This window comes from Budorcas taxicolor, chromosome 19 (genome assembly GCF_023091745.1).
Source record: "Budorcas taxicolor isolate Tak-1 chromosome 19, Takin1.1, whole genome shotgun sequence".
Classification (NCBI taxonomy): Eukaryota; Metazoa; Chordata; class Mammalia; order Artiodactyla; family Bovidae; genus Budorcas; species Budorcas taxicolor.
Window position 1 is genome coordinate 54,491,055 of NC_068928.1, and position 71,520 is coordinate 54,562,574.

The 71,520-nt window shown below is 46.6% G+C and overlaps 1 protein-coding gene across 1 annotated transcript; it reads left to right on the forward strand.

Moving 5' to 3' along the window:
• Nucleotides 1–18,495: 18,495 nt before the first annotated feature.
• Nucleotides 18,496–34,961, forward strand: ST6GALNAC1 (ST6 N-acetylgalactosaminide alpha-2,6-sialyltransferase 1). The gene is made up of 9 exons (XM_052658671.1): nucleotides 18,496–18,626; nucleotides 31,340–32,018; nucleotides 32,661–32,829; nucleotides 33,162–33,333; nucleotides 33,546–33,684; nucleotides 33,927–34,030; nucleotides 34,211–34,300; nucleotides 34,387–34,486; nucleotides 34,770–34,961. Exons 1-9 carry the CDS (start codon nucleotides 18,496–18,498, stop codon nucleotides 34,959–34,961), a joined length of 1,776 nt encoding a protein of 591 aa, XP_052514631.1.
• The last annotated feature ends 36,559 nt before the right edge of the window (nucleotides 34,962–71,520 follow it).

Consider the following 71,520-nt stretch of genomic DNA (forward strand, 5'->3'; position numbering starts at 1 on the left):
GTTCCCATACCTGGAGGTGGAAGTCCGATCGCCAACACAGGGGTGATGAAATCTTTATCAGCTACTTTTCGAGCTGCCAGGTCTGCGGCACGATTCCCTCGTGCCGTGGGGCTGTCACCCTTCTGATGTCCAGGTACGTGTACTATTGACACAGCCCGAGGCATCTGTACAGCCTCTAAAAGTCTACGGATTTCAGGCAAGTTTTTAATTTTTTTTCCTTCAGCTGTCAAAAACCCCCGTTCCCGATATATCGGGCCTTGGATGTGTACCGTGCCAAAAGCATAGCGACTGTCAGTGAAAATAGTTATTTTTTTTCTTTGGCTCTCTCTAATGCTTGAATCAGGGCAATTAACTCTGCCTTTTGTGCTGAGGTATCCGGGGGAAGGGCCTCTGCCCATATCGTCTGTCCAGAGTCATCTACTACTGCGGCTCCCGCCCGTCTCTGTCCATCTTTTACATAACTGCTGCCATCTGTGAACCATTTTAGCTCACTGTTATCCAGTGGAGTATCGGTTAAGTCCTTTCGCATTGCTGTTACCCTGGCCAGTATCTCATCACAATCATGGAGGGGGCTATTTTTCCCCGGATTGGGCAAAAGAGTGGCCGGATTTAGAGTGCAGGGCGTTTGGAAATGAATCCATGGGGTGTCAAGTAGCAAGGCCTGGTAGTGCGTCAAGCGGGCATTAGAAATCCATTTACCTGGGGGTTGCTTTAAAACTATCTCTATGGCATGAGGAGTGTAGACCAAGAGTCTCTGTCCATAAGTCAGTTTATCAGCATCGTGGACTAAGACCGCGGTGGCCGCGATGATATGGAGGCAAGGTGGCCATCCGGCTGCCACTGGGTCCAGTCTCTTGGAAAGGTAAGCTACAGGTCACTTCCATGGTCCCCATCTCTGTGTTAGTACCCCTTTTTTTAATCCCCTGCTTTTTATCTACAAATAATTGGAAAGGCTTAGATGGATCAGGGAGGGCAAGGGCAGAAGCTTCTAGCAAGGCTCGCCTGAGCTCTTGGAAGGCCTCTTTCATTGGCTCAGTCCATTTCCAGTCCTTGTTTTCTTTGGTCCCTTCATATAGGGGCCTGGCCTTTTCTGCAAACCCCAAGATCCATAACCGGCAATATCCCACCGTTCCCAGAAATTTTCTCACTTGTCTAGGGTTAGCCGGCTCAGGGATCTGGAGGATGGTTTTTTTCATAGCCTGTGTTAGCCACCTCTGGCCCTGTTTTATCTTATAACCGAGGTATGTAACCTCTTGCTTGGCAATCTGGGCCTTTTTGGCACTAGCCCTGTAGCCTAAAGTCCCCAAGGTTTGGAGAAGGTCACCTGTTGCCTCTTGGCACTCTTTCTCTGTAGCCGCTGCCAGCATAAGGTCATCAACATATTGTAATAAAACAATGGTAGGGTGTTCAACTCGATACTCACGGAGGTCTTCGTCCAGGGCCTCATTAAATAACGTGGGCGAGTTTTTGAAACCCCGTGGTAAGCGAGTCCATGTCAGCTGCACAGGGGTCTGACCACCGTCTTCCTGCCATTCGAAGGCAAAGATCTCTTGGCTTGCGGGGGCAAGAGGCAAACTGGAAAAGGCATCTTTTAAATCTAAAACAGTGTACCAAATGTAGTTTGGAGGCAAGTTGCTTAGCAATGTATAAGGGTTAGGAACCATAGGATGAATATCATTTACCCGTTTGTTGACTTCTCGTAGATCTTGAACCGGTCTAAAATCAGTTCCCCCAGGCTTTTTCACAGGCAACAGGGGAGTGTTCCATGGGGACTGGCACCTTTTTAGGACCCCAGCGTCTATGAGGCGTTGTATATGAGGAGTAATTTCTTGTCGAGCCTCTTGACTCATGGGATACTGTCGTACCCTCACCGGGGAAGCGCTGGCTTTCAGTTCCACAATGATAGGGGGCCTCTGTTTGGCTAGTCCCATTTTTGCAGTTTCAGCCCAGGCCTGAGGGTATCTTTGAACCCATGGTTGTATTTCGGGGCTTATTGTCGCTGGGGCCTCTGGCAAGTAGAGTCTGTATTTATCTTTTAATGCCAGAGACAAGACCTGAAGAGGATGCCCGGTCCCATCTAAAACCGACAATTGTCCGTGGTCAAAATGAATTTGGGCATTTACTTTAGACAGTAAATCCCTTTCCAACAAGGGGACTGGACACTCAGGTATAACCAGAAAAGAATGGGTTACCTGGTGGGCCCCCAAGCTCACATGCCGTTTTGTAGTCCATCCATATCATTTAGTCCCGGTTGCTCCCTGCACCCAGCTACTTTTTTTAGACATGGGTCCATCTTTTTGGTTTAAGACTGAGTATTGGGCTCCCGTGTCCACCATGAAGCCAACTAGTTTTCTCTCCACATTTATAGTTACCCAGGACTCGGGGAGGGGCTTCGAGCCCTGACCCCCCTAGTCGCTATCCTCACCCACGTAGAGGATATGACTGTCTGGAGAGGGAATCTCGTTCTTGGGGTTCTTGGGCCCCTCTTTTAGATTTTTTTGGGGGCAGTTATCTTTCCAATGTCTAAACTCTTTACAAAACGCACATTGGTTTTTCTCAAGCTTACGCCTTATCGTTTTTTCTTCAGTTTTTGAGTCCAATTTTTTTCCTTTTTGGAACCTGTTTTTGTTTTCAACCCCAGCAAAAAATATCTGGGCCAGCTCTTTTTGATTTTTACGGGTTTTTTAGCTCTAAATTTTTTTTTTCCCTAATGCGGTCTTTTCTCTCTTCTGGGGTCTCTCTATGATTAAAAACTCTCTCGGCTGTCCTCACTAGATCTTGCAAGGATTGTTTATTTAACGTCTCTATCTTTTGTAATTTTTTTCTAATATCGGGGGCTGCTTGATTTACAAATGCTAACATAACTGCCGCTTGTGACTCATCTGCCTGTGGGTCCATAGGGGTATACTGTCTAAAAGCTTTCATTATCCTTTCAAGGAAGGCTGCTGGGCTCTCATTTGGTTTCTGCCTCACTGAATTTATTTTGGCCAAATTAGTTGGCTTCCTGGCGGCCGCTCTAAGGCCGGCCATAAGAGTCTGACGGTACACCTGGAGATGCTCCCTACCTTTAGCGCATTCGAAGTCCCAGTTGGGTCGCAACAAGGGGAACCCCTCCTCAATGAGGTTAGGCTGTATTGTGGGCCTCCCATCCACCCCTGGCACATTCTTCCGAGCTTCTGACAGGATCCGCTCGTGCTCTTCTGTAGTGAAAAGCACCTGTAACAGTTGCTGACAATCATCCCAAGTGGGATTATGAGTAAAAAGGATAGACTCTAAAAGATCAATAAGACCCTGCAGTTTTTCAGAGAAGGAGGGAGTCTGGGTTTTCCAATTGTACAAATCACTAGTGGAAAAGGGCCAATACTGATATGTCCACTCTCCACCCTCTCTGGCTGGTCCCACCCGGACCGGAAACACGTGAACAGTGGAGGAGGGGATTTCTGGGTCTTCTTCCGCTACATTGGCCATTTTTTTTGTTTTTCCCCAAGTTCTCTGGGCGGGGCTCCCTTCTCTGGAATGAGCTGAAGGCTCGGTTCTCCTCCTGGCTTCTCCCGATGAAACCTGTGGAAGCAAGGGCGGATGTGGATCTGCATACGGGGGTGGGAACAATTCGGTCTCCAGATCTATCAGATTAGGATACAGAGAAGATTTCTGGAAGACCGGCTTTGGTCGATTTTCGTCCTTTTTTTCTTTTTTTTCTTCGGAAGCCTTCATGACTAGCACCTGTGGGCTTGACGAGGTTGGAGTTGGGGAAGAGGGACGGGGAGGTTTAGGAGGAGCGAGAACAAAGGGTTTAAGCCATTCCAGCGGGTTCCTCACTAGATCCTGCCAGACCAGAATGTAGGGAGTCTGATCTGGGTGCCCAGCAGGACTAGGAGTAAGCACCCTCTCTTTAACTGCCTGGATAATTTGGGGATTGAAGGTTTCCTCTTGTGGCCATCCGACGTCAAAGGTGGGCCACTCGGCAGAACAGAAAGTCACCAGTTTGCTCTTCTTTACCTGTAATGAAAGATTCTGAGCTCTAGACTTGAAATCAGAGAAGTGGTTAATCATAAGAGATAAAGGAGTAGAAGTTGTTTGTCCCATGATCACAGAAAAGTACACTGGGAGCCAACAGAGCACACAAAGAGCAGCGCAGACACCACAAATAGACAAACAGATAACAAACACAAGGTGGCCACTGACAACGCACTCAATCTTACCTGCAGGATGTTCACAGAGCCAGCTGCCTCCCCAGCACAAAACTAGGCCCCAGCCTTACGCTGGACTTAATCCAGTAACCAGAGCCAGCTGCCTCCCTAGCACGAAACCAGGCCCCGGCCTTATGCTGACTTGCCTCTGTACTTTACAGCCAGATGCCTCCCCAGTACGATACCGGGCCCCGGACTTAATCTGGGTTTCTGCAACGTTAGCACCAGTGCTCAGAGCTCTTATCTCCTAACGAGGTTACTCCCTTCTACCAGGAGAGTTGTCCTCCCCGGCGGGACGGAGATCCCGGAAGAGCCCCCAGATGTTATGCTCCGAGCCCGTATCTCCAAACCGACCGAGAGAGCAAGTCCACCACAGTATTGCAAACGCAAGAAGGGAGTTTGTTTATTCCTAGCGCGCTAGGGCCCAAGCCTCATCCCACACAAGGGAATCTGACAAGAGCCCCGAACAAAGGAGTATGGCGGCTTATATACAGGCAGTGCTTTGTCTCAGTTACAGGAGTAGCTGACGTTACATGATTGGCCAGGCAGGATGAGCGCATATCCTGTCTCTTTCTGGTAAACATGACTCAGGTCCTAGAGCCCGTCGTTTGGTCCCTAACAAGGTTAGAGGGGGAAAAAACAATGATTATGCATCAAGGGCGGATGTCTCCACCGTTAATCTAACAGGGGCAGCCTGACCTTATCTACAATCTCCGTTTGCCATCCGTAGGGCGGGAAGTCTCCAGGAGACCTGGTTTTCACTAGCAACGGTTTCCTCACTCTTGGGCAGGGTTCAGGCCCCATTCACATCCTGTCGTTAAGATGGAAGACAGGCTTCAAGATGGGGTCCCTCTTGCTTTCCTCACACTGGCCCCAATAGTGCCTGACTCTGTGCAACCCTACGAACTGCAGCCCGCCAGGCTCCTCATTTCATGGGATTCTCTGGGCAAGAGTACTGGAGTGGGTTGCCATGCCCTTCTCCAGGGGATCTTCTCGCACCAGGGATTGAATCCGGTCTCCTGAATTGCAGGCAGATTCTTTACTGCTGAACCGCCAGGGAAGCCCATTTAATTATCTAGCTTTTATCACTTAAATTGTTTTTAAGTTTCAAACATCATGTGTTCATATGCATTTTAATTTGCTATCAGAGCCAAAACTTGAGTTTTTTCATCTAGCCTTTATGGGTAAAATTGATATCCCACACTAAAGAGTTTTAGCTATGATCTTGCAGAATTCAACACTAGTAATGGTGAAAATTAAAAGCAAAGTAAAAGCATCATTTGTTGAGTTGTGCAATCATTTTTCAGTGTCTCTATCTTTTTAAAATTTATTTGTTTAGCTGCACTGGTTCTTAGTTGTTCCATGCAGGATCTAGCTGCCTGACCAGGGATCAAACTTGGGCCCCCTGCATTGGCAGCGTGGAGTCTTAGCCACCAGACCACCAGGAAAGTCTCTATCAGTCTTTTAGTACGACCTTTAATACAGGAATTCTCAAGAAACCGTTTTTTTTTTAAGATTTGTGTGTGTGTGTGGGGACCAGTTTTACAGTCTTTATTGAATTTGTTAACAACATTGTTTCTGTTCTACCTTTTAGTATTTGGCCATGAGACATGTGGGGTCTTAGCTTTCCAACCAGGGATTGAACACATACCTCCTGCATTGGAAGTTAAAGTCTTAACCATTAGACTGCTAGGGAGGTTCCCCATTGTCTTTTTAAAGGGCAATAGTTCCAGATTCAGTATTCAGGGAGAAAGAAAGTATTGTTAGGAAGAAGATCTGAATTCATGACAGAACTCCAGGAAATGCTACTTGGAAATGCTAACTAATATACTTACTGTCATACCCAACACTTATAAGAGTGTTAAGGTCAGTCACTGGAGTCAGCAGGAAGCCAGGAAGGAACGGTGGAGAGGCCCAGACAAATAGGCTTGAGTAAGGAAGAAAGATACCAATGTCAAGAGTGAAGGGGAACAGAGAGCTGAGACTGACCATCACAGAAAAGGCTGAGGAATATAGAAAAACTGCAGAGGGTATCCTGGGGAGAACTGAAAGGGGAGACAAAATATTTGACATTGTCCAAAGGAGCAGAAGGCAGTCGGAGAAAGCAAAGTATAGGCCCTGTGAACATACAGATCTCAAAGTTCCCTTTATGAGAATCTAAAGAATGAGATCCAACCAGTCCATTCTGAAGGAGATCAGCCCTGGGATTTCTTTGGAAGGAATGATGCTAAAGCTGAAACTCTAGTACTTTGGCCACCTCATGCAAAGAGTTGACTCATTGGAAAAGACTCTGATGCTGGGAGGGATTCGGGGCAGGAGGAGAAGGGGACAACAGAGGATGAGATGGCTGGATGGCATCACTGACTCGATGGACGTGAGTCTGAGTGAACTCTGGGAGTTGGTGATGGACAGGGAGGCCTGGCGTGCTGCGATTCATGGAGTCGCAAAGAGTCAGACACGACTGAGCTACTGAACTGAACTGAACTGAACTGAACTGAAAGAACGAAATACTGAAGGGAAGAGTCTATTTGCCCTTAAGGAGGGCGTCACTATCAATGCAAATCACAGAGGCTCACTGTGATTGAGAACCAGGGCTGGACATGCTATATCCTAGACAGCGAGCTCTCTGGAGGCAGGCCTGCTGCCGCCTTGTTTTTTGTTTGTTCATGATTTTGTTTAGTTATTTTGGCCGTGCTGGGTCTCTGTTGCTGCGAGTGAGCTTTCTCTAGTTGCAGAGAGCAGGGGCCACTCTCCAGGTGTGGTGCTCAGGGGTCTCGTTGCAGTGGTTCCTCTTGTTGCAGAGCTCCAAGGCATGTGGGATCTTTCTAGATCAGGGATCAAACCTGTGTCTCCTGCATCGGCAGGTGGATTCTTTACCACTGAGCCACCAGGGAAGCCCCTGTTTTTGTTGCTTTTGCCATGCCATGCAGCCTGTGGGATCTCAGTTCCCCAACCAGGGACTGAACTCCTACGTGGAATCTTAACCACTGGAACAGCAGGGAAGTCCCGTTGTAAATCATTTTTATCATATGATTTGGTCAGCAGTTGCCTTTATTGGTGGCAATGGTGCAATTAGGTGATAAAAGTTTCCATTGAAAAGCCACTATAAACCCATGTTCTGTGTGCAATTAAACGTGCATTTCTGAGCATCAAGGCCAGGCTAAAGCTTAAGAACAAAACACAATAAATCTTCCTTTACAGGCAGAGAAAAGATTCCATGAACTTCTTATTTCTGAAAGCCTGCTGGTCAGAGAAAGGGTCAGTGCTCTAAAATAAACATCAACACTCCCACCAAACGGCCAGAACCAAGCCATAGAACGTGACACACCCAAGTAGGGCCTGAACTCCAAGGACCAGGTGGTTCTCAACCAGTGAGAATGAACTCCTAGCCTGGAAGCCAGAGCTGTCGATTTTAATTCTGTGTTGTGGAGTTGACACTGCAAGCATGAAAGAAACTGTATGTAATTAGTTTCTTCTCTTCAGAGAGCTGTTTAAATGGCGTATTCTACCAGCAAGTGGTTACATAAATGACAGCGCAGCACAAAGAACCCAGGTGGGAAACTGGATAAAACCCTTCTGATCTAGGTACTATCCCTCTTTGCCTGCTTTTTCAGGCTCTGGGCACAGTCAAAACCTTGCCTGGTGGTCCTGACAACATGAGTTACTGTCTGCCTTGGCTTGACTTTGCTGCACCAAGGTTCCCATTAGCATTTTCTTGTTCTGCGGGCTTTGAACTTTTGATTTTTTTTATATCAAAAATATAGCTCCTTAGGGGATTTCCATGGTGGGCCAGTGTCTAAGACTCCACGCTCCCAATGCAGTGGGCTTGGGTTTGATCCCTGGCCAGGGAACTAGATCCCACCTGCTGCAACTAAAGATCCCACATGCCCCAACTAGGACCCAGCACAGCCAAATAAGAGAATTTTTTTTTTTAAATTAACTGCTCAGAATTTATTTCCCAAAGCTTTTTACTTCACTTCCACCATTTACAAGAAGCTTGAGTTGTGTGAGAGAGGTTGTTCTGGAGAAATACCAGAAACGCGGAAGAAAGATGAATGTGTTCTCTGATGACCGCATGACGCTCATCACACAGCAGTCCGAACAAGAAACAGAAGCACACGGGTTTAGCACCGCAAGTGCCGTGTTTAGCAGACCTTTCAGATTATCTGGCACAAACCATGAAGGAAACCAGCACCATCCGCAACCTTCTGGAGCTCCCGTCATCCCCTCCTGGCCAAACCTGAGGGCCAAGTCTCCGCCGAGCACCCCCACCCCACATTTAGAACCCGCTCCAGCTCAACACCCGCCGTGGCTTCTCTTAACACGTAGAATACATTGCATGTCCTGCTTTTCTAGGATAAGGACAAATACAAGGAAAGAATAAGAGGCTTGATTCCCCTGTAGAAAGTAAAGGAAGAGATACCCTTTCTCCCCCACTTTTCTTTTTATATTTTTAAGATTTTTTTTTTGAATGTAGATTATTTTTAATGCCTTTTCCTGGTGGCTCAGCTGGTAAAGAATCCCACGTGCAATGCAGGAGACCCTGGTTCAATTCCTGGGTCAGGAAGATCTCCTGGAGAAAGGATAGACTACCCACCCCAGTATGCTTGGGCTTCCCTGGTGGCTCAGACGATAAAGAATCCCACCTGCAATGCAAGAGACCGGGGTTCGATCCCTGGGTTGGGAAGATCCCCTGGAGGAGGGCATGGCAACCCACTCCAGTATTCTTTTCTGCAGAATGACAGTGGACAGAAGAGCCTGGCAGGTTACAGTCCATAGGGTCGCGAAGAGTCAGACATGACCGAGCGACTAAGCATAGCATAGCCCTGAACTTGTTACAGTGCTGCTTCTGTTGTTTATGTTCTGGTTTTTTGGCCCTGAGGCATGTGAAATGTGAGCCCCCTGACTAGGGATCGAACCCCTACTGCCTGCATTAGAAAGTGAAGTCTTAACCCTGGACCACCAGGGAAGTCCCTCCTCCCTTTTCTTAGAGCACTTGCTTTGGAAAACACTTCGATTCTTTGTCTCTTTGAAATGTATGTGACTTCTGAAAGCTAAATAATCTTCTCACCAGACCTGTGACATCTCCTGTTTTAAACTAGTGAATTAATTCGTTTCATTTTTGGCTGCCCTAGGTCTTCATTGCTGTGTCAGGGCTTTTCTCTAGTTGTGGTGGGCAGGCTTCTCATTGAGGCGGCTTTTCTTATTGTGGAGCACAGGCTGTAGGGCTGTGAGCTCAGGAGCTGCGGCCCGCTGCTTTGTTGCTCCAGGGCACGTGGGATCTCCCCGGATCAGGGGTTGAACTCGTTTCCCCTGCATTGGCGGGTGGACCAGCAGGGAAGTCTCTTGGAAATGTCACCCTCAAGGATGAGTGAGAGCCACCCATCTCCCAGTTTCTCTGGGAGCTCAGAAGCCTGCGTGTATTTCTCTCTGGATAAAGTCAATTAGTGAACACACTGATGGTTCAGGGGTCAGAGGGTGCAGGTTCAGTCCCTGGTTGGGGAAGTTTCTCGTGCTGCATGGTGTGGCCAAAAAAATGAGAGAGTCAACTAGTGAACACAGCCGCCAAGGGCAGTTAGGATGAACGCTGTGACAAACGGCGCTGCCAAGGCCTCTCGATTGAGAAGCAGTCACTGTTTATCGTGCGAACATGTTTTCGATGAGATGTATCTGCTCACCTGTAGGAAAGGGCGGGATGTCTTTCTGTCTTATTAGTGGATGGCCTCTGATACACATCACATTCTGGTTTAATGCTTAGTCAACAACGAAATTGTTTTCTTTCTTGCCTGCCTTTGTGGGGAGGTTTTCTGGGTCAAGAGGAGGTGATTTTGCTTTTCGCTCCGCCTCCCCCTCCATCCCTTCCTACCCGGCTCCTGCCACAGCCATGCTCGCTGACCTTTGTTCGCATCTTACAAAGTGCTGAGCGTGCTCCTGACTCAGGGCCCTACATTTCTAGTTTTATTCGTTCAGCCCAGTTTCTGCCCACAGATTTCTGGTGACTTGGCTTGCTTCCTTTACCTGGTCACTCCCCAGAGAGCCTGTCCCTGATCACAGCTCTCACCCCTCCCCTTCTTCATTTTTCCTGATAGCACTGACCACTGTCTGTTCATTGACTCATCTCTGCTGTAGAAAGTTAATCTCTGTGAGGTCAGGACTTGATCTGTGCTGCTCATCACTGTATCTGCCACACTGAAGGTGCTTGATATTTATTTTTGTTCAGTGGCTAAGCAGAGTCTGACTCTTTGTGACCCTGTGGTCTGCAGCACACAAGGCTCCTCTGTCCTCCACTATCTCCTGGAGTTTGCTCAGATTCATGTCCATTGAGTTAATGATGCTACCTAACTATCTCATCCTCTGCTGCCCCCTTCTCCTTTTGCCTTCAGTCTGTTTCCGCATCAAGGTCTTTTTCAATGAGTTAGCTCTTGGCATCAGTTGGCCAAAGTATTAGAGCTTCAGCTTCAGCATCAGTCCTTCCACTGATGAAAGGGGAAGTAATAATTAAAAATAAGTCTCATGCAAATTCCCTGGTGGTCGAGTGGTTAAGACTCTGTGCTTTCATTGCCAAGGGCTCAGGTCCAATTCCTGTTCTGGGAGATAAGATCCCACAAGCCTCGAGGTGTGGCCAAAAAAAAAAAAAAAAAAAAAAAAGGCTTCTGCCAATCCTGAAAAAGTTAGTGTTAGCCGCTCAGTCATGTCTGACTCTGTGCGACCCCATAGACTGTAGCCCACCAAGCTGCTCTGTCCATGGGAGTCTCCAGGCAAGAATACTGGAATGGTTTGCCATTCCCTTCTCCAGGGGATCTTCCTGACTCAGGGAGCAAACCTTGGTCTCCCGTATTGCAGGCAGGTTCTTTACATCTGAGCTACCATCCTGAAAACCTCTCCACAAAGGCACTTTCCACACAATTATTAACATTGCAGGTGGCCTGTCATGCAATTTGGCCATTAATTCTCAACCCTTTCTTCTCTAGGTCCTGGTAGAAATCTGGGCTAGATGTGGCTGGGGTAGAATTTTCCTGCTAGAGTCTTATCCTCAGCCTTCCTGGTGCTGCCTTTTGAGAGTCTGTGTCCCGTCTCATTCTGTGGGTCTCACTGGCCTTGATGGGAACAAGGCCCGGGGAACCTTGCTGTACTTGTGCTGGTCAGGCCTCCTCCTCTGTGGCTCCAGTGGACCCACATGTCTTCTGCCACACGGTCACATGCCAGCTTTCAGTTCCTTAGCAGTCCAGTGTTTAGTGATCACTCAACAAATGCAAGTTAAATGAATTCACCAGCAAAAACTTTGATTTCGAATCATGTTGTTTTTAAGAATTAAAATAATAAATGTATTTATTTGGCTGTGCCGGGTGTTAGTGGCAGCCCAGGATCTTCATTGCAGCATGCCTGTGGGGTCTTTTATTTTTGGCACATGGGGTCTTTAGTTGCAGCATATGCGAGCTAGTCCCCTGACCAGGGGATCGAACCCAGGCCCCACGCACTGGGAGCTTGGAGTCTTAGCCACTGGACTACCAGGAAGTCCCCATGTCATGTGGCTTTTACATACCCGATGACACCGGGGACCCAGTGTCTATCAGACAGTTATTCCTCCAAAAGGAGAAGCAATGGGATGGTAGATGACTTCCAAAGCCCTGGGGAATGGTAAGCTGTGATCTTAGAAAATAAACAAGAGTTCTATTGTTGATATTGGAGCCTTACAAGAATAAGAAATACCGTAGTTGTGTCCAGAGACTGAAGACCCATCATCACACAAGTCTATTAGTGTCTGCCTGGCCTTTCCAGCAGCCCAGAGGGCTCACAACAGGCCATTTGATCCAGTTCAGTCTCCAAGATAAGCACACTTGCTGACTGTGACCATCCAGGAGGCAGAACATTCTGTATGGAAGAAAGGCTAGCAAGCCAACTTAATATTGAATCCTTGCCTAGGGCACCCTTAATCATCTACTCCTTCATTAAACAGCGATGATTCATGAATGAAAGTTCCATTTTCTTTTTCCCATTTGCACCAGATCACATTATTTTTGCCTTGGTCTTCCTACGAGAAAACTCTAAGAAATGGATATAACCATTACTAAGAAAAATACTGTGGTTTTGGGAAACAGAAGCATTCTAGGTAGGAAAAAAAAGGAAAGTTTGGCCAAAGGGAAGTATAGAATGGTCTTACCTTCAGACAGGGATAAGAAGGGCCTCTTCCCTGGACCTCACACGGTAGAAGGCCTCACCCCACATACATGTACAGACTTAAAGAGCAGCGAGCGCTTAGGCCACTTGTCTGGTGCTCAAAGCTGCCGTAGCATGACCCGTTACCATCAACATACGGCTTCGTGTTTTTTTTCACTGTGCTGGGTCTTCATCACTACACTCAGTTTTTAGTTGCAATGAGCAGGGGCTACTCCCTCGTTGCAGGGCTTCGGCTTCTCTTGTAGCAGAGCACGGCTCTAGGTCGTGTGGACCCAGTAGCTCTGGCTTGAGGGCTCAGTGGCCCCATAGCATGTGGATCTTCCCGAGCAGGACATGGGGAGTCAGGTTAAAATATTTTGTTTTAATGTTTTAAGAAAAAACAATTTTTTATCAATGATGACCCAGCGCAGCCAAGAATAAATAAGTAAAGAAAGCAGTGTGTATCCCCCCAAAAGAAATCTAAGGGAAAAAAGAATCTGAGCAGAGACATCAGAAGATGCACACTCTGCACAAATCAGGAAACAGAATTAGTTAAGAATTAAATAAATAGGGACTTTTCTGGTGGTCCAGTGGCTAAGACGCCGCACTCCCAAATGCAAGGTTCATGGTCAAGGAACTAGACCATGCGAGAGCATGCTGCAATGAAAATCAAAGATCATTCGTGCCGCAGCTAAGACCTGGCACAGCCAAATAAATAAATATTAAACATTAAACAAAATAAAGTAAACACATAGTTGACATACAACTCAGTTGACCTACTCCAGTGTATCTATCCAAGAGAAGCAAGACCATATAACCACACAAAAACTTACACATTGAATGTTCAGAGCTGCTTTATTCATAATAGCCAAAAAGTGGGGAGAAAAAAACCCCAAATGTCCATGAACTGACGAATGGAAAAACAAAATGCAGTGTCTCCATACAATGGAGTATTATTATTCAGGAATAAAAAGGAATGACTCATTGACTCCTGCTACCATGTGGGTAAACCTTGAAAACATATGCTAAGTGAGAGAAGACAGCCACGAGATCATAGGATCTGATATGATCTCGGGCTTTCCTGTGGCTCAGTGGTAAAGAATCTGCCTGCAAGACGTGGGTTTGATCCCTGGATCGGGAAGATCCCCTGGAAGAGGGCATGGCAACCTACTCCAGTATTCTTGCCTGGAGAAGCCCATGAACAGAGGAACCTGGCAGGCTACAGTCCACGGGGTCACAAAGAATCGGACACAACTGAAGCAGCTTAGCACGCATGCACATGATATGATCTCATTTACATGTAATGTCCAGAATAGGCAAATCTGCAAAGACTTAACATAGATTAGTTGTGGCCTCCAGCTGGGAGGGGAAGGAAGAGAGTTGGGGGAGGGGTCACTATCCATGAAAATAAAGTTTCTTGTGGGCATGATGAAAATGCTTCAAAATTAGATTATGGTATGGTTGCACAACTCTATACTAAAATCGATTGAATTGTGCACTTAAATGGGTGAGCTATATAGTAAATAAGTTATATCTCAGGCTGCTAAAAAAAAAAGTTAGGGATGGGCCTGGCACAGAAAACAGAATTAGAGAAGACAGGATATATAACCGACAAGGTGACTTCTAGAGAGCTGAACCTCTTTCCATTCAATCCAGCTTCCTCTAAATCATAAAGTGTATCTTACAGCAGAGGGCATCCAATGACATTTTTCAAGAATTCCAATCCTGGGACTTCCCCGGTGGTTGAGTGGTTAAGACTGCGCTTCCACTTACAGGGTTCGAATCCTAGTTGGGGAACTAAGATCCCACATGCCGCACAGTGTGGCCAAAAAAGGAAAAGAAAAAAAAGATTTCCAGGATTCCCCTGGTGGTTCCGTCGTTGAGAATCTGCCTGCCAAGACAGGAGACACGGATTCGATCCCTGATCCGGGAAGATTCCACACACCACGGAGCAACACAGCAGCTGCACCGCACTTACTGAGCCTGCACTCTAGAACCCAGGAGCCCAACTATCGAGCCCACGTGCCACAACTCCTGAAGCCTGCGAGCCCTAGAGCCTTCGCTCTGCAGCAAGAGAAGTCACCCCAGTGAGAAGCCTAAGCACCTCAACTAGAGAGCAGCCCCTGCTCGCTACAACTAAAGAAAGCCTGCGCTGCAACGAAGACCAGTGCAGCCATGAATAAATTAATAAATATCGAATTTTTTTTTAAAGAATTCCAATCCTGGAGTGGTTCTCACGCACACTCACTCTTTTTTATTTTCCTTGTTCTTCATTTTTATGTATGTTTAAAAATTAATTTATTTATTTTCATTGGAGGCTAATTACTTTACAATATTGTGGTGGTTTTTGCCATACACTGACATGAATCAGCCACGGGTGTACATGCGTCCCCCATCCTGAACCCCTCTCCTACCTCCCTCCCCATCCCATCCCTCAGGGTTGTCCCAGGGCACTGGCTTTGAGGTGCACACTCACTCTTGAAAACGGTTGTGCTTCCGTGGAAAAACATGTGCTCTCTAGACGACACCCCTCCAAGTTAGCTGACTCGAGTTTTCCATCATCTTTGAACAACTTTACAATCTGTGGATTGTGGGCTGTTGATAAGCATGCAAATTATGCCCTGGCCATGACCTCCCTCCTGCCTATTTAATTCATTTTCACAGTCGCCACTCTGTGTGCGCTGAGCCTCTGCACTTCTGAATTAGTTATTACATCTGCCTGGTTTTCTCCTGAGTGGAATAAAATCTGTAACGCGTTCTCATGTTTCGTATCCATAAGAGAGTTATGATTTTGCCTTTGGCTGAAAACAGTCTTTTTTAATTTTTTTTATTATGGAAAAAGTCACATAATATGGGCTTCCCTGATAGCTCAGTCAGTAAAGAATCTGCCTGCAATGCAGAAGACCTCAGTTCGATTCCTGGGTCAGGAAGATCCACTGGAGAAGGGAAGGGCTACCCACTCCAGTATTCTGGCCTGGAGAATTCCAGGGGCTGTATAGTCCATGGGGTCACAAAGCTAGACACGACTGAGCGACTTTCACTCTCACATAATATAAAGCATACTATTTTCAGCATATTTAACTGTACATTTGAGTGGCACTAAATACATTCACATTGTTATGAAACTCCCACCATCTTCCATCTCCCAGATTTTTCACCCTCCTAACTGAAACTCTGTCCCTACTAAATATAACTCCCCACTTCCCCTTCTCCCTACCCCTTACCCCCTGGCCCTGACATCTACCAATGTACTTTCCGGTACTAAAGTGAAAGTGTTACTCTGTCCATGAAATTCTCCAGGCCAGAATACTGGAGTGGGTCGCCTTTTTCTTTCCCAGGCCATCTTCCAGACCCAGGGATCAAACCCAGGTCTCCAGCACGGCAGGCAGATTCTCTACCTTCTGGGCCATCAGGGAAGCCCTTCTGGCACTATGAATTTGACTATTCCAAGTCCCTTGCATAAGTGGAATCAAATAGTATTTTTCTGCACCTAATGTATACTGGAATGTATTTTTAAAGTTAGTAATGTCCTACAAACAGATCGTACCTTCTTTCTTCCCCCGTGCTGTACCCGCAGGCTCTAATTAATTATCTGTTTTATTTATGGTAGTATAAATATGTCAATCCCAATCTCCCAATTTATCCCACTCCCACTTGCCCCTCTTGGTGTCTATATGTTTGTTCTCTATGTCTGTGCGTCTATTTCTGCCTTGAAAATAATCTTTAAAATTGTTTATTTATTTCTGGCTGTACTGGGTCTTCATTGCTGCGAGGGCTTTTCTCTAGTTGTGGCAAGCAGGGGCTCCTCTCTAGTTGCAGTGGGCAGGCTTCTCACTGTGGTGGCCTCTCTTGTTGCGGGGCACAGGCTCAGGGCACTCGGGCTTCAGCAGCTGGGACCCATGGCTCAGTAGTGCGGCTCCTGGGCTCTGGAGCACAGGCTTAATCGTTGTGGCACAGGGGCTTAGCTGCCTCTGCAGCATGGGGGGTCTTCCAATATCAGGGATCAAACCTGTGCCTCCTGCCTTGGCAGGTGGATTCTTTACCACTGAGCCACCAGGGAAGCCCTGAAAATAATATTTAAACAAGTCATATCTGCATGTGAGGTCCCACACATCCTATACGCTGGTGTATAAAGAAGATTAATGTCAAAAAGCTTTGCTTAAATAGGAGAGAAAAAGGAGACTTTGCTGAGCACAAACATCGTGATATTTGAAAAACTTTTGGCAAGCCAGTTTCCATGAAAATTCATACTTCTCTGCATCTCCCCTTGGGCCCAGGCACACACAGAGAAGCACACTGGACTGGAATCTGAGAACCAGGAAGTGAGAACGCTGAATGAACCCGCCCCTACCAACTGGCTTTGAGAACGCTAGATTCAACCCACCCCTAAGGTGGTGAGAGGGACAGGCTGTATACAGCAGCTCAGCTGGTGCCCAGGAGCTCAACTAGATCTCCACGCTCTGGGGAAGCCTGAAAGAACACTGATAACCAGTGCCTTCTTCAAAACACAAGGTGAGGTGAAAGAGACACGGCATTTAGGCAAATCCACTCGGTGGGTAAGAAAGCCCCGTCCCACTGTGCAGGGCTTTTGCCTGGCCTCGCAAACAGGCACCAGGATGTCAGGGGACTGGGTGTGCCAAGTGCACAGGCGAAGCCAGGGCCAAGTGTCAGGTAAGTCGAAGAGCTGTGAGCGGACATGGGTCTATAAAGAACATGTTTATTATGGAGTCGGTGTTTGAACACTTAACAGGTTAGGTGCACAGAGACAGAGAGACAAGAGACAGGACCAGTACTAAGCGAATTTTCTCTCCTTGCTTCCAGTCCATCCGCTGGAGTAGTACAACGAGTTACAGTATCACGTTTGTACCTTTTCATTTTCCCTGGGGAAGGCGATCCAAGCATCCATTGCACATCATCTGGGTGAAAACCAAGAACTTCAGGTGAAGAATTGGACGCTGTGCATTCGGGGAGTGCACACTGTGATGACTGAGCAGGGAGCCCAGGTCCCAAGTTCTTCAAAGCCCTGTTGTTCCAAGCTCCACCTCTCCCACTTCGACTGCATGGTTCCATCTTACTGCCAGCAGTCATTTTAAAAACGGAAAATCCACAGTACTTTAGGAAGGGAGGCGTCTCTGAATTTTCTCAGTTTTCTACCACTGATCTTGATATTATTCCTCTGAGTTGTACCTTTTCCCCAAGTGTCCTGTGTTTCTGTGCTTTTCATATCGAGGCTCAGGTTGGATCCAGTCCCCCAAGCCAGTGGTTCACTCCGTGATCTTGGGCAAGCTGCCCCTGCACAGAGGCAGTTTCCTCGACCGTAAAACGAAGTGGATAATACAGTGTTCCGCTCCTGGGGTGGCTTCGAGGGATGCATTTATGCATGCGAAGCTCACCACGTTGCTTGAGAAGCAGTGAAGACTGAACAGAACCGCTGCACATCAGTGGTTCTCAACGTGGCCACACATCAGAATCACCTGGGGCAAAGAATACCCATGCGTGGAAATTAGCTCTCCACGAAGATTCAGGCTTGACTCGTCGAGGTGTAGCCTGAGCATCAGGATGTTTTAAAGCTTCCCAGGTGATTCTAATGGACACCCAAGACTGAGAGCCACCCTTCAAAATAACTCGGGAAACAAGATGTTCTGAGAGCTCCCGTCCAAGGCTGCACAGTCTCTCAGAGGAAGATGGCTAGGGGGTGTCAAACCTGAAAGGGTACCCTCTGTTTTTCTTGTAAAACTCACATTGAAGATGGAGGCTATGCAAGGCCCTTCCAGCCCAGGTACTTGTCCAGGGTCCCCCAGGGTCTGCAACCTGATGAAAGTGAGGTTCCATGTAACGTGTGTGTGTTTCTCATTAAAGTTCCACATTCAGAAACTGGCTTCAGAGACAGCAGGAAAAGAAGGTAAACTTGTTTGCACAGAAGGAGTTTCTCTTCCTTCAAGCCACGCCAGCCTCTAAGCCTTCATAAGGCAGAGAAGGCGGCTCCCTTCCCTGGCACACTCCGAAAGACTCTGCGTTCACCAGTGGCTCGTTTTTAAGACCAAAGGGTGCACACCCTGACCAGGAGATCTGAGCAGTTAAACTGTGTGCTGCCTACATCAGGGCCTCAGGACATGCAGAAACTCCCTGCAAGGCTGGACCCACAAACATGAGGCCTTGCCCAAGGAGACTCTGTCATCTGGACCAAACTGTCCAGGGGCCTTTGCTTTTGGCTGTGCTCATCTTCCTCCTCTTCACCTTGCCCTCCTTTATTAAGGAACCTAACACAAAGCCTAGCAGGTAAGAGTCTGCCCTTTCCGAGTTCCCTGTGGCTTATTGGAAGAAACTGGAAAATGATAGCCCGGGGAGGATGGGGATCTTCTGAGACACCTCTGCGGTGACAGGTGGTGTCAGGGATCACGAAGGTTGTCAGGAATCATGGGCTATGAAGCTGGAAGGGGAGACTCGGGGGACATGGAGGTGGTATAACAGGAAAATGGGGGCCATGGGGCTTATACACAGAGGAGGCAGAGGAGCAGTTGGAGAAGTGTTGGTCTGGTCTCCAGAAGGCATAGGTGGAAAACTATCTTCCCCTCTAGGTCTGTGAGTAATAACCTCAGCTTTGGGGTTCATTACATACCATTCTCTGTGTACTAAAGCAAATGATTTATCCCATGAATTGCATTAATTTCTTTATATATATATATATATATATATATATATATATATATTTCTTTCTTAAAAAAATAAAATGTTCATTTATTTGGCTGCACCGAGTCTTAGTTGCAGCACATGAGATATTTAGTTGAGGCATGTGGGATCTAGCTGCCTGAAAGTGAAAGTGTTAGTTGCTCAGTCATCTCCAACTCTTTGTGATCTCATGGACTATCGCCCACCTGGCTCCTCTGTCCATGGAATTCTCCAGGCAAGGATACTGGAGTAGGTTGCTATTTCCTTCTGCTGGGTATCTTCCCAACCCGGGGATCAAACCTGGGTCTCCTGCACTTCAATTAGATTCTTTACTGTTCCCTGACCAGGGATCAAACCTGGGCCTCTTACATTGGGAACTTGGAGTTTTAGCCACTGGACCACCAGGGAGTTTCCCACTAAATTCTAAATCGTACAGTCTCTGAGATGTTTGTCAGTAAAATGAGACATTGCTCACTTAGGGGGGCAGCTGAAATTCTGGGTCCCAAGTGAACCCTTCAAAAGGACACTCTAGGCCATTTTTCTGATAAACACATCTCCTGTAGGGAGAAACCCCTACCTTTCCAGATTCAGTGTATTTTGAATGATTTTGTCTCACTACTCTTAGAATTTGAAAATAAAACATACCCTCATAAAGTTTTTAAAAATACACCAAGGCAAAGCAAGAATAAAGCTCTCCCTATGATACCCTGTCACTACCCAGTCTCCATGGGTAACCACCCTTAACACTTTGGTGTAGTAATAATTACTATGTTATTGTAGCTAATGCTTCTATAGTACTCAGTATATGCTGGGCCCTATTCTAAATGCTTTATGCGTGAGACACAGAAAGTTTAGATGAATGATCCAAGTTCATGCTGCTGGTAGTTGCAGGGCCAGCAATCAAACCTGGACATTTTGGTTCCATAATCTGTGCTCTTTAACTTGTGTTAGACAAACCCTTCCAACAGATGGATAAGTGGGTAGATAGGTAGGTGATACTCAGCAGTAAAGAATTCACCTGCCAATGCAGGAGACATGGGTTCAACTCCTGGGTCAGGAAGATCCCCTGGAGAAGGAAATGGCCACCCACTCCAGTATTCTTGCCTGGGAAATCCCATGGACAGAGGAACTTGACAGGCTATAGTCCATCGGGTCTCAAAGAGTTAGGTACAACTTAGCAACTAAACAGCATTAAACAACAAAGGTAGGTGATAGGTAGGTAGATAGATAGACAGGTGGATGGATGGATGGACGGTCAGACAGATAGGTATCACACTATACACATTGGTTGACTTTTTAAATCAACTATATCATGGACCTCCTTCCATGTTGGCACATACGGGTCTATTCCCTTCCTTTCCATGGCTTCATAGCTTCTATAGGATGGATATAGTTGAGCCAACCCCATCTATGGGCACTTGGGTTGCCACTCATTTTTCACAAACCTTTGGGCACTTATGTATTTCCGCAGGTAGATTTCTACAAGTGGAATTGCCAAGATAATGAATATGTTCACATTAAGTGTCAATGGAAGGACTTCCCTGGTGGTCCAGTGGTTAAGACTTTGCCTTCCAATGTTGGGGGGTGCAGGTTCGATCCCTGCTCAGGGAGCTAGGATCCCACACACCTTGCAGCCAAAAAAACCGAAAATATAAAAACCAGAAACAATATCGTAATAAATTCAATAGACACTTTAGAATGATGTACATTAAAAAAATCTTTAAAAAAAGTCAATGGACACCATCAAGTCATCCTCAGAAAAGGCTACACAAACAGGTGTGAAAGTTAACTCTCTCTCCAACCTCTGCGGCAACACTGGATCTTGTAAACGGTTTTCAAGTTTAATCATCTGATAAGTCAAAGCAGGTTTCTCTTTTTAATTTGCATTTCTCGGGCTACTGGTGAATCTGAGGATCCTCTAAAGTTTATAAAGCATTTCATCGTATGAATACGCCACACATTATTTAATCATTCTCTTTTTTGATGGACGTTTGGGTAGTTTCCAGTTCTGGCTATTATGAATTATGAGTAAGCCTGCTGTGAACATTGTTGTACAAGCCTTTTTTGTGTTCATAGTTTTATTTCTCTTGGGTCAATATCCAGAGGTGGGATTGCTGTGTTATAAGGAAAGTATATGTTTAACTTTATTTTTTTATACTTTTATTTGGCTGCACGAGGTCTAAGTTGCAGCTTGAGGGATCTTTTTAGTTGTGGCATATGAGATCTAGTTCCCTGACCAGGGATCAAACCCAGGCCGCCTGCATTGAGAGCATGGACCACCTGGACCACCAGGGAAGTCTCTCTGTTTAGTTTTAGAAGAAAAGTTATTGCGTTATTTCCAAAACAGTTTTGAATTTTTCTATTTCTCCTTTCGGGTTTCCCTAGTGGCTCAGTGGTAAAGAATCTGCCTGCCAAGTGGGAGATGCGGGTTCAATCCCTAGGTCGGAAAGATCCCCTGGAGATGGAAATGGCAACAATCCAGTATTCTGGCCTCCGAAATCCCATGGACAGAGGACCATATAAGAAATAGCTAGGGGTTGGACACAACTTGGCAACTAAACAACATTTCTCCCTTCAGTTTTGTCAGTTCTTGTTCCATGTCTTTTGATGCTCTCTTATTGGATGCGCATGCATTTTGGATGGTCCTGACTTTGGAAGTGACTGTAAAGTTATTGAATCTGCCCACAATTTTAAGGGACAGGAAGCAGGCCACATACTGAGATGTCTCGATAAACTGTTTATATTATTAAATCCCAAGAGAGCAGAGACAGTGGATGCTATAACAATAGTGGTCCCTGGAGGAGAAGTTTTTGCGTCTGTTGAAAGGTTCAAAGAGAAGACGGCATCTAGGAGACAGAGAGGGCTTGCATGAGTGCCTGGGGAGAGACGTGGTGAGCAGAGGGTGAGCAAAGGCGCCAGCCTAAGTCCTAAATTAGTGTCCTCTCTGCTGACCCGAGAGTGAACCCACCTCAGGGAAGTGAAGGCTTCCTCTGGGGAGCAGAGAAAGGGCATTTAGGAAGGTGGGACCCAGCGCTGCTGCAAAAGGCTTTCAGCCAGGGAGGTGGCCTCGCCTCATGACGGCACTATTTTAAGACGATGAGTTGGCCAGAAGTGAACAGGACGGTTTAGGAGGAGGGAGTTGCCACTTTGGACTGACCAGCAGTGGCACCCAAGGGAGTTGGACGACTCTGCAGGCAGATTATCCTGGTGTGAAGGGAGGGGCTGGGGCCACCTTTAGCCATTAAAACTCAAGGTGAGAAGGATCTGGACTAAGAGACAGTGGAACAGCAAGAAGGGGGAAATCAGGAGATATTCTGAAGGAGAGGAGGGAGAGAGAGGGAGAAGCAAAAGTGATGGGCAGTTTTGCAGTTTGACTGGTCATGCCTTTCCTTCCCTGCAAAGCTGCCTGGGCAGAGGGTGGGAGCAAAATCAGACAGGGAAGGGAGGCGCACAGTGCAGAACACACCACAGATCCCGCGGTTTGTGAAAGTCATTATCGCATGGCTGAATGCTGACGCTGAAGCTGAAATTCCAATCCTTTGGCCACCTGATGCGAAGAACTGACTCATTGGAAACGACCCTGAGGCTGGGAAAGACTGAAGGCAGGAGAAGAAGGGGACGACAGAGGATGAGATGGTTGGATGGCATCACCGACTCGATGGACATGAGTTTGAGTAAGCTCCAGGAGTTGGTGATGGACAGGGAGGCCTGCTGCAGTCCATGGGGTCACAAAGAGTCGGACACGACTGAGCGACTGAACTGAACTGAACTGATCACATTGATGCTACACTTTGTGGCTTGCCATGGCCATTTGAGAGTCGGAGAAGATTTTCAGATCTTAATCTGTGCTCCGGGGGCCTTTCCATGTGTTCTTTTCTTCTTCTTCTTTTTAAAAGATATTTATTTGTTTTTAATTTTATTTATTTGGCTTCACTGGGTCTTTGTTACACCATTCAGGATCTAGTTCCCTGAGCAGCGATCAAACCTAAGCCTCTTGCATTGGGAGCTTGAAGTCTTAGCCACACTGGACCACCGGGAAAGTCCCACCATGTGTTATTTCTGGTCTTTACAATTGCAGCTCAAGATTAGTATTTGTGTTCTTTCACAAAAAATGATTATGAGGCTCATAAATGTTAAGGGGATTTCCATGGAACCAGGAAGTAGCAAAACGGATATTTGAATTTAGAGGATTTGAGCTCCAAATCCCATGCTTCTCCACTACCTCCTATGTGTTGACTCTTAAGAGGTTTAAAGTCCAAGGGAGGACTTCCCTGGTGGTCCAGTGGTTAACGCGTTTACCCCTGGTCCAGGAGGATCGCACGTGCTGTGAGGCAGCTAAGTCCCTGCACCACAAGTACCAAGCCCGTGTGCCTAGAGCCCGTGCTCTGCAACAAGAGAAGCCACGGCAATGAGAAGCCTGCACATCGAAACTAGAGGATAACCTCTCTCACCACGACTACAGAAAGCCTGGGCGTAGCAATGAGGACTCAGCGCAGCCAAAAATAAAGAAATAAATGGAATTTTTTTTTAAGTCCAAAGGAGGAGAGAGACATACACAAAGCAAAAGAACATGAGTGATATTATTAGTAGTGATAAATGTCCTCAGTAAAGTCAGATGAGACAGATGCTACCAGAGCACACAGAAAAGGGTCATCTAAACCAGGCAGATGGGGGCGGGAGGCAAAGGAGAACACGGTGGAGATGGGAGCATCTGCAAGGTGCCTGACAGCTGTGTGACATTTCAGCAAGCAGGAACACCATAAGCAAGGAGGAAGTAGCGTAAGCAATGGTGCAGAAAGGAGCAAAGGATGATTTCAGGAAGGGGAGACTGACAGGTGGGTCATTTAATAAGCACTGATAAGGTGTTCACTGTGTACTAGGCACTGGTCTCAGAGTTATGACTACTAATCACATATCGAGCCAGAGAATAGACACTATTATCATCACCAACTCCTTTATAGATGAGAGAGATTAGAGCACTTGTCCAAGGTCACCCTTGTCGCTGATGTTCAAACGCAGACAGGCTGGCCCCAGTGTCCCAGCATCACACCACCCTCCACGTCTCTCCATCACATCCATCCTGATGTCATAAATCCTAAATGTGTCTTTTTCTGCCAGACTATGAATTTCTTGTGGGTAGAAACTGTCTTATTTGTCTCCATTTCTCCAATAACTTGAACAGGTCCCAGACACTGTACATATGTAACACAGTGTCAACACTTAACTGATAAAAGAATGAATGTGACCTTAAATAACTTTGTTCTGTAGCTATTAAGAATTTTAGAACTTCCCTGGCGGTCCAGTGGTTCAGATTCCAGGCTCCCAATGCAGGGGTCCTGGATTCCATCCCTGGTCCAGGAACTAGATCCCACATACCACAACTAAAACTGAAGATCCCACACGTTGAAACTAAGACCCGGTGCAGCAGAAAATTATTAATAAATTTTCTGTTGTTTTTTTTTTTAAAGAAATTTTAGAGTAACGGAGTAGCTTGATTAAATGTATGCTTTACAGAGGTTACTCTGTCAATAGGTTGTAAGTTAGGTAGATGGCCAGGCACCCTGGGGTTTTTATTTGTTTGTTCGTTTTTAGGCGGTGCCACATGGCTTACAGGATCTTAGTTCCCTGATCCAGACTGAATCCGGGTCCGGGCAGTGAAAGTGATGAGTCCTAACCACTGAACTGCCAGGGAACTCCCTGGGGCACAGGAAGTTTTAAGGAGACAGGCTAGAGGGCCAAGGTAGTGGTTTAAGATCGAGTCCTTGGGGCCTGGAGCAAGGAGGTTATGATGACAGCAGAACCAAAAATAAAAGACTGAGAATAAGTTAAATCAGCTGGATTTGGTGACAGATATGATGGGGCAGTGGTAATAAGGATTTTAAGACAATTCTATGATTTCAAACCTAGGTTATTTGTCTACCTCTCATATCATTTCAAGACAAACACAAGGGCACCAAACCGACAAAAGTTTTGGTGCCAACCTCCAATTTACTCTCTGATGTGTAAAGACCAGGTCTCTGTCTGCTTGGCTTCCCTAGTCTGGAACAAATTTATCCTAGAAGATGCTATGCATCTTTGTTTTGGCTTCAGAGATAATCATGAAGAGTGAGCTGGGAATCGGACCTATGGATTCTGTTTTCTTGTTTTGGTTATTGTTGTGAATATTTTATATATTTAGTTGGCTGTGCTGGGTCTTAGTTATGGCATGGGAGATTTAGTTCTCTGACCAGGTATCGAACTTGGGCCCCCTGCATTGGGGATGCAGAGTCTTAGCTACTAGACCACCTGAGAAGTCCCCTGGTTTCCGTTTGGTATCATATTTTGCTTTGGTGTAAGAACCAAACTGTGTTTTCTATAACCTTCTGGTTTCTGATTCTGGACCACTAGCTAGAATCAGAAAAACTTAACCTCAACCATTCTTACTCCTCTACCCCATCCCCAGGAGGGCATCAAGGGCTCCGGGAGGTCTGATATGGTGCCAAGGCCCAGGAGAGGGCAGCTGATTCTTAGCCATCAGCTTGCTGCAAGATATCCATCATCACTACCTCTTGGCTCTTCTGTGTCACCTGGTTTACGCGTGAGAATGTTCTGTGATGTGATTTCTATCTTCCCAGTTTCTACACGCAGTCACTTCCTTCCAGGGGTCTTAAGAGACCCTAGGAACGCTACCAGGAAGTAGGAGCCCTCTAATCTTGGGTCCTTAGAGCCCTCCCTTCTCTCCCACCTCCTTTTGTTCCTCCCCCCAGAGTAAATATTTCTAGGAAGGGGATGGTGGCATAGGAACTAGAAAGGTCCCTCTCCAAGATATTTTACCTATTTCCCCAAATCTTCTCCCCATTTGAGGGCTTAGGTATTTGGAGGGGAAAAGCCAGAAGCTCTTGCAGGGTATTCTTTATTTTCCAGCCCTTGTCTGCACGTGTGTCCGTGGGGGCAATGAACGTGGAGCTGACCGTTAGCTGCTGGTGGTGGGTGGGAGGCAGGCACCAACGGGAAAGGGAGAAAACACAGGGAGGAAAACAACCAAATAACATTCCAGGATATTATACAGCTACATTCGTGAGTATAATAGGCAAAGAAAAGGGATCTGGATGTTCATGCCCTCGGGGGTCAACAGCAGGTTCTTTGAGAAAGTATAATCACAAGTTCACATCCTTTTGTGCTGAAATTCATTTTCTGCTTTTTCAGTAAGGAACACGCATTGCTTTAGTAAAAGGAAAAATAATTCAGAAAACTTGTGAAGAAAGAGGAGCAAAAGTCTAGGTATCACTGTGGATTGAAGTGTCCCCCTCAAACAGAACATGCCCTAGGCTATGTGCCCTGTCTTCCACATAATAACACGTTATCGCATCAACTTACACTCATTTCTTACATACTTTCTCAACATGCATTCTGTTCCCTCTGTTGGTTCGTGAGCCTCTTAAGAGAAAGGACTATAGCTTTTTTTAATCTCTCATTCCTAACAGATAGCTCCAAAAGCCTGGCCTATAATTACTGCTCAATAAATATTGCATTGTGCTTTCAAATTCTCAACAGGATGTCTCATTTGATTCTAAGTTTTCTCTTTAATTTTTTTTATTTTTACTGAGGAACATGCAAATGTTTCAGTGAAATAAGGAGGCTTATATCAAAACACAGTCGTCCCCAGGACTTCCCTGGCTCCCCACTTCCTCTGCAGGAAATACGGCTTCAATCCCTGATCAGGGAACTAAGATTCCTCATGCCATGGGGAACGGCCAAAAAATAAATAAATGAAATAACCAATAAATACAATAATATAGCTGTCCCCATGTCTTCTCCCTGCTCCAGGATTCTGATTTCCAAGGTGATTACTTCAACCCCCTCTGATTTTCCTTTTGGTCACCTACTGCTCAACTTATAACATGCCCACCTGCTGCTTCTTGACTTCTCAGTTAAGTGATTAAGGGCCATCAGGGAAATATTGTTTACCCATGGCCTTGAAGCCTGTCGCCCCTTTAGATTTTCATCTCCGGACGCATGAACTCAAACAGGGGCTCTGGGCATCTCTAACCGTCGCCATAGTGTCAGCACCTGACCCAATTCGACCTGCCTATGTTTGTATAACAGCATTGTTGGAAATGGTCTTCCCCAGTGGCTCAGCAGGTGAAGAATCTCCCTGCCAATGCAGGAGACACGGGTTTGATCCCCAGGTCAGCAAAATCCCCTGGAGGAGGGAATGACAACCCAATCCAGCATTCTTACCTGGAGAATCCCATGAACAGAGAATCCTAGCGGACTACAGTCCATGAGGTCACAAGAGTCGAACACCACTTGGCAACTAAGTACGCACACACATTGTTCGAAATGCCTTGTCTATACTGGCTTTTAACATCCTTACAACCGTTTTATAAAGCAGCTTTTAAGATTCTCACAATGGATAAGAAAACAGAGGCTCAAAGGGTGCTGTGACTTGCCTGAGATTACACAGCTGGCTAGTTAGAGGCGGGACTGGACTAGAACTCAGGCTACTTTCCACCCACCTAGGCTCCATCGCCCATTTGCCAAGTGCCAAGAAGTCAGTGTTCTCTCCACCTCACGTTCAACCCAAAAACACGTCCAGTGGAGCCCGAGAGGTTAAGTCATGGGGAGGTGACCACCACCACACACCAGACGGCTACCCTTCATGTCACCTTGCAGGAGACTGGCTCAACTTGCTTTCAGAGCTCCCTGTGTCACCAGGAAGTAGAAATAATAAAACGCTGATCAAGTTACTGAATACTGCCAAGGTTGTTGGGTTCTGCAGATTCCAGGGAGCTCTTCCAGCCACAAGGAAGAACAGGAGGCAGGGTTGGGGCAGGCTGCCCACGCTCTCTATTCCTATACGCCTCGCCTCTCTCCCCTTTCCCTGTAGAAGGCTCTGGGGAGGGAGAAGGGGAGGAGAGGAATGTTATTTTTAACCCTAAGGTCAGTATTTTTAAATGCCAGAATAAAAATATCAACTGAACTTGGGATAATCTGTGAAACAACTTCATTCCCAAGTGTGATTTTTTCCCAGAGAGGAAGATTTAGGTACAAGATACAGGTGCTTTAAAAAATGGACTTGGCTTTAGGGACTTTCCTGGTGGTCCACTGGTTAAGAATCTGCCTTCGTGCAGGGAATGCAGGTTCGATCCCTGGTCGGGGAACTAAGATCCCACATGCCACAGAGAAATTAAGCCTACATACCACAACTACTGAAGCTGTGTGCCCTAGAGCCTGGGCACCGTAACAAGAGAAGCCCGGATGTCACAACTAGAGAAAGCCCACAGGCTGCAATGAAGAGGCTGGGCAGGCAAAATCTACAAAAAAAGAAAAAAGGGACTTTCTTTGAAACACCCCTGGTTCTCAACTGAGAGCTTCTAGCCATGGGCTACACAGGTCATTTTGTATCTGTGATTCTTGATCTGTACTTGGAACCTTTTGCCGCTTCTTTGCTTCCAGGTCCTCCCAGGGTGATGTGCTGTTGTTTCACTTCATTCATGAAACAGAGCTCTGTGATCCCTGCTGGAGATATACTTAGTTCATGTTTATTGCTGTTGTTCAGTCACTAAGTCATGTTCGACTCTCTGTGACCCCATGGACTACAGCATGCCAGGCTCCTCTGTCTGCCACTATCTCCCAGGAGGTTGCTTAAATTCATGTCCATGAGTCGGTGATGCTGTCTAACCATCTCATTCTCTGCCACCCTCTTCTCCTTTTGCCTTCAATCTTTCCCAGCATCATGGTCTTTTCCAATGAGCTGGCTCTTCACATCAGGTGGCCAAAGGATTGGAGCTTCAACTTCAGTATCAGTCCTTCTGATGAATATTCAGTGTTGATTTCCTTTAGGAGTGACTGGTTTGGTCTCCTTGCAGTCCAAGGGACTCTCAAGAGTCTTTTTTAGCTCCACAGTTTGAAGGCATCAGCTCTTTGGCACTCAGCCTTCTTTATGGTCCAACTCTCACATCTGTACCTGACTACTGGAAAAACCATAGCTTTCATATATATATGTATACATTTTTTGGTTGACCAAAAAGTTCATTTGGGTTTTTCCATATAGTGTTACAAGAAATATATATATATATTATTTAATATACTTATATTTTTATTATATATATATATGTTTTGCTTTTTTTGGCTGTGAGATCTTAGTTCCCTGACCAAGAATTGAGCCCACATCCCCTTCATTAAAACTGTGAAATCTTAACTACTGGGAAGTACTTTACGACCTGAGAAGTCCCTATTTATCTATTTTTTAAGAGCAAATTTTTATATATTTACCTCCAAAGTAGATCAGAATTATAGTATCAAATTGCTTTTTGCTTGAGTGAATTGGTTCGCCTATTCTTCTGAACTAGAATCATTTAATAGAACCAATGTTTCCTGCTACACCCGCCCCACCGCAGCCTAGTGGACGGAGTACAAGTTCAGGAGCACACAGGGTCTGGACGAGATGGATGCAGGGCTCTCAGCATGTGGATGGAAGCAACTTGAGCGTTTGGTAAATTCCGTCCGTGACCTTTAGAAAGTGGCAGTATAAACCCTCATATCCCAGGCAATCACACGTGTGCACAATCATCGGGAGTTGAAGTTTAATCACATAACTTAGTCACTGCCTGGGTCATTGCTGCCACTTCCTAGAAAATGTAAACACATCGGCTCTCACGCCTACTGCATTGGCGGGCAGGTTCTTTACCAGTAGCACCACCTGGGATAGACAAATGATTCAAGTCTAAAGTCCTCATACACTGCAAACAATGATCTGGTCCTGCCTGCCTCTTTGGGAGCATCTCCTGCCGGACAAGCCCCGTTCCCCACTCTTTTATATGTGTGTATATATAATTTTATTTATTTATTTTTGGCTGTGCAGGATCTTTGTTCTGCGCAAGCTTCTCCGTAGTTATGGCGGCCGGGAGCTGTTTGCTGTGGCGTGCGGGCTTCTCACGGCGATGGCTTCTTCCGTGCAGCGTGGGCTCTAGGCCTCCCACACTTCAGTAGTTTCGGTTTCCCAGGCTCTATAGTTTCAGTGCACAGGCTTAGCTGCTCCAAGGCATGTGTGATCTTCCTGGACCGGGGATTGAACCCCGTGTCTCCTGCACTGGCAGGTGGGTTCTTTACCACTGAGCCACCAGGGAAGACCCCCACCCCACATTTCCTTTTTTTAAAATTATGTATTTATTTATTTTTGCTGCGCCAGCTCTCAGTTGCAGCGTGTGGGATCTAGTTCCCTGACCAGGGATGGAACCCGGGCCCCCTACATTGGGAGAGTGGAGTCTTTGCCACCGGACTACCAGGGAAGTCTCCCAACACCACAACTTTTCACGCTTCTGGGACTGAAATTTCCTCCTCCCCACTCCTAATCCTCTTCAGAGGGGAGCTCCTCCAGGAAGCCTTCCTAGCTTCCACGTGGGAAGCACACCTTTTGTCCATCATCTCTAACACACGCCTCACAGTTTGTGGGTACTTAGTTCCCCAACCAGGGATTGAACTCGGGCTGTGGCAGTGAAAGTGCTGACGCCTAACCACTGGACCTTCAGGGAATTCTCAACAGTTTGCTTTTAAGCAGTGTTGGACTGATGATAGGATAAGAAGCACATCTTTAAGGCAGATCTTTCAAAATCAAGGTTGGCAACTATAGTCTTAACAGGCATGCATCTTTCCCATTTTCTTGTGGACAAAGATACCTTTGTTACCTATGTTTTTTTTTAAGGTCCACTGAGTCACAAGATATTAGGTGGCAGGACTAGGTTCACACAAACTCATTCTTAGACTCACAGTTGGGAACACAGAGGATGCTGGAGCCGCAAGGAGTGAGCCCGGGAAGCTGGGGGTGCAGCATGGAGACGTGAGTGGTTCAGCTCTGCCCTTGGCCTCCAGTTCCAGCTCCCCAGACTCAGTACCGCCACTTAGGTTTCTTTACCAGTCCAAAGTGGCTTCCCAGGTGGCATTAGTGGTAAAGAACCCTCTTGCCGATGCAGGAGATGTAAGAGACGTGGGTTCGATCCCTGAATGGGGAAGATCTCCTGGAGGAGGGCATGGCAACCCACTCCAGTATTCTTGCCTGGAGAATCCTATGGACAAAGGAGCCTGGTGGGCTGCAGTCCATAGGGTCGTGAAGAGTTGGGTATGACTGAAGGGACTTAGCACGCATGCACTGGTCAGAAGTAAGTGTCCAGATCCATTGCCGGCAGGTGCTGCTTGGCGTTGGGAAGCAGCCAGCAAAGTCCCTCCCCTCACCTCTCCTGAAGACTGATTTGAAGTCTGCCTGAGACACAAAAATGAATGCTAGTTACACTCCTCAAGTCTCTACAACCTTAGCCTTCATCCAAAGTCATCTCTTTCTCTAGGAATAAGCATCAACAGAACATTAAGGAAAGGTCCCCAGAGTTACTGCAAAATGCTATGTCTCAGGCACCCACCACGAGAAGGAAGGCAACCACGCACATGGAGTCAGTACAGGGGACCCACACTTGGGACACCCTCCCCGAGGCCACAGTCCTCACGGCCAACCAGCGCAGAAGAGCACAGACCAGCAAGGCCCATGCCGAGGAGCTGGGCAGAGTGCCCACCTCCACCGGAAAGGCAGCACTGCAGACACGGGCGAGCAAGGACACCCGGGTGGACACGCTGCCCCCAACGGCTGGAGGTGGGGGGGTGACCTCCAGCAGGACCGAGGCGCCATCCCTGAACAGTCAGAACCCAAGGCCGACCAAAGGATCCGGGGACTGGAAGGCGAGGCCCACAGGCCCCGGAGCGGTGCCCACGGAGCCGCGGGACAGCCCGGCAACTGCAGCTAAGACCCTCCTTCCAAAACTCCAGGCCGGGGCGCAGGCGGGGAAGGGAGCCAGAGGAGCCACCCCAGCAGCCGCCCCCTCCCAGGACAGAGCCCAGCCCACACAGTCCTCGGCCCCTCCCCGGAGCCCTGCCACCCAGAGAAGCCAGAAGCTGAAGGCCGCCAACTTCAAGTCTGAGCCCCAGTGGGATTTTGAGGATGAATACAGTCTGGAGGTGGGCGGCCTGCAGACGGTGAGTTTTCCCTCTTCTCGGGGCCCTGAGGCCCATCCCCTCCCTTCCATCCCAGGCTCTGCTCCTAAGCTCTGCTCTCCCCCACCCGGAGAATCAGGTAACTAGCCCTGGGAGAAAGGCCAGCTGGGCGGCCTTTCCCACACGGCTCATCCAGGTGAGGGTGTGATCGAAGGGCCCGCCCTGGTCCCCAGAAGACCCAGAGACTCCTCAGAAAGGGTGAGAGAGTGTGACCTCAGCAGACAGAGGGGCAGGACTGGGCAGGATCCAAGGGACAAGAACGCCCCAACCTGGTGCCCAGCCCTGTCCTCCCCACAGAGATAATTCCAAGACCCTCTCTCTTTTCCAGCCCTAAGAAAAGCAGCCTGTGCCCCCAGCCACAGGAGGGGAGACCTGGATGTTTGCACGCATAACTACAACCACGCACAGCACATGAGACCCTTAGCATACATCCTGCCCGTGGTGGGCCTGGGCGATCAATGAAGGCTCTGGGAATGGGATGGAAGATGTAGCGGAGGAGGGGCCTTTCCAGCTTTGAGGCCTGGTTTCTGCTCCCATACCCATCTTCCCTCAGTCCCACCGCTCCATCCCCCACCCCACGGCTTCCGGACCCTCTCCCGGCCTGACCCATCCTCCTGCTTGCAGACCTGCCCTGACTCGGTGAAGATCAAAGCCTCCAAGTCACCCTGGCTCCAGACTCTCTTTCTGCCCAACCTCACCCTCTTCCTGGACTCTGGACACTTCAACCAGCGCGAGTGGGACCGCCTGGAGCACTTCCCTCCGCCCTTCGGCTTCATGGAGCTGAATTTCTCCTGTGAGTCCTCGTCCAAGGGCCCTGGGTGTGGGCTAGGCCACAGCAGAGGACCATGCTTCTTTAAAAAATATTTTAAAAATATTTTTTGGCCATGCTGTGCAGCATATGGAGTCTTAGTTCCCTGACCAGGAATCGAATCCCCAACCTCTGCTTTGGGAGCACAGTCTTAACCACTGGACCATAAGGAAAGTCCCAGAGGACCATGCTTTTTTGCCTCTGGACCACCTCTCCTCTGCGGGCAACCAGCCCCGGGAGAAAGGCCGGCTGGGCGGCCCCCTCGCCCTGGCTGGGCTCTGAGTGGAACCCCCTCCCCCCGACTCCCCACATTGCAGTGGTACAGGAGGTCGTGGCGCGCTTCCCCCCAGTGCCCCAGCAGCAGCTGCTCCTGGCCAGTCTCCGCCCCGGGAGCTCCCGGTGCATCAGCTGTGCCGTGGTGGGTAACGGGGGCATCCTGAACAACTCCCACGTGGGCGCAGAGATAGACAGCCACGACTACGTGTTCCGGTGAGCCTGCACCTGCCCCCACCCCCACCCCTCTCCTGCAGAGCAGGGCTCTTCCGGGAGAACTCAGAGGGTGCTCCCAGCCTGGATCCAGAAGCTGTGGGGGAGGGTCCTGGGCTCGCTAGTGCCGCACCCCCATCCCTTCTTCCTTCCGCGACCACCTCCACGCATCACCCGGAAGCCCTCATGTGCTCTCATTTTGTCTTTCGGGCTAGGCTGAGTGGTGCCGTCATTAAAGGCTATGAACATGATGTGGGTACTCGGACCTCCTTCTACGGCTTTACCGCCTTCTCTCTGACCCAGTCGCTCCTTATACTGGGCAGTCGGGGTTTCCGGCACGTGCCTCTGGGCCAGGTGAGCAAACAGGAATGGGTCTGGCCGCCCACAGACTTTGGATACGGGAGGATGCAGGTGAGCCATGGAGACAGACAGGGAGATAGGGAGCATTCTGAGTCTGCAGCCTGTCGTTGGTACAGTCTCTGGACATGTGAGGGGCAAGGGCAGGGAGGGCAGCCACGCCAGGCCAGAGGAGAGCAGGCAGGCCGTCTGGGGTCAAAATCAGGCCACCCCACTGAAGGCAGGACCTTGGTCCTCAGGACGTCCGCTACCTGCACTTCCTGGAAGGCACCCGGGACTATGAGTGGCTGGAAGCACTGCTTCTGAATCGGACCGTGACTTCAAGGAACCTTTCCTGGTTCAGGTACCTACCGCCTCCTCCCCTCACCCACAGACAAGCTGTGGAGGGGGCAGCCGTGAAGGGTTGGACAGATGGGGACAGTCTGAGCTCTCACCTGGAGATGGGGGACCAGTCGTGCCCACGATCCTGCCTTGGCTGTCCCCCGGAGTTGTAAGAAAAAGAAGGACCCATTCCTGCCCACAGGCGCAGACCTCAGGAGGCCTTCCAGGAAGCCTTGCAACTGGACAGATACCTGTTGCTGCACCCAGACCTGCTCCGATACATGAAGAACAGGTGAGAGCAGGAAGCCCGTGGAAGGGGCTGAGTCCCTCTCATCCTCTCGAGCCTCCTGACAGCTGGGGCGCTGGGCTCTCTCGCAGATTCCTGAGGTCTGAGACTCTGAACACTGCCCACTGGAGAATATACCGGCCCACCACGGGGGCCCTCCTGCTGCTCACTGCCCTCCAGCTCTGTGACCGGGTGAGGCCCTGCTTCTGGAGCCTGCGGATATGGAAAAACAGCTCTGGGGTAGCCCTGGGCCTGTTCAGCAAAGGATGATGGCTGGGGGGTGGGGGGAGGGGCCTGAGTGTGGACACATGCCTGTGCGCAAGCATGCTTCCAGGGGTCCTGCATCCAGACCCCCAGGGATAGAATCAGGACACAGGGCCCCTGCCCGCCCCCCCCCCCCACCCCCCACACACACACAGAGAAGAAGCCCAAGAGACACACTCGCAGGCCTTATTTCTCCTCCACCTTCCTGTAGGTGAGTGCCTATGGGTTCATCACCGAGGGCCACGAACGCTTCTCTGACCACTACTATGATAAGTCCTGGAAACGAACTATCTTTTACATCAACCACGACTTCAAGTTGGAGAGGACGCTCTGGAAGCGGCTACATGATGAAGGTATCATCCGGCTGTACCAACGTCCTATGACTTCCAAGCCGACCATCTGAAGGGAGCCTGGGCTGCTGAAGTCCCTTCAGCTATTCTAAGGCTCAGAGCACAGTGAGGGGCCAGAGACTCGTCTGCCATCTTCCAGCGCCTGGACCAGGCTCTGAGCCCCTCCAGACTTCAGGGGTAGAGGTCTACCGAACTACTGCAGAGGAGGGGACACCCTCAAGATGGCAAGTGATGGGCTGAGGTTTCAGAGACCTTGGAAAAATTTCTGCAGAGTCTGTTCCATGGAGGTGGGGACTCAATTTTTGAGACCAAGGGGACTTCCCTGGTGGCTCAGATGATAAAGAATCTGCCTGCAATGCAGGAGACCTGGGTTCAATCCCTCAGTCAGGATGATCACCTGGAAAAGGGCACAGCAACCCACTCCAGTATTCTTGCCTGGAGAATCCCATACACAAAGGAGCCTGGCAGGCTACAGTCCATGGGGTTGCAAAGAGCTGGATACGACTTAGCGACTAACACTTTCACATTTTCACTGTTCAAAAGCAACTTGGCACAGAAGGAGGAGACATGTAGATTTGGGATTGAATTACAGATCTTCCACATAGCAGCCATGAAATCTTGAGGGCATGACTGTATTTCACTCTAGACCGTCTGGTGGGCCCTTCCAGGGTTTATCTGATTCTAATAGAAGGTCTGCAAATTTCCTTATCTTTGAGCTACTTGACAGCTCTCTGGGTTGTAGAAAACTGATAGTAATAAAAATGATTTCTGTCTGAATGAAAAATGGGGATAGTGATCAGTCTTGTTCGTATTATCAAATTAATTTTGGTATTCCGGACTGCCGATGTATGTATCCGGACTTTGGGCTCTTTTTTGAACCATTTTTTACTAGTTCCTTCACTAATTAATGAGTTAAATAAAATCTCTGATATGTGTTCATTTTATATTTGTATAAGAATCACAATTCTATCCTTAAAAAAAAAAAAAAGAAAAATCATCCTTGAGACTTCCCTGGTGATCCAGTGGTTAAGAATCTTCCCTGCAATGCATGGGACACAGGTTCCATCCCTGATCGGGAAACCAAGATCTCACATGCCATGGGACAACGAAGCCCGTGTGTGACAAATTCTGAGTCCATGCACCTCAATTAGAGAGCCAGTGAGTCACGAGCTGTGGAGCCCACAGGCTGTGGGGCCCACAAGCCACAACTAGACAGAAGACCACACGTCCAAACAAAGAGCTGGAGCGCTGCAACAAGACCCAATGCAGCCAAAAAGAAATAAGTGATCAATATTTTTTAAAAAGTCATCCTTTAACGTTTTTAGGCTGTTGTTTTCTAATCTGTAAAATGACTTTTGTTGTTGTTGTCCAGTGGCTAAGTTATGTCTGACTCTTTTTGACCTCGTGACTGCAGCACACCAGGCTTCCATGTCCTTCGCTATCTCCCAGAGTTGGCTCAAACTCACATCCACTGAGTCCGCAATGCTATCTCACCATCTCATCCTCAGTCACCCTCTTCTCCTCTTGCCCTTGATCTTTCCTATCATCAGGGTCTTTTCCAATGAGTCAGTTCTTCACATCAGGTGGCCAAATTATTGGAGCATCAGCTTCAGCATCAGTTCTTCTAATGAATATCCAGGGTTGACTTCCTTTAGGATTGACTAGGTTGGGAGTGTTCATTTCACAAAAATTTTTTAAATCACTGATGCAACAAGGCACTTGTTTTCCTTCTTTCATTTTTATTAATCCTCCCATCAATCTGCATTTTCTAAAACTCCGGGGAGAGAATTTAGGCTAAGCTGAAGACACTTCAGTTCACCTGACCTCTTTGAGCTTTGTCTCCAGGATGTGAACTCTGAAACCCAGAAGAACTTGAGCAGGCAGCAGAGTAGGGGAGTGAGGGGGTAGGGAGTGGAGGGTGGGGGACTGGGGGCAGGGGTCGGGTGGGCGGGTGTTGTGAAGCGAGCTCCCTTTCAGACTTAATTCTCAGGTTCCAAAGCTAATTAGTACCAGTGCTGCTGATTTGCTCAGTCGTGGCCGACTCTTTGCGACCCCATGGACTGTAGCCCACCAGGTTCTTCTATGCATGGAATTTTCCAGGCAAGAATACTGGAGAGTGGGTTGCCATTTCCTTCTCCAGGGGATTAATAGGTCCCGATTTGCTTTGCTCAAGAGTGCAGTACCAGCTCTGGGCGGCAGGTGGCAGCATCTCTACGCCCCCTTCTGAGTGGTTCAGTTCAGTTCAGTTAGTCCCTCAGTCGTGTCCGACTCTGTGCGACCCCATGAATTGCAGCACGCCAGGCCTCCCTGTCCATCACCATCTCCCGGAGTTCACTCAGACTCACGTCCATCGAGTCGGTGATGCCATCGAGCCATCTCATCCTCTGTCGTCCTCTCTTCCTCCTGCTCCCAATCCGTCCCAGCATCAGAGTCTTTTCCAGTGAGTCAACTCTTCGCATGAGGTAGCCAAAGTACTGGAGTTTCAGCTTTAGCGTCATTCCTTCCAAAGAAATCCCAGGGCTGATCTCCTTCAGAATGCACTGGTTGGATCTCCTTGCAGCCCAAGGGACTCTTGAGAGTCTTCTCCAACACCACAGTTCTAAAGCATCAATTCTTCGGCACTCAGCCTTCTTCACAGTCCAACTCTCACATCCATACATGACCACTGGAAAAACCATAGCCTTGACTAGATGGACCTTTGTTGGCAAAGTAATGTCTCTGCTTTTCAATATGCTATCTAGGTTGGTCATAGCTTTTCTTCCAAGGAGTAAGCGTCTTTTAATTTCATGGCTGCAGTCACCATCTGCAGTGATTTTGGAGCCCCAAAAAATAAAGTCTGACACTGTTTCCACTGTTTCCCCATCTATTTCCCATGAAATGATGGGACTGGATACCATGATCTTCATTTTTTGAATGTTGAGCTTTAAGCCAACTTTTTCGCTCTTCTCTTTCACTTTCATCAAGAGGCGTTTTAGTTCCTCTTCACTTTCTGCCATAAGGGTGGTGTCATCTGCATATCTGAGGTTATTGATATTTCTCCCGGCAATCTTGATTCTGGCTTGTGCTTCTTCCAGCCCAGCGTTTCTCATGATGTAGTGGTACCCAGCTTTTATTAGTTTTTCCTAACTATTCCTGCGGGGCTTCCCTGATACCTCAGTTGGTAAAGAATCCACCTGCAATGCAGGAGACCCCTAGCTACCTGTTAGTTTGTACACTAGGACCACAGCCTTGTCTAACTCAATGAAACCAAGCCATGCCTGCGGGCAACCCAAGACGGGTGGGTCATGGTGGAGAGGTCTGACAGAATGTGGTCCACTGGAGAAGGGAATGGCAAGCCACTTCAGTATTCTTGCCTTGAGAACCCCATGAACAGTATGAAAAAGCAAAATGATAGGATACTGAAAGAGGAACTCCCCAGGTCAGTAGGTGCCCAATATGCTACTGGAGATCAGTGGAGAAATAACTCCAGAAAGAATGAAGGGATGGAGCCAAAGCAAAAACAATACCCAGTTGTGGATGTGACTGGTGATAGAAGCAAGATCCAATGCTGTAAAGAGCAATATTGCATAGGAACCTGGAATGTCAGGTCCATGAATCAAGGCAAATTGGAAGTGGTCAAACAAGAGATGGCAAGGGTGAACATCAACATTCTAGGAATCAGCGAACTAAAATGGACTGGAATGAGTGAATTTAACTCAGATGACCACTATATCTACTACTGTGGGCAGGAATCCCTCAGAAGAAATGGAGTAGCCATCTTGGTCAACAAAAGAGTCCAAAATGCAGTACTTGGATGCAATCTCAAAAACGACAGAATGATCTCTGTTCGTCTCCAAGGCAAACCATTCAGTATCACAGTTATCCAAGTCTATGCCCCAACCAGTAACGCTGAAGAAACTGAAGTTGAACGGTTTTATGAAGACCTACAAGACCTTTTAGAACTAACACCCAAAAAAGATGTCCTTTTCATTATAGGGGACTGGAATGCAAAAGTAGGAAGTCAAGAAACACCTGGAGTAACAGGCAAACTTGGCCTTGGAATGCGGAATGAAGGAGGGCAAAGGCTAATAGAGTTTTGCCAAGAAAATGCACTGGTCATAGCAAACACCCTCTTCCAACAACACAAGAGAAGACTACACATGGACATCACCAGATGGTTAACACCGAAATCAGATTGATTATATTCTTTGCAGCCAAAGATGGAGAAGCTCTATACAGTCAACAAAAACGAGACCAGGAGCTGACTGTGGCTCAGATCATGAACTCCTTATTGCCAAATTCAGACTCAAATTGAAGAAAATAGGGAAAACCGCTAGACCATTCAGGTATGACCTAAATCAAATCCCTTATGATTATACAATGGAAGTGAGAAATAGATTTAAGGGCCTAGATCTGATAGATAGAGTGCCTGATGAACTATGGAATGAGGTTCATGACATTGTACAGGAGACAGGGATCAAGACCATCCCCATGGAAAAGAAATCCAAAAAAACAAAATGGCTGTCTGGGGAGGCCTTACAAATAGCTGTGAAAAGAAGAGAGGTGAAAAGCAAAGGAGAAAAGGAAAGATATAAGCATCTGAATGCAGAGTTCCAAAGAACAGCAAGAAGAGATAAGAAAGTCTTCTTCAGCGATCAATGCAAAGAAATAGAGGAAAACAACAGAACAGGAAAGACTAGAGGTCTCTTCAAGAAAATTAGAGAGACCAAGGGAACATTTCATGCAAAGACGGGCTTGATAAAGGACAGAACTGGTATGGACCTAACAGAAGCAGAAGATATTAAGAAGAGGTGGCAAGAATACATGGAAGAACTGTACAAAAAAGATCTTCATGAGCCAGATAACCATGATGACGTGATCACTAATCTAGAGCCAGACGTCTTGGAAAGTGAAGTCAAGTGGGCCTTAGAAAGCATCACTACGAACAAAGCTAGTGGAGGTGATGGAATTCCAGTTGAGCTATATCAAATCCTGAAAGATGATGCTGTGAAAATGCTGCACTCAATATGCCAGCAAATTTGGAAAACTCAGCAGTGGCCACAGGACTGGAAAAGGTCAGTTTTCATTCCAATTCCAAAGAAAGGCAGTGCCAAAGAATGCTCAAACTACTGCACAATTGCACTCATCTCACATGCTAGTAAAGTAATGCTCAAAATTGTCCAAGCCAGGCTTCAGCAATATGTGAAGCATGAACTTCCTGATGTTCAAGCTGGTTTTAGAAAAGGCAGAGGAATCAGAGATCAAATTGCCAACATCCTCTGGATCATGGAAAAAGCAAGAGAGTTCCAGAAAAATCTATTTCTGCTTTGTTGACTATGCCAAAGCCTTTGACTGTGTGGATCACAATAAACTGTGGAAAATTCTTCAAGAGATGGGAATATCAGACCACCTAACCTGCCTCTTGAGAAATCTGTATGCAGGTCAGGAAGCAACAGTTAGAACTGGACATGGAACAACAGACTGGTTCCAAATAGGAAAAGGAGTGTGTCAAGGCTGTATATTGTCACCCTGCTTATTTAACATATATGCAGAGTACATCAAGAGAAACGCTGGACCGGAAGAAACACAAGCTGGAATCAAGACTGCCAAGAGAAATATCAATAACCTCAGATATGCAGATGACACCACCCTTATGGCAGAAAGTGAAGAGGAGCAAAAAAGCCTCTTGATGAAAGTGAAAGAGGAGAGCAAAAAAGTTGGCTTAAAGCTCAACATTCAGAAAATGAAGATCATGGCATCCGGTCCCATCACTTCATGGGAAATAGATGGGGAAACAGTGGAAACAGTGTCAGACTTTATTTTTTGGGGCTCCAAAATCACTGCAGATGGTGACTGCAGCCATGAAATTAAAAGACGCTTACTCCTTGGAAGAAAAGTTATGACCAACCTAGATAGTATATTCAAAAGCAGAGACATTACTTTGCCGACTAAGGTCCGTCTAGTCAAGGCTATGGTATTTCCTGTGGTCATGTATGGATGTGAGAGTTGGACTGTGAAGAAGGCTGAGTGCCGAAGAATTGATGCTTTTGAACTGTGGTGTTGGAGAAGACTCTTGAGAGTCCCTTGGACTGCAAGGAGATCCAACCAGTGCATTCTGAAGGAGATCAACCCTGGGATTTCTTTGGAAGGAATGATGCTCAAGCTGAAGCTCCAGTACTTTCGCTACCTCATGCGAAGAGTTGACTCATTGGAAAAGACTCTGATGCTGGGAGGGATTGGGGGCAAGAGGAGAAGCGGACGACAGAGGATGAGATGGCTGCATGGCATCACTGACTCGATGGACGTGAGTCTGAGTGAACTCCGGGAGATGGTGATGGACAGGGAGGCCTGGCGTGCTGCGATTTATGGGGTCGCAAAGAGTTGGACACAACTGAGCGACTGAACTGAACGGAACTGAACTGAACTGTTTAGAATCATATGCTATCAGTACAAGACGTTCAAATCGGCCTCCTCAAATTTAAACTTGGGCTACCCAAATATAAAGACTGAGTCTCATGTGAAAGTGAAAGTGCGGTGGCTCAGTTGTGCCCAACTCTTCCCGATCCCATGGGCTATAGCCCACCAGGATCCTCTGTCCGTGGGATTTTCCAGGCAAGGATATTGGAGTGGGTACCCATTTCCTTCTCCAGGGGATCTTCCTGACCCAGGGATTGAACCCAGGTCTCCCGCACTGCAGGCAGATTCTTTATTGACTGAGCTACCAGGGCATCTTTATCTGGGTCCAGATTGGATGGTGAAGGGCTGAGAAGCCTGGGGCGTCTATGGGGTTGCAGAGTCCAGCACCACTCAGAGACTGAACAGCAACAGAAATTTGCATAAACTGTAGGATTAACTCACCCTGAGCGAATTAAAAAAGAGAAATCAAAGGCATAAGTGCGGATGATATGATAGTATATGATAGAATAAATATATTATATAATATTGCTAGAGTAAAATACAGAGATGGAAAATTAATGGACAGAAACCACTAGACTGCATAAACATAGACAATAACCAGGGAGATATAATATAGAGAAAACCCCTCCATAGCAGCCAAGAAGATAACATACTTAGTAATAAATTCAACAGGAAATGTCCAAACTTTGTACAAAGGAAAAGACACAAAAGTAGGTTTGAACAAAACGAGAGTCATTTCATCTTTTGTTCTTGGAAAGGATGACTCAAAGTAACAACTGTGTCAGTTCTCCCCAAGTAAATTTATAAATTTAAGGCAATTCCATTAAAAATAACAAATCATTTTTTCTAGATTCTGAATGCATACTAAAATACATATGGAAGAATAAACATGTAAGATAGCCTGAAAAACCTGAAAAAGAAAGGCAATGAGGGAGGTCTAGTTCTGCCAAATATTAAGACATACTATAAAGTCTCTGTTATTAAAACAACATGGGGACTTTCCTGGTGGTCCAGGGGCTGACTCCGCTTCCAATGCAGGGGGCCCGGGTTCCATCCTGGTCAGGGAACTAGATCCCACATACCACAACTAAGTGTTCACATGCAGCATCTAAGACCCGGTACAGCCAAATAAATAACTAAAAATAAATAAATATAAAATAGTAAACAGCAACAAGAAAACAATAACAATGTGATGCTCTGTGTGAATAGACAGATGACTAGCTAAATGGGATAGAAAGTCCAGAAATTTACCCAAGTACGTAAGAACACCACTGGGTCAAAACCAACTGTGTGACTGGTGGTCCTCAGATAATAGATTCCTATTTGGAAAGAGATCAGACTAGGCCTACAACCTGCCCCTCACACATGACTAAACTCTAGGTGAGTCAGAGACCTTTGTGTGAAAAATGAAATGCTAAGAGCCCTAAGAGATACCAAGGGAACATTTCATGCAAAGACGGGCGCAGTAAAGGACAGAAATGGCATGGACCTAACCGAAACAGAAAATATTAAGAAGAGGTGGCAAGAATACACAGAAGAACTAGACAAAAAAGATCTTCATGACCCAGATAACCACGATAGTGTGATCACTCACCTAGAGCCAGACATCCTGGAATGCAAAGTCAAGTGGACCTTAGGAAGCATCACTATGAAAAAAGCTAGAGGAGGTGATGGAATTCCAGTTGAGCTGTCTCAAATCCTAAAAGATGATGCTGTGAAAGTGCTGCACTCAATATGCCAGCAAATTAGGAAAACTCAGCAGTGGCCACAGGACTGGAAAAGGTCAGTTTTCAGTCCAATCCCAAAGAAAGGCAATGCCAAAGAATGTTCAAACTACAGCACAACCGCACTCATCTCACACACTAGCAAGGTAATGCTCAAAATTCTCCAAGCCAGGCTTCAACAGTACATGAACCATAAACTTCCAGATGTTCAAGCTGGATTTAGAAAAAGCAGAGGAACCAGAGATCAAATTGTCAACATCTGCTGGATCATCAAAAAAACATGAGCGTTCCAGAAAAACACCTACTCCTGCTTTATTGACTATGCCAAAGCCTTTGACTGTGTGGATCACAACAAACTGTGGAAAATTCTTCAAGCAATGGGAATACCAGACCATCTAACCTGCCTCCTGAGAAATCTGCATCTGTATGCAGGTCAAGTAGCAACAGTTAGAACTGGATATGGAACAACAGACTGGTTCCAAATTGGGAAAAGAGTATATCAAGGCTGTATATTGTTACCCTGATTATTTAACTTATATGCAGAGTACATCATGAGAAACGCCAGGCTGGATGAAGCACAAGCTGGAATCAAGATTGCCAAGAGAAATGTCAATAACCTCAGATATGCAAATGACACCACCCTTATGGCAGAAAGTGAAGAAGAACTAAAGAGCCTCTTGATGAAAATGAAAGAGGAGAGTGAAAAGTTGGCTTAAAACTCAGCATTCAGGAAACTAAGATCATGGCATCTGGTCCCATCACTTCATGGCAAATATTCGGGGAAACAATGGAAACACTGACAGACTTTATCTTTTTGGGTTCCAAAATCATTGCAGATGGTGACTGCAGCCATGAAATGAAAAGACACTTGCTCCTTGGAAGAAAAGCTATGACCAACCTAGACAGCATATTAAAAAGCAGAGATATCACCTTGCCAACAAAGGTCCATCTAGTCAAAGCTACAGTTTTTCCAGTAGTCACGTATGTATGTGAGAATTAGATTATAAAGAAGGCTGAGTGCCAAAGAATTGATACTTTTGAATTGTGGTGTTGGAGAAGACCCTTGAGAGTCCCTTGGACTGTGAGGAGATCCAACCAGTCCATCCTAAAGGAGATCAGTCCTGAATATTCATTGGAAGGACGGACGCTGAAGCTGAAACTCCAATACTATGGCCAATTGATTTGAAGAACTGATGCATCTGAAAAGACCCTGATGCTGGGAAAGATTGAAGGTGGGAGGAAAAGGGGACAACAGAGGATGAGACGGTTGGATGGCATCACCATGGACATGAGTTTGAGTAAGCTCCAGGAGTTGGTGACGGACAGGGAAGCCTGGCGTGCTGCAGTCCATGGGGCTGCAAAGAGTCGAACACGACTGAGCAACTTCACTCGTTCACTTATCTTTGCATCTCCTCATATCTACAGAAGCACTAAATCCCTTCATGGTGACATCAGATCCTCATGACTAACAAAAACCTTTTGTAAAATGAGTGCTTCATGGCACTGAACACCCACTTCACCAAAACCTTATATATTGAGTTTCCCCTACAGCCACTTTGAGATGCTGCTTCCCAGGCTGCAGTCCTCATTTTGGCCCAAATAAAACTTAACTCACAACTCTCAAGTTGTACATCTTTTTTTAGTTGACAAGGTCTAGAGCCTGTGCTCCTCAACGAGAGAAGTGAGGGCAGTGAGAAGCCCGTGCACCGTTAACTAAAGAGTAGCCCCTGCTTGCTGCAACTAGAGAAAGTCAATGCACGGCAGCAAAGACCCAGCGCGACCAAAAGTAAGTAACTAATTAATCTGTAAACTGGTACCTTGAAAACAACCGATGCAACTACATAAATACAGTAAAGTTTTGTATGGCCAAAAATCACTGTAAAACCAAAGACAAATAAGAAATGGGAAAAATATCTGCCATAAATATCATGGTATAAGGGTGAACGTCTCTGTTATGTTTTTTTTAATCTCATGAAAATGGAAGGAAATAAGACCCAAAACCCAACAGAAAAATGGGCACAAAACATGAACAGCAACAACTTCCTCGAAAAGATGCACAAGTGGCCCTTGCTGCTAAGTCGCTTCAGTCATGTCCGACTCTGTGCGACCCCATAGACGGCAGCCCACCAGGCTCCCCCATCCCTGGGATCCTCCAGGCAAGAACACTGGAGTGGGTTGCCATCTCCTTCTTCAGTGCATGAGAGTGAAAAGTGAAAGTGAAGTTGCTCAGTCGTGTCTGACTCTTAGTGACCCCATGGACTGCAGCCCACCAGGCTCCTCCGTCCATGGGATTTTCCAGGCAAGAGTACTGGAGTGGGGTGCCATTGCCTTCTCCAAAAAGTGGCCCTTAACCAGGTGAAAAAATGTGCAGCTTCACTCATCAGGGAGATCCAAGCTGAAATGACTCTGAGACACCCCTCTGCGCTTTTCGGATTGGCAAAAATTAAGAAGCTTGACATTTTCTGGGCCAGGCTGTGGGAAAACAGGAACTTCTGAAATAGACCATGGAAATGCAAATTTGAACAGCCCTTGTGGAGGGGAATTTGGTTATCTCAAACCAAACTGTCAATACATATGTGTTTATCTCTTGATCTTTCCCACCAAAAACACCTCTTCATCTGTGAATTTACCCTGAAGATATACCTCCAACAATACAAAAATAAATACGCACAAGATTATTCACTGCAACATTGTTTGAAGTTGCAAAATATTGAAAACTGCTGAAATCCTTAAGCATAAGAAATGCAAACATAAAGACTGGTACATCCATACCACGTATGGAGTATGATGCAGCTGAAATAAAGTGAGGAAGATACACATGAACAGACAGGGAGTGGTTTCTAGGACATATTGTTAAGTGTTTTTTTGTTGTTGTTGTTAAGTAAAGACAAAAAACATATACAATATTTATATGCTTTATGTAGGCAAAAATAAACAAGAAAATATACATGTATCTATATATTTTTGCAAAGAAACACAAAGAGAAGATACCAAAATCTAGTGAGATTGGTTAAGTAAGGGGGAAAGGCAAATAGGAACAGGGTGGCCAGGATGAGTGTAGTAAGGGTGGCAGGAGGGAGGGACTTTACTAGGTGGGTTTTTGCTTTTGCTTTTGCTTTTTTCTATTTTTTGGGCGTGCCACACTGCATGTGGGATCTTATCTCCCTGACCAGGCATCAAACCGGTGCCCCACGCAGTGGAAGTGCAGTGTCTTACCCTCTGGACTGCTGGGGGAGTTCCCCTAAGTGTCCATTCTGGTGTATTTTGCCTTTGTACCTTACATACTCAATATCCTTTTTTTTTTTTCTATATAGTCTCAAACTATCTCCCCCCAGATACTTACAAATTAAAGGGAAAACTAGTAATTTTAGAGGGAAGGAACCTGGTAAACGCTAACTTCACCAAGTGATGACAGTTAATATCACTCGTAAGGGAACAAACCAGCATCTGAGAAGGACGCAATATTGCTTTTATGGTGTCCCTGTGCTGTGCTGCTGTGCTAAGCTACTTCAGTTGTGTCCGACTCTGTGTGACCCCAGGGACTGCAGCCTGCCAGGCCCCTCTGTCCATAGGATTCCCCAGGCAAGATACTGGAGTGGGTTGCTATGCTCCCCGCGAGGGGATCTTTCCTACCCAGGGATTGAACCCGCCTCTCTTGTATCTCCTGCATTGGCAGGCGGGTTCTTTACCATGAGCACCACCTGGGAAGTGCTATAGTGTCCCTACTGATGGCATAATAACTTCAGTCTAATCACAAGGAAGCACCACAAGAATCCAAACTGAGGAACAGTCTATCAAATATTCTGTGAAACTCACATATTATCTTTAAAAAATTCTAGGGTCACAAAAAGCAAACATAGGCTGAGAATCTGCTCAAGATTAAAAGAAACCAAAAGGGATGACAACTCATTGCAATGCGTTATCTTAGAATGGACCCTGGACTAGATTTTTATCTTGTTTGCCATCCAAGACTACTGGGACAATTGGCAAAATACAAAGAAGGTCTACAGATTAGACAATGGTTTCATATCAATGCTAATTACCTGATTTTTAAAATAATTGTACTGGGTTAAGCGATGGGGTCACTAAGAGTCCAATACAACTGTGTGACTTCACTTTGAATTTTCACTTTCATGCATTGGAGAAGGAAATGGCAGCCCGCTCCAGTGTTCTTGCCTGGAGGATCCCAGGGATGGCGGAGCCTGGTGGGCTGCTGTCTATGGGGTCGCACAGAGTCGGACACGAATGAAGTGACTTAGCAGCAGCAGCATATAAGAGACATGGGCTTCCCTGGTGGCTCAGTGGTAAAGAATCTGCCTGCAACGCAGCAGACTTCGGTCTGATCCTGAGTCAGGAAGACCCCCTGGAGAAAGGAATGGCAACCCACTCCAGGAGTCTTGCCTGGAAAATTCCATGAACAAAGGAGCCTGAAGGGCTACAGTCCATGGGGTCACCAAGAGCCGGACATAACGGAGTGACTAACACTTCATTTATGTAAGAGACTATCCCTGTGCTTGGAAAACACTGATTGAAATGTTTAGGAATGAAAGGGCATTATATCTGTGACTGGGATTCAGAACGAGTCTCCCCAAATGCACCTCCTTGGCAAGCTATTTTTTTAAGTGTATGTCTATATATTTTATTTGGTTGCCCTGGGCTTCCCAGGTGGCACTAGTGGTAAAGAATCTGCCTGCCAATGCAGGAGATGCAAGGGGCGCAGGTTCAACCCTTGGGTCGGGAAGATCCCCTGGAGGGGTGGGGGTCATGGCAACCCACTGCGGTATTCTTGCCTGGAGAATCCCATGGATAGAGGAGCCTGGCGGGTTATAGTCCATGGGTTCACAGAGGTGGACAAGAGTGACTTAGCATGCATGCACGCACTGGGTCTTAGTTGCAGCATGCAGAATCTTTTAGTTGAGGCATGCAACCTCTTAGTTGTAGCATGTGGGATCTAGTTCCCTGAACGGGGATGGAACGCAGGCCCCCCACATTGGGAGCACAGGGTCTTATCCACTGGACCACCACAGAAGTCCCGCAAGCTCTTTTGAACTGAAGGCAATCAAGACCTAGCAAGCTCAAGAAAAATATTTACGCCTCTCTTAATCACCTAAAAGAATTTAGATAGGGGGCCTGGGCCAGGAAGAAAGGTAACTTTTTACCTAGATCACCTGTCTGTGTGGCAGCGCAAACATCTGAACACTAGCCTCTGCCTTCGTATCATCTTGTGACTTACCCTCTTCCCCTTGGAAGGCCCAGTCCCCCATCCCATCTTAATGACTGATAGCATAACTGACCCCATCTTGGGCAAGCAGCCTAACCGGGAGAATTTGGAGCAATTAGGGCCACCTTCCAGAACACTGCTCAAGGACCATATAAAAAGGAGGAGGAATAAGCCGCATGCCTCTTGAGAAAAATCATCACCAGAGAAAAGATGAAGTCTCTTTATTTGGCATTCCTAGTGCTACCATTGAGTAATCTCCAAATAGAGAAGATTTTCAGCAGAAGCAGAATGAGGCACACTGCAGATTGCTGGACGCGCCCAAAGTCTGGTCATGGGCCAACACAGCCATGCCCAGGCTGTTGGCTGATTCCCATGTCCTTCTCTGGAGGATTTCCCTTGTTGCCCTGAAAATCTTGGGACAGTCCACCCTGCCCCCAACTCCTGGAAGCCAATGCTTCACTGAAGGACTGTAAGGCCCCTCCCCCTTGCTAGTTGTTGTTCAGTCGCTAAGTCGTGTCCGACTGTTTGCAACGCTATGTACTGCAACATGCCAGCCTCCCCTGTCTTTCATTATCTCCTGGAGTTTGCTCAAACTCATGTCCATCCAACCATCTCATCCTCTGTCACTCCCTCCTCCTCCTGCCCTTGATCTTTCCCAGCATCAGGGCCTTTTCCAATGAATTGGCTCTTCCCATCAGGTGGCCACAGTATTGGAGTTTCAGCTTCAGCATCAGTACTGCCGGTGAATATTCAGGACTGATTTCCTTTAGGATGGACTGGTTGGATCTCCTTGCAGTCCAAGGGACTCTCAAGAGTCTTCTCCAGCACCACAGTTCTAAAGCATCAATTCTTTGGCTCTCAGCTTTCTTTATAGTCCAACTGTCACATCCATACATGACCACTGGAAAAACCATAGCCTTGACTAGACGGACCTTTGTCGGCAAACTAATGTCTCGGCTTTCTAATACGCTGTCTAGGTTGGTCGTAGCTTTCCTTTCAAGGAAGAAGCATCGTTTAATTTCATGGCTGCAGTCACCGTCTGAAGTGATTTTCAGTGAATGATAGTCACTCAGTCGTGTCAACTCTTTGCGACTCGATGGGCTGTAGCCCGCCAGGCTTCTCTGTCCGTGGAATTCTCCAGGCAAGAACACAGGAGTGGGCTGCCATTTCCTTCTCCAGGGGATCTGAACATGTTCTGTTCTGTGCTGCTCTATCATGGGAGGCTGTCTGGAACAGAAGGCTGAGGCAGTTAACCCCACAAGGTCAGTGACGATATTAAGGGAAGCCTGAGAGGGAATGGTGTGGAGGCTGACCAAGAGCGCGGGGAAGGGTGGAGTTGTCTCTGCAAGGCCCACCTCTTACCCCCTCTTACCTGTCGGCCTCCTTCAGGCAGCGGCCGACGACGGCTGCCCCCCGAGCCCAGCAGGTGCTGCATGCATTCCGGGTGGCCCATGGAGGCGCCTTGTGCAGAGCCCGCTTGTAGCCTCGGTTGATGGCCTCAATATCCAGGTCCCAGGCCTCGACCAGAGGGGTAAGACGTCCCGGCAGCTGTGGCATGTGCAGGAGGGTGTCCCTGGTCAGCCCAGTGCAGCCCTCGCACCCCACCACACACAGCTCCTCCCGCACAGCTGCCGTGGGTCCATGGGCGTGGTCTTGGAAGTGGTTTTGGAGCCCAAGAAAATCAAATCTGTCACTGCTTCCACTTTTTCCCCTGTTATTAGCCATAAAGTGAGGGGACCAGATACCAAGATCTTTAGTTTTTTGAATGTTGAGTTCTAAGCCAGCTTTTTCACTCGGCTCTTTCACCCTCATCAAGAGGCTCTTTAGTTCCTCTTCACTTTCTGCCATTAGAGTGGCATCATCTTGCTTCAGTTCAGTTCAGTTCAGTTACTCAGTTGTGTCTGACTCTTTGCGACCCCATGGACTGCAGCATGCCAGGCTTCCCTGTCTACCACGAACTCCTGGAGCTTGTTCAAACCCATGTCCATCAAGTCAGTGATGCCATCCAACCATCTTGCTTGGGTTAGAACAAAGCTGTGATATGATCTGTGCTCAGATCCCCAAATCTGGACTGTATCTGAAGCCTCAAACTGACTGCCCCTTTTCTCTCCCTGACAGGTATTTCCTGAAGAATCAAACCACCTCAGGCTCAAGCTCTGGTTCTGGGAAGCCAGCCTGTGACAGAGCCCTTTCTGGCTGATCTTTAACCCATATCGCTGACTCAAATTCTAGGGATAACACTGACACATCAAACCTTTTTGGGTCTCATTGTTTTATTGAGTCATTCTTTCTTGCTATAGAAGCTCTTGACTAGAAACACATTTTGAACTGCCTTTCTTGGAGGCCTAGTTCTGTCACACATTTAAAAATACAATTTTAGGGACTTTCCTGGAGGTCCGGGGTTCAGATTCCACACTTCCATTGCAGGGGGCCCAGGTTCGTTAAGTGCCCAAAAGCCACGAGGCTTGCTCCCCCGCCCCACCAAAAAAAAAAGGAAAGAAAGAAATTTAGCAGGAACACACTGTCAGTTCAATGAGAGAAGTTGTACTTAATAGCTCTCACCCTTTTCTTTGACCCATTCCAGCCTGGACTAAGAGTGTCAAGTTCAAGTTCACCCTTCCAAACCCTAAGGCTTGGGCCACCATTCCTTGGTGGTCTGGTGAAATGAGCTTCCACTGCAGGGGGCACAAGTTCAATCTTTGGTCAGGGAACTAAGGTCCCACATGCTTCCTTTGTGAGTGAGTGTTAGTCACTCAGTTGTGTCCAACTCTTTGCAACCCCATGAACTGTATGTAGCCCGCCAGGCCACTCTGTCCACGGAATTCCCCAGGCAAGAGTACTGGAGTGGGTTGCCATTCCCTTCTCCTGGGGATCGTCCCGACTCAGGGATCGAAAGCCAGGTCAGATTCTTTGCCATCTGAGTCTTGTGGTGTGGCACACCCCCCACCCCCTGCCAAACAACAACAACAAAACTCTAAGGTCCTTTGTCCCACCAGGAGTGCATTTGTAAGGATTCAAAGCCTGGGCCAGGAAGAGGGAATTTTGCCAAAGGGCAGACCTCAGGATCTGCCAACTCAAGGGGGTCCCATCACTGAGCTTCCATTAACCCACCTCTCTCTTTCCTCCCTCTGCTCAGAAGTTGCTGCTGAGGTTCTCCCTGTTACTAACCCATTTGCCACTAACATTGCTTCTCCTTTCTCACATCCTGCACCTTCTGTTTCTAAGTCAGCACAGCTAGAGGACCTCCAGCGTCAATGTGCAATCCTACCACTGCTCACAATTCTCTATTCTGTCTACCTCTTTCATCCAATGGCTTCTGGGTCAGCGGTTTTTGTTCTTGCTTTTCTTCTTCTTCTTTTTTTAATAAATTAAAAAAAAAATTTGTTTCTTTTCCGATGTGGATCACTTTTAAAGTCTTTATTGAATTTGTTACAATATTGTTTCTGTTTTGCTTCTTTGGCCACAAGGCATGTGGGATCTTAGTTCCCCAACCAGGCAGGGATGGAACCCGCACCCCCTGCATTGCAAGGCCAAGCCTTAACCACTGGACCTTCAGGGAAGTCCCTCTGCTCTTCTTGCAGTGAGAAAGCACTTAGGTTTTTTTGAAGTTTGTGAAAATGGGAGGAAGTACCCGGATGCAAAAGTTGTTCCTGGGTCTAGGGTGTGTTACAGAAATGGAGAGGGATTATGAAGCAGAACGGATGTTGGTGTTAGTGATGAGAGGTCTGGAGTTGCCTTAGCAGAGGATGGTGGCATCTTCTTCTGTTTTCAGGGGCGATCCAGCACCTGCTGTCGACTGGTGTAAAGGGAAGGTGAAAGTCCACACCAGTGTTCACAGAAGGAGAAAGGCTCATCTTAACAAGCTCAAGGATTTATACACGTCCACAGAATTGTTTGCAGAGGGGTTGATACTAAAACATGGCATTCTCTGGATTACCACATTCTGGAAAATCACACAGAGCTGCGATGTGCTGGCTACCTGGGAACCAGGAAACTGGGAGCCTTCCCGATCCCCTTCACACACACACCAGCTTCCCCAAGATCTCAAAGCAAAAGCACACCCAGGTGATGTAGGACATGGCAGCCATCATATGTTCACCATCAGTGGAATGTGAGGGCAGGAAAAGGCATGGCTCCACATGCTCCCGCATTTCCTGTAGGCAACACACCCCTTCCAAATGAAACACACACTCTTGTGAGAGCCTAACCTAGGTCACGGCTGGAGAACTCCTCTCCCCCGACATGCAATAAATTTACCCAGCATTGGTGGTTGTTTGTGGTGGTTGTTGGTTGTTGTGTCAGAAAAGTACAATGAGGGGCTTCCCTGGTGGTCCAAGGGGTTGAGAGTCTGTCTTGCTAATGCAGGAGGCAGGGGTTCAATCCCTGGGCTGGGAGGATCCCACATGCCCTGGGGGAGCTGAGTCCATGCACCACAACTACTGAGCCTGCACGCTGCAACTGCTGAAACCCGAGCGCCTCCGAGCCCATGCTCTGCAACAAGAGAAGCCGCTTCAGTGAGAAGCCTGCACACCACAACGAGAGAGCAGCCCCCACTCGCTCCCCGCAACTGGAGAAAGCCCACACTCAGCAACGAAGACCCAGCACAGCCAAAAATAAATTGTTGTTTATTATTGTTTTTAGTCACCAAGTCGAGTCTGACTCTTTTGCAACCCCATGGTCTGTAATCTGCCAGGCTCCTCTGTCCACGGGGTTTCTCAAGCAAAAATACTGGAGTAGGTTACCGTTTCCTCCTCCATGGAATCTTCCTGACCCAGGGATGAAATTCGGGTCTCCTGCACTGGCAGACGGTTTCTTTACCACTGAGCCACCTGGGAAGCCCAAAGTAACTAATTTTAAAAATAAGATCAGTATGTCAGAGTTAGGGACTAAAGAAGTCAGAAAACCCATATCAGGAGAAATGATTGGAATCTGAAAAGGAGGGTTGGTGAGAACAGTGTTTGGGATGAGGGACCAGGTAGGTTTCTGATTTAGACATTTAAGTCAGAGCAGTATCATTGATCACAGGGCTCGGCTTAGAATAGAGACAGACGCATGTCATCTCTTGCCAGGGACATTTATGGTTTTATAAATACACCCACATGGTTCCCAGGAACCTCTCTCTCCTGCCTCATTGCCTTGCAGCCTCCAGTCTGGAAACTAGAAAGAGTCCAGCAGAAGGCTAATTCGTTTTCTAAGTAATCCATTCCTGCCACTGGAATGCCACTTCTGGGAATTTGGAATTTCACCAGGATAAGCCCAGGGCTTATCTTCTCCAACCTGCGAGTCTGAGTCAGATCAGGAAAATCTCTATCATCACCCATGTCTTCCTGCCTCATTGTGCTCCCTTTTGTCCCTAAGATCCACCCTTCAAGTCTCTCGCTCGATTTATAATTTACGTATTTTTAGTTATTATTTGTTGCCCTGTGAACCAAGCATTTGGATTTCAACCAAAGACTATATTCTTTTCTTCAGATCCTCTTGTGAGTTTTCTGATTTAAAAATTCTGTAGCCCTGAAACTAATACATCTTTGTAAATCAACTATACTTCAATTTTTTTTTTTTCTTCTTTCTGGCTGTGCTGGGTCTTCGCTGCTGCTCAGGCTTTGCTCTGGTCGGTGTGCGGGCTTCTCACTGCAGTGGCTCCTTGTTGTGGGGCACAGGCTCTAGGCACACCGGCTTCAGGAATTGCAGCACGTGGGCTCAGCACTTGTGTTGCACGTGCTTAGTTGCTCCAAGGCATGTGGAATCTTCCTGGACCAGGGATCAAACCCATGTCCCTGAACTGGCAAGCAGGTTTCCATCTACTGCACCACCAGGGAATTCCTCCACTGAGTTTTTAAATTTAAAAATCTTGTATACCTGAAACTAACACAGCACTGTAAATCAACTCTACTTCCATTTTTTAATGGTAAAAAAATAAACTACAAAAAAATAAAAAGTCAAGGTCTTTTTTTTTTTCTTCTTTCCTTTTGTTTTGGCAGGCAGAGAGGGGGAACATCAGTCCCAGAACATTTTTGAATGTTCTAATAGAATCTCCCTGAAAGGACTCACAACCATTTAAAGTTCCCCTCCCATCCACCCTTCCTTTTGTTTCAGAGGTGACAGCTGGGGTGTTCAGCCTTGACCTCAAGTGGTGCAATCCTCCTAAATTAGCTGCCCTCTTTGGGCCGCTGAAAACTTAGCATTTTCCCAGCCACCAGGCCAGGCGAGTGGGATGTGAGATGTGATAAGAAGGCTGTTAGCATATTTGCAGGCCAGGGTTGAAGAGCCCAGCATGAGCCCTCTGCGGAAGCCCCGGCAGGAAGTGCCACCACTGCCGGGCCACCAGACATCAGCAGCGGCTCCACCCCAAAGCCTGGGCCTGCGAAACCCCGCTCCCTGAGAAGTGGCCCTCCAGGCTTTCCAAATTCTGAAGGTTTGGACAAATGACCACATATTTGCTCACGATTTTATGGCTCAACCATCGAGTCTGAGATCGGCTTCCTCCTATTACGGTCTGCAGTCACCCACGCAGCTGCAGGCCTGGAGCTGGATGCTGGAAGATGGCCTCACACTTCTGTCCCATCATTCATGCTGGTTCTCATTCTCCTCTGTGAGGCTTCTCATCCTCCAGGAGGTTAGCCCGACTCCTGGACATGGTGGCAGAGGGTTCCAAGACCACCCTGGAGCAGAAGCTACAAGGCCAGGGCCTTCCCTGGTGGTCCAGTGGCTAAGACTCCATGCTCCTAATGAAGGGGACCGGGGTTTGATCCCTAGTCAGGGAACTAAGATCCCACATGCCACAACTAACAATCTTGCATGCTACCACTGAGACCCAACACAGCCAACTAAATCAATAAAAATAAATAAATATTTTAAAATTTAATTTATTTCATTTTTGGTTGTGCTGGGTCTTCATTGCTGCTCGTGGGCTTCTCCCTAGTTCTCTAGCGGCCACTCTCCACTGTGGTCTGCAGGCTTCCCCTTGCGGTGGTTTCTCCTCGTGTGGAGCACAGGGTCCAGATGCATGGGCTTCAGTACCTGCCACTCCAGGGCTCAGTAGCTGTGGCTCACGGGCTTAGGTGCTCCACGGCACACAGAATCCTCCCGGACCAGGGATTGAACCTGCGTCCCCTGCATCGGCAGACAGACTCTTATCCACTGCGCCACCAGGAAAGTCCAATAAATAATTAAAAAAAAAAAAAGATGCTACAAGGCCAAATGAGGCTGATTGTCAGAAAGCACACAGTGTCATTTTGGCCACATTCTATTGACCAAAGAAAGTCCAAGGCCAGCCCAGAGTTAAGCAAGGGGAAAACAGACTTGACCTCCTGTTGGGAGGAGTGTGTATACTTGAGGCGGTTGAGGATGGGAGGGCTTGTTGTAGCATCTCCGCCAGCAACGCACCTGGTGACGCTAGGCTTTCAGGTGTAGCCCTCCTATCCCACCATCCAAAGCCTGGCACTGGGCAGACACAGCATTCCACCCACAAGGGCCCTGTCTTTCTTTGGTCCAGCATCTGTCCTTGACACATCCCTTTTCAGTCTGCATCGCACTAAAAACATCTGTACAGGGCTTCCTCCATTTCCAGAACCGTTGCAGGCACATTTGATAAGTGTAGCAATTTTTTAAAAAAATTATTTACTTTTAATTGGAGGACAATTGTTTTACCATATGGTGTTGGTTTCTGCCATACATCAACATGCATCAGTCAGAGGTACCTGCACATCCCCTCCCTCTTGATCCTGCCTCCCATTTTCTACCCCATCCCCCGCCTCCAGGTTGTCACAAAGCAGCAGATTTGAGTTCCCTGGGTCATACAGCAAATTTCCACTGGCTGTCTAATTTTACATATGGTTATGTATATGTTTCAAAGCTTGATAAATGTGGCAGTTCCTATGAAGTTGTTACAGATGAGAAAACCGGGGTGTAGCGAGCTTGAAGAATTTGTCCCAGCTCAGAGTCAGTCAAGAGTAGAGCTGAGGGTTTTCCCTGGTGGCCCAGCGGTAAAGAATCTGCCTGCCAGTGCAGGAGACACAGGTTCGATCCCTGGTCCTGGAAACTCCCACAGGCTGCGGGGCAACTAAGCCTGTGCACACCACAACTATTGAGAGTGTCGTCCCCACGGCTAGAGAAAATCCCCTGCAGCAGTGAAGACCCAGCGCGGATTGCAATCTACTCTCTTGAGCATCCCACTCTCCTGCCTTTTGTGGCTCTGCCTTGGAGTATCTGGAGGTACCTTCTACCTTGACATCCCTCTCTCCTTCCTGGTCTAACTAATCCCAGGGGGGCAAGCCAAGGGCTTTGAGGGGGATGGTGGCTGGAGCACACATCCCTACCCGCTTCTCTCCCCAGCTACAGCAGCCAGGGAGGCCAGCAGGCAGGGCTTGGCATGAACATCTGAACTCTAGAGTTCCCTGGGGAAGGAGGCAGGTGAGGACTTGATTTGTTTCGGTGCAGTGGGTGACTGTCGCCAGGGACCGGCAGGGACGAGGAGTGCTTGCCTGGTCTTGTGCAGGCAAAGCTGTGTAGGAAAGTGCAGGCACATGGGCTCCCTGTGAGGACCGAGCCAGAGCAGATGGAGGGCGGGGCCGGTCTGTGCAGTTCTGGGCACTGGCTGAAGGCCACTGGTTAGCACTGCCCTCACATACACCCCTGTTTATGTGTAGGCGTGCACACACACATGATTTCAATTATATCCTCTTTTTGAGCCCAGCGCTCAGTGCTCTCATAAGGTATGAAGTGAAACCAAATAGGTGCTCATATGACCAGGCAGCTGAGCCTGTATCCAAGCTCAATCTTGCCCCTGGAACTGTCCACTGGGGACAACACCCCTGTGTCGCTCTCACCAGCTGTTTGCCAGAACTCCACAGGGCTTTGATCATGTACAAGAGATCCGTGGTGTAAATTTCTTCATTACTTATAAGCCATCTCCATTTATCCCTGCATCTCCCAATCGGCCCAGGAAGAGCGTCGAGGTAGAGTGACAGGGAGCCGCAGCCCCTCCAGCTGTGCTTGGTTGCTAGCGGGAGAGGGCTAACTGTCCTTCAATTCCCATGGCAGGAAGGAGATCCTTCTCTCTGTTTACTTGGCAACTGCAAAATAATCATGTGTTTGGATTCTAGATAGACGTGGCAAATTTCCATTGCATATGAACTTTGTTGCTTTCCCACCCAGTATTTTTCTTAATATTTATTTATTTGGCCACACTGGGTCTTCATGGTAGCGTGTAGGATCTTTAGTTTCAACACGCAAACTCAGCTGCAGCATGTGGGATCTAATTCCCTCACTGGTGATGGAACCTGGGCCCCTTGCACTTCGAGTGTGGAGTCTTAGCCACTGGACCACCTGGGAAGTCCTTCCACTCAGGATTAGTCCAATAGATTTGGTTTGTGTGTGTGTGTGTGTGTGTGCGTTTCAAGACTTTTTAAAATTTATTTTCTGATCTAGGCCCATGGCAGTGAAAGTACCAAGTTCTAACCACTGGAGCACCAAGGAATTGCCAAGACTTTATTATTTTATTTACCCTGGTTTCGATCACTGGGTTGGGAAGATCCCCTGGAGAAGTGAAAGGCTACCCACTCCAGTATTCTGGTCTGAAGAACTCCATGGACTATACAGTACAGGGGGGTCGCAAAGAGTTGGACACGACTGAACATGCATGCAAGGGCTGGCTAGTGTTCAAAGAAAACCAAAGGAAAGGAAATGAGTTCTTCCCACCCCTGCTCCTATGGGAATTGGACTTTATCTCTTCAATTCAGAAATATAAACTCTAAATTGAAGTCTATCTACAACCCAAGTGAGAATTTTCTAATGCATTGCTTTGTGCTGAACATTGAACAGCAAGTAAACAAGTCTGAGTACCACAAAGTTTATAGATAGTAAAGCAACTTTAACACAATTTACATTTATCCAGGAACTTGGCTGCACATTAAGACTTTGAATTTCTCCCCACTATGAATATAAATTATTACTATAAATTCTTTATAGTATTTTGATTAGCTTTTATGATATTTTGTTGCTGTTTTATGATATTTAGAGTATAAATAAATGAGAACATATTTTGTTCTGAGTTGTATATAAATTTGGATAGATAGGAAAGAATAAACAGAGGTCATAAGACAGAAAGTGAAAGGAAGTATACACTTGGTGTATATACACTAAAACACAGACATACATTCATACCACAATCACACGCCATTTCAAGCATACCTCAGCCCATGGTATTAGCTGAGTCTATCTTGCCTGGAGAATCCCAGGGACGGCGGAGCCTGGTGGGCTGCCATCTGTGGGGTCGCACAGAGTCGGACACAACTGAAGCGACTTAGCAGCAGCAGCAGCAGCAGCATTGGTGAATATTAATTTGAGCCAGTATATGGCAAGTGTCCACAAAACCAGGCAAAGGGAAACCACCAGAAAAAGAACAACTACTAAGAATCTGGGAGGTGAATGAACCAGAGCTCACATAGCTCAGAAAGCAATGGCCAGTGGACCTGTGTTAGAAGAGCTGTCAAAGGAAGTCCTGAAAGCAAAGGGAAGTACACCCGGTGGGTACTCAGACCTACAAGGAGAAAGGAAGAGCTCTGGAAATGGTAAAACACCGATTTCATTTTCAGTGTTTTTGATAGATGATTGATTATTCAGAGAAAAGAAAATAGTGATTAACTGTAGGGTGTTAAACACATGCAGAAGTAAAGTGCACAATAATGCTGATATAAAGGACAGGAAGGGAAAATGAAAGTGCACAGGCTCCACATTACATGTTACGTGGCATGCTGTCATTTCAAAGTAGATTATGATAAACTAAAGATGAATATTATAGACGAAACTAACAGAAAACATTCAGTGATCTTGTGGGTATAAGCCCAATCATATCGATAATTATATTACATGTAAATGTACTAAATACTCTGAAAGACAGAGACTGACAAGCTGAATAAAAAAAAGCAAGACCAGTCATGTATTATTTAAGAATGAAAAAAGTTAACCATGTAAACATTTATAATAAAAAAGCTAGAGTGGCTATATTAATGCCAAACAAGATAGACCTCAGGACAAGGAATATAATCAGAAACAAACAGGAACATTTTATCATGATAAGGTGGTCAACGTATCAATAAACAGAACAATCGTAAAAGCACATACATCAGATAACAGAGCTTCAAACTACACGAAACAAGAACTGACAAAACTGAAAAAAGAAATAGATAAATTCAAACCTGTTTTGGAAATGTCAGGCCCTTTCTTCTAAGACTGAGAGGCCACTGAAAGGTGGCCTTTCTTCAAGGCCACCTCTAGAGACTGACCCAAGAGAAATAAAAATATTTACACAAAGGGGTTTGTACAACAATGTTCATAGCAGATCTACTCATAGTTCATAATAGCTGGAAACTGGAAACCTAAATGTCCATCAATAGGAGAATGGATAAATAATGTGCATATGCATACAGTGGAATAAGAAATACAAGAAAAAGGAACAAGCCACTAAAGCACAGAATCACAAAGAACACAGACCGCGTGATCACATTTCCATGAAGTTGGAGAGCAACCAAAGCTAATTTTTATCGGAAGACAACAATAGTGGTTGTGTCTAGAGGCAATGGCGGATTGACTGGAAAAGTGATGGAAATGCTCACATTTTGATGGGGTGTCGGTTACATAAGTATGTGCAGTTTCAGACCTGTATACTAAAACTATGCATTTCACTCCAATTAAAAATAACCAAAAAATTTTAAAATCTATGTATTTCAGTATATACATATATACATAGGTAAGTTATTCCTCAGTTTAAAATATGGGATGGCAAAAGCAATCAATATAATTCGCACTAACAGAGGGAAAAGAGAGACCTAGTAATTGGATTATCTCAATAATGCATTTGAAAAAAATTTAAAATTCAATACCCATTTATGATTTTTAAAATTTTTAGCAAACTGGAAATGGAGGGGAATTTCCTTAATCTGATAAAGTACAGCTGCTAAAAAATAAAGTCAATAACAAATATCATTCTGAGTGGCAAAATGTTGAAAACTTTCCTCCTGAGACTAAGAAAAAGATAAAGATGCCAGCTGTCATGACTACTATTCAACACTAAACTGGATATCCTAACCATATCAATAAGCAAGAAAAAGCCATAAAATGCATAAAGATTAGAAAGTCATTATTGTCTAGCAACATGATTGTACACATAAAAAATCCAGAATAACCTAAAAACTACTAAAATTAATTAGTGAAATTAGCGACATCTCTAGATACAAAGTTGCTTCAACAGAACTTTGTGTTTCTGTATGTCAGCAACAAACAAATAAGAAATAAAAATTTTAAAACAGCATAATTTACAATAACATCCCAAGGCACGAAACTCCTAGGAAAAATTCCTAAGGGAAAATGTGCACATATCTATACTGAAAATTATGAAACATTACTGAGAAATTAACGAACTCAAATAAATGGAACTACATACAAAGATATACTCAGAAACACTATAGATAGGAAATTCCCTGGTGGTCCAGAGGTTAGGACTCCTCGCTTCCACTGCAGGGGTCATGGGTTGATCCCTGGTTGAGGAACTAAAATTGGACCAGGCACTTGGCAAGGCCAAATTTTGATTTACAGATAAATCGAAGTAGAATGCTAAAAATAACACACAGGCAGGCAGAAAAGTGTGGAGGATGTGGGGATTAGGGGCAGCAGGGAAGAACTGGGCTTCTCAGGTGGTGCTAGTGATAAAGAACCTGCCTGCCAGTGCAGAAGATGCGGGTTCGATCCCTGGGTTGGAAGATCCCCTGGAGAAGAAAATGGCAACCCACTCCAGTATTGTTGCCTGGGAACTCCCATGGACAGAGGAGCCTGCGGGGGCTACAGTCCATAGTGGCAGGAAAGAGTCAGACATGACTTAGCAACTAAATAACAAGTATGACCACAGTGGCGAAGACTCTGAGCTTAGCAGGAAGTCTGGTTCAATCCCTGGTTGGGGAACTAGATCCCACATGCTGCAATTAAGTAGTTCACATGTTGCAAGTAAGAAATTGCGTTCTGCAGCTAAAAGGTACCACATGCAGTAAGAAGATCAAATATTCCACATGCCACAACTAAGACCCTGCACAGTGAAATAAATATTTTTTAAAACATATGCATGCCTGTGTGCTAAGTCATGTTTGACTCATTGTGACCCTACAGACTGTAGCCCTCCAGGCTCTTTTCCAGGCAAGAATACTGGAGAGGGTTGCCATCCTCCTGCAGGGTATTTTCCTGACCCAGGGATCAAACCCACATCTCTTACGTCTCTTGCAGGTGGGTTCTTTACCATTAGTGCCAACTGGGAATCTGCTCGGCTTCACTAATGTACCATATCTTCCACTGGGCCTGGTAGCCTCCAGGCCAAGACTCTATTTAACTCTTAGAGGAAAACAACCCTCTGGTCTTTTGCCAAGAATGAGGGGCAGCATGTGGTTGAAAAGTGTGTGGAATGGAATTTTCTTAAACGTATTTCTATCAAGCCTCATTATAGAGGTACATAATGCCAAACATTCCTAACCCCTTTGAAGCTTCTATAGTATAAATTAGTTTGGTTGTTGCCTCCCCACTAAAAGTTCATATGCAGCTATCTGGAGATGTTAAATCAGTTACTTCTTATCCTTCTGATTTCAGTTTGCGGAACTGTGTTGCTATGATCTCTAATCCTCTTTCCCTCAACTTGGTGGGTTTATGCTTTCAAAAAATCCCTTTATTATCTATCGTAGTGGTTTTTAAAGAGGGAATATAAATAAATGCATGTGTTCAGCCTATCATCCTTATCCAGAAGCCTATGAGAAATGTTTAGTCTAGTGGTTTTCATTTTACTGTTGTTCCTGTAAAAGTTTAAGAGACGCCTTCCTGGTCATCTGGACACTGGTAAGTACTGCCATACGGGCTCAGTGCCCCATTCATATTGATGATTATTTACCCATCTCCTGAAATGTCATATTTTAACTAACTTCTACCACAATGTTTCTCAAACTAGAGGACAGGGCTTTTCTATATATATGTAGAAAAGTATCCTCACACTTTAAAAATTACTATCAGTGATATGGACCTGGGCTTCCCAGGTGACGCCAATGGTAAAGAACCAGCCTGCCAATGCAGGAGACATAAGAGACGTGGGTTTGATCCCTGGGTCAGGAAGATCCCCTGGAGGCGGACATGGGAACCCACTCCAGTATTCTTGCTTGGGGAATCCCATGGACAGAGGACCCTGGTGGACTACAGTCTATAGTGTTGCAAAGAGTCAGACATGACTGAAGCAACTTAAGCACACACGCACAATATGGAACCTCTGAAATCTTTAAGCCGAAGAGAGGTTATGTTTAGAGTGCCATCTAAGTCACATTGGCAGCCAGCTGAGCAAAAGTTGAATTTGAGAGGACAAAGTGGAAGGCGGACTGGTGATTAGAAAACAGTTGTAACCCAATGTTGTGCACTTCTAGTAGGGGCGGGGAGATGAGCACAGATTTGAAAAATATTTAGGATCCAGGTGATAGTAAATGGATAGTAAAGAGAGGGACTTCCCTGGTGATCCAGGGATTAAGGCTCCCAGCTGCCAGTGCAACAGACCCAGGTTCTATCCCTGGTCAGGGAACTAGACCCCACATAATGCGACTAAGAGTTCCCCATTCCACTAAGAGTTTGTGAGCCACAACTAAAGATCCCACATGCCGCAACTAAGGCCTGGCACAGACAAATAAATATAAATAAATAAACCTTTAAAAAACAACTTGTTTTTAAAAACAAGGCTCTCCTCCCTTAAAAACAAGATAGCACATGGATTCAATTTGGATTCCAAACTAACAACAACAACAACAACAAAAACAAAAACATAGTGAACTGTGTTAAGCATCATAGACAGGAAAATAGTAAATCACTGATTTATTTTGGAACAGTTAATTCATTATAATAAATACAGTACTATGGCAGCACAATTGAGATTAATGATGAAATCACTTTTAAGTTTCACAATTTTAACATTTTTGTTTCCTATTATTCCCAGGACCAATCATAATTGTGCAAAATTTTATCAACTGCGCTGTCATACAAACAGACAAATTATCTATTGTTAAGACTAGTTTCTCATTTCAGACAAAATAACATTTGTTTTCTCAAGAAGCTGAGATTTTCCAAGGGATTGAAAAAAAATTCCTATTAATAGGTCTATAGAAAAAAACATAGAAAAAGAAACATTTTACATCTTGAAAAGCATTAGGCACTAATTGTTTGAATCACAAATGCTAATCCATGCTCTGACTGACCCAGAACATCCCAGCTGATATTCAAAATTTTGTCATCAACTGTATTTTCTTTTTGCAAGCTCGGTTTCTACTCAGCTTCAATTCAGTGCATAAATTTCTCTTCTTATAAATTCTTGAATTAAAACTGGAACAATTTTCATCATGGCTTTTTTCATAAAATAATAATTAATCATCTAAAAATGGTTTTGATTGAAATAACGAAAACTAGCTTCTGGTACATAATTAGAACATCTGATAAATTTTGATTGAGAACTTGCTTGAAATTCATGCCATTTCAGATACTGAAAAATACATTGATTTTAGTTAAAAAAATTTTTTACAAAGATGTTTATAATAGTTGTTTCAGGATGAAGAGCACTCAAAGTTTGATCTCTCCGTTCTGTAGAACATAATCTTAGGTGAAAAGTATGTATATATACTCTTCAAGATTTTAATTCAACTAAATAACATATTTCTAAGATATCTAATGAAGTATATTTCACATGTAGACAAAAGAAAAAATTAACATTTTATTATGGAAAATTTCAAACATATGCAAAAGTAGAAAGGATAGCACAGTGAACGAGCATGCAGCTCATATTACTAATAATTAATATAAGTACTAATACAGAGTAATAGAAAAATTGTCAACTCTTAGCCAATCTTGTTTCATCCTTATCCCCTTCCCACTAGGGCCCACACTCAACTATTTTAAGCAAATCTCATGCATCATTATTATTTCATCTGCCGACATTTCACTATGCATTACAAGAGGTAAGAACTCTTTAAAATAATATTTTAAAGACTTTAAAAACTCTTTAAAATAATAAGTGTAATATTATTACACCTAAAAGAGTTAAGAATTTCTTAGATTCACCAAATATCCAGTTTGTATTCAAATTTCCCTGATTCAAACAATAAAATTGTAGAATAACAAACCAACATTAAGTTAAAAATCATTGCAGGCGATAAATTTCCAATATGACAGCCCAAGAAATTCCACAGACCCACTCTGCAGTGGAACTGGTGAAAAGTATAAACAAATAACCATTGAGACTTCCCTGGTCGTCCAGTGGCTAAGACTCCACACTCCCAATGCAGGGCGCCCAGGTTCAATCCCTGGTCAGGAAGCTAGATCCCACATGTTACAACTAAGACCTTCACATGCTGCAACTAAAGATCCTGCATGCCCAACCAAGACCTGGAGCATCCAAATAAATAAATGAAAAAAGAATTTTTTAAGAGATAACCATTCGAAGTATCTGGAAATGGTCCTAAAAATATTCAGCAAATACAGAAACATCTATTGGAGAAAATCTACTAAAAGTTGATGAGTCTTTGAGCCAGAATTGCTCTTTCTCTCTCTCTCTCTCTCTCTCTCTTTCTCTCTCTCTCTCTTTCCCTCCCTACTCCCAGCCCAGTGGAGACAAAAACTCCACTCCAGATTGGTACAACCAAGTGCACAGGGCTCACTCTCCCATCAGTTCCCTGTCAGAGGGTTCTTTCTAGGAGGATTAATGCATTGACATTTCTCATCCTGCCCTAAGTCCCTGCTTCTGAGGCTAAGCTATGGACTCTCTTCTGCTCAGCCCTCCCATTCATGGCACATGAGGCTCTACTTTGGGCATGATACCACTGAGGATTCTGGGGCCTTGGTCATCCCTGCCCCGGCTCCTAAAGTGGTGGTTCCGTGCCAAGAGAGGCAAGCAGAGAAGACCCAAAGCTATGGGCTGTCTTCTGCCACTTGGTCAACTCTTACACAGGGGTATCACTCAGAGAGAAATACATCATTGTCCCCACCCACAGCTGGAGTCCAGCCTCAGAGAGTTTGCCTAGGGACAGAAGCAGATTATAAAACAGACAGGTCTAATCTCTTCCCTAAAGAACTGACCTTATCTGCAACGGAGTGGAGAAGTTCAAGCCTAAGGATGCTCTCAAAACAGAAGGATGGGACTTCCCTGGTGGCCAGTGGCTAAGACTCCGTAGTCCCAGTGCAGGGGGCCCAGGTTCGATCCCTGGTCAGGGAACTAGATTCCACATGCCCCAACTAAGACCTGGTGTGGACAAATAATAATAAATAAGAAAAAAATATATATATTAAAAAAACAACAACAACAACAGAAGGCTGTGTTGAAAGGCAAGTGGAAGAAGAGTGTAGATTCCATGAAGATCAGGCTAATGCATAAGTCAGCTAGTTTGCAGGAGAGAATCAGGGAGAGAAACAGGAGACAGTAACCTCAGGAGCTGTTCCTTCAAAGGAGCCCGAGTCTGTAGAGCAATTTATGTGCCAGGGCATTGTTGAAAGCAACAGATCAACTGGCAATTAACGCATCTTGACAGCTGCACGTGGTCAGGGGAAGAGGTGAAGATGATCTGGCCCAAGTCACGGCTAACCCAGGGTGACAGTGGGCGGACCCCAAACTGCACTTCCCTGTGCATCAGAGGTTAACACTTCAGGGACCACAAAGACCAGTGGGAAAGAAAAAAAGCTTCAGAAGTGTGAGGAGGTGGAGGAGATGTGAACTAAGACATTCTAGCGGGGGGTGTGGTGGGTGAGGAGACCCTGCTTTCGCTGGCCGAGAGGGTGGGAGGTTCTTAGAGGAAAAACCCAAGGGGTCGTGGAGGTGGGCTTTCCCTGGCCAGGTCATCTGGGAGGGTTTAGGAGTCCCTGTCTCTGTGGATGGATGTCCTGCAGGGTGGCCGTGGGCCAAGCAGGTGTGGAGTACAACCCTTCTGGTAGGTCCTAGCTAATGAGAGAAGCGTGGATATCCATTTCTTGATCCCCAGGCCTGATCTCACCCCTAAAAGGTGACTTTGCTGAGAACAGTGTTCACGGACTTTGTGGGTAGTGAGACATGAAGGGATAAAAGGAGTACAAAAAGAAAATGGTAAAAGACCAAGTGAAATGTGGCATCTCAAAAAAAAAAAAGACGAAGAAAAAGAAAGAAATGTGACATCTCCCAAGGTCCTGTGACCTCGGGTTACTTCTCAGTTTCTTCATCTGCAAAGTGGGGAGAAGGGGGTGGGTGAGGAGGGAGGCTTCATTAAAATGAGCCAGCCAGTCACTAAACAAACGAGGGAGCTACAACAAGCCTGGGGGTACCCAGAGTTGCTACAACTCTAATTAAAATGTCCAGTTTCCAACAGAAATAGATGAGACAAGCAAATAAGCAGGTGTAAAAAACTAATAAACAGAAACCTCAGTTAAATAGAGTCAGGAGACAGAAGGGGGAAGCTTTCATGCCCAGCGAGGGCAGCAGAGCCCAACAGGAAGAAGAAAGATACTGCTTTCTTCCTGGCAAGGACTCAGCCAGTGAAAAGCCTTGGATTCTTTGTTTACAGTAGCCACCCAGATCCTGTTTCCTCTGTAAAAGCCATTTCCTTCCCTTGCCCCGCGGGACCTGCACATGGTCCTTAGTTATAGATTCAGAAATTCCAATTCTCTGTTGAGCCCAGTGTTTCTTTTTTCTTTTTTTTTGGCTGTGCCAAGTGGCTTGTGGGGATGTTAGTTCCCTGACCAGGGGTTAAACCTGGTCCCCATGCAGTGGAAGCATGGAGTCCTAACCACTGGACCACCAGGGAAGATAAATATATTTATATATAACTTGTATCTGGACACACCTTTCCTCCAGCTACGAAATACAAAAAAGGAATCTGTATGGGACTAAAAATAACTGCATACAGATGTAGAGAATGGACTTGTAGACACTTTGAGAGTAGCAGTAATGTATATACACTAAGTGTAAAATGTAAAGAGGGCTTCCTAGGTGGTTCAGTGGTAAAGAACCTGCCTGCCACTGCAGGAAATGGAGGAGACAAGGGTTTGATCCCCAGATGGGGAAGATTCCCTGGAGGAGGAAATAGCAACCACTCCAGTATTCTTGCCTGGGAAATCCCAAAGACAGAGGAGCCTGGCAGGCTATAGTCCATGGGGTTGCAAGTCAGACATGACTGAGTGACTGTGCTCTTGTGTAAAATAGGTACCTAGTGATAAGTTACTATATAACACAGGAGCCTAGCCTGTTGCCCTGTGATGACCTAGAGGGTTGAGACAGGGGAAAGGCAGGGAGGCTCAAAAGAGAGAGAATGTATATATATGATTATGACTGACTCACACTGTTGTATGGCAGCAACTAGCACAACATTGTAAAGCAATATTCCTCCAATTAAAAAATAAATTAAAAAAATAAAAATGACTGCATCCATGCGTGCACAGTTGGGGCAAATTCTGGACCCAAATGATACAAAGAGACAAAAAAACCCAAGTGCCACTTTTAAAGACAGGATGGCTAACCCTAACCCTGCACACACCACCACCCAAGGGGTAGGCAAACCACCCAAGCCACCACCCCTCTAGCCCACCCCCTGGACACACCCCTGCCTTCACCCCATATAAGGAACAAGCTTGCCCCTCCTCAGGATCAAGCAAACAAGAGTTCCTTCTGGCCCCCAGTAGAGCCTTGCCTGAATTTCTTATCTGGCTTCTGATCAATTTCTATTGATTAAAGAGGCCAAGAACCCTGAGCAGTAACAGTTCCTTGGGCTATACAGTAGGTCAAATAAAACCAGTTTTGCTGTTGAAATAGCTGGCCATCTGTTTGTTTCAGGTCCACACAAGAAAGCATGACTGTTAAACCAGAAAAAGGCAGTCAGCAGAAGCTACCTTGTGGGAGTGGCCAGATGCTGGATTTAACAAACAGCTAAAAGGAGCCCTGAAGATGACACTTTTAATTTTCTTCGGAATCCAAATTCAGAGGCAGGTGCAGCAGGACTAGAACTGGAAAACGTCTGCTCCGTTGTTCCACCGGGAACGACGCAGGCCCTGGTGGCCTCCATGGGACAGTTCCAGTGGGGAGGTAGGTAGAGAAACCAGATTCAGAGAGAAATGGTCGCAGCGTGGTTGTCCCAACAAGAAGGAGGATGAGAAGGAAAGGGTAGTTAAGAAGGGTGTCAGCTCAACAGAGGTTTTGTTTGACTTTGTTTTGCTTTTTAGGATGAGCTCTTTGGGATATATTCCTAGCCCAGGGGGGCTTACTAGGTGGCAACAGTGGTAAAGAATCCACCTGCCAATGCAGGAGACACAAGAGACGAGGGTTCGATCCCTGGGTTGGGAAGATCCCCAGGAGTAGGAAATGGCAACCCACTCTAGTATTCTTGCCTGGAAAATCCCATGGACAGAGCAGGACAGAGCAGCCTAAGGGCTATAGTCCATGGGGTCACAAAAGAGATGGACACAACTGAGCTGCTGAGCACACACGCATAGGCCGGGCCCTGTAGATCAGGAAGGAATGGCTGCCAAAGGGCGACCCAAAGAGGTGGGAGCACATAGCAGAGAGGCTGGCTTTTACAGGAGGAGAGCTTGGGCGGGTGCAGGTGAAGAGGCGTGGACATTAACACGCTGGGAGCCCTTGCCGGGTGAATCTCATTTCTGCACACATTAGCAGAGGCACTAACTGCGTTTTGTCCCGGACTATCTTTCCAAGAATGTTGGTATATAGCAAACTGTCTGGAAGATAAAGATAATACCCCCATCTGAAGCAGAGGACAAATTTTCTTACTTCCAGCCTATGTTTTTTTTTTTTCCTCTCTTTAAACAAAGTCTTTTGGCAGTGCCCTGCAACATGTGAGATCTTCATTCCCTGACCAGGGATTGAACGCGCATCCCCTGCATTGGAAGATCAGAGTCTTAACTTCTGCACCACCAGGGAAGTCCCTCCAGTATAATTTTTAATGCCTGCCTCAAGGGCAATGGCAGGTTTGCTTGAAGCCCGTTGTAAAAGATTCTGGTTTCCCTTGTTCAAGGTTCCTCAGTCGTGCGGCAAACCCACTGTATGTGCAGCAAACCCGCTGTGTGGCCCCTTTTGGGTCCCTCTGCCTCACCTTCGTGGGGTCTGAGAAGCAAGGAGGCGCCACCATGAAGTTCACGTTGCTCATTGTGCCACCAGTAATCAAGTCATTCATCTCTGACCCCAGAGTCTCACATCTTCTGCCAGCATCCATAAAACTGTAGCAGGCTGAGCTGTTAGCTCGATCACAGGGTAAACCTCGGACCCTTCACATTCTGGCCAGGAGGTGCCTTTGTAATTGTAGGCCTGGGAAATTGAAACTCCCCTCTCGGAGGTATGGCAGGGAGAAAGGAGGCTTGAGGTGACATCTTGGAATCCCTGTTGGGCAGGATGGAAGCTGGAGCTAACCAAGGATGGGGAAATGGCTGGTGTGGCGAGCCCAGCTGATGCCTAGTGGGTACCATTCTACTCTGGAATGAAACAGTCCCCAGCCAGCAGCTCCCAGCCAGGCCAGGGAGCAGGCAGCATGGGGGAGGGGATGCATAGGCTGATCAGAGTGTGAATCCAGGTCGGAATTCTGCTGGGCGGAAAGCCAGGAACACAGGAGAATCTGGGTTACGATGAGAGTAGCTCTCAGATTATGACCCCCAGGGGCCTGGCTGGAAAGGAAAGAAAGCTTCAGGGAGAGAACTGATGTGCCGGGAGACAGTGGAGGGGGGAGGACACAGGAGGCTGCAGACAGGAAAGAGAACCCCATGTGGTGGATAGGAAGCTCTGGTCTTAGTGGGGTATTACCTTTTTAAAATATATGTATATATTTATTTACTTGGCGGTGCAGGATCTTAGTGGCAGCATGCAGAATCTTTTTAGTTTTGGCACTGGGGACCTTTAGCTGTGGTATGTGGGATCTAGTTCCCTGACCAGGGATCAAACCTGGGCCCCCTACATTGGAAGATCAGGATCTTAGCCACTGGACCACCAGGGAAATCTTGAGGTATTTGTCTTTTAGGCACTGGAGATGGACCCAAATCCTTAGTACGGATGTGCTTGTGTGCGTGTTAAGTCACTTCGGTGGTGTCTGACTCTTCACGACCCTATGGATTGTAGCCTTCCAGGCGCCTCTATCCATGGGATTCTCCAGGCAAATGTCCTGAAGTGGGTTGCCATGCCCTCCTCCAGGGGATCTTCCCCACCGGGGGATCAAATCCCAGTCTCCTGCGTTGCAGTTGAATTCTTCACCGGCCGAGCCACAGGGGCTGGGGGTAGGTTTGGGACTTAGGGACTTAGAGAGAGGTCTGATGTTTTATCAACCCCTGAGGAAATGGGAGAAGGTGCTGATCAAGGGATAAGTAACAGAGACAGGGATTTGGGGGGTGGAAAACAGTAAAGATTAAAAGACTTGAAATCATCCATTTAACAGGTCTGACAAGAGTGTAGCCAGGGGCAGCATTTTTTAAATAATGTGAACTGAGCCTGAAGGACCTGCTCCTGCCGGAGAGCAGAGACTGCACGAAGTTTTCCCAGAAGCCTTGCAATTAGACAAATTCTTGTTGCTGCACCCAGGCTTATCCTTTACATGAGGACTGGGGCAGGGTTGGGGGTGGGTGGATTGCAGGTGTCTGACATCCTTGCATTTGTTGACAGTTCAGGGTCTAGGGTATTTCACAGGTTTCTGGGGCCAGAATGATGTCCACTGGAGAATACAGTGTCTCATCTACCGCTCACCCCTGGAAAGGCTCTGCTTCCGGTGCACGGGTGCCCGGGCTTCCCCGGGCCTTCCTGGTGACACCTGAGCGTCTGCTACACCTTTCAGGTGTCTCTGGGTTGCTGAGATCTCCAGGTTGCCCCGGGTTTGTAACAGGGACTCATTGTCACTGAGGGCTCTGGCCAGTCACCAAATGAGAGAGACGGACAACCTCAGCTCTCCTGCCCTTCCCATCCCGGGCAGGCCCCCTGCCTCACCCCCTCCAATTTCACCCGGGGTCTGAGCGGTCGGGGTTTAACCCTGCATGCTCCCCGCCCCTCCCACGGGCCTCCGGTGCCTGGAAGCCGCGGGCCCCGGGGGGCCCCCGAGGGCGCAGTGCGCGGCCCAGGCGGCAGGTGGCGGCGTCTCCCCGCGCCCCGCGGCCCCACATAGCCCCCGGACCGCGCGCACGCCCGCCCTTGACGGTACCGGGAAGCGCCCTGCCCAACACCGGCTCGCGGCGTCTCTGGGCTGGGCCGTCCAAGTGCGGAGGACAGAG

What these genes read in the sequence shown, in the direction of transcription:
- ST6GALNAC1 (XM_052658671.1), top strand. Translation starts at nt 18,496, where the DNA reads ATGAGGCCTTGCCCAAGGAGACTCTGTCATCTGGACCAAACTGTCCAG. An exon ending in CATGGAGCTGAATTTCTCCT is followed by an intron (nt 32,830 to 33,161) that starts GTGAGTCCTCGT and finishes CCCACATTGCAG; the next exon opens with TGGTACAGGAGGTCGTGGCG. An exon ending in AGGAACCTTTCCTGGTTCAG is followed by an intron (nt 34,031 to 34,210) that starts GTACCTACCGCC and finishes TCCTGCCCACAG; the next exon opens with GCGCAGACCTCAGGAGGCCT.